We start from the raw sequence: 55,472 nt of genomic DNA on the forward strand, positions 1-55,472 counted from the left end.
ACTTGCCCAGCTAGCTCAGTCGTTAGAACATGTGACTTTTAATCTCAGGGCCGTTGTTTTGAGCCCTCCGCTGGTCGCTGTGGGACTTTTAAAATCTTGCTTCATTCAAAAAGGGGAAAAAAACCTCCAACTAATCGCTGCAAGGCAGGCATTCACCATTGAAAGCAACTGGCAGACAGCAAATTCGAAGCACATTCACGTCGCATCTCTTTCTGCTTCTGTCATTGTCTCGTGTCCAGCTCTCAGGTCAATTAGCTGCTGGCTGCAGACAGAGTCAGTTCGTGGGAAAATAAGATGCAAGGCGATAAGTTTGCAGACAATCTTGCAGGGTAAAGAGACACCAGGATCTCATCTTCCTGATCCTCCCAGATTCTGATTACAGGAATGTCCACAGTGCCTATTATCCACAGTCACACTCTCCTTCTAGTCCATTTGTACGTTGTACGAGCACATTCTAGTACGTTGTTCAGCTTTGAACTTGTTCATATTTTCACACTGGTTTTCAATGTGAAGAAAGCAGAGCTGTGATAAGCTTATATTGTTCAGCAGATGCACTGCAAGAAGGTACATAACAGGGTGATGGTAACAGTGCTCTTTGGACGTGGTGAGCTCCAGTGAAGAATTGGCACCATTCATGTGTCGTTCAATTAGTCTCGTAACAAACCTGGTACTAGAAATGACAAGAAAATTCGCTGAATTTTCTCCGTGTTTTGGTTTGTTAAGAGCCGAATACAAGGTAAGAAAGTACATCTCGCTCGAGTGGGTTAATGAATGGCAGAATGACCCGTGTTGTTGGGAAACATAAAATTATAAAAGTTAGAGCAAAGAAAGAGGCCATTCGTGCTGCTTTCAAAGAGCAGGGTGATTGATCAGGAGTGATAGTTGTGACGGTACAATCAGTAGGGAGCAAAATTTGTCCTTCTCCCACCCATATTTTGCCTCGCACCAACATCTCTGGTCAATGCTTTACAACCAGCCCTACTCTTCAGCCATTCTCTCACTCCGCCTCTGTGTTATCCACTTGTTCCAAGTGTGATTTTTCCAGCTCCGAGGCGATACTCTCACTCTTCTGCTTCTGGCAGAGCTGCAAAATATTTTCAATCAGTAAGTTGTCAATACTTGCTTAAACAATTTCTCAAAATCCACAAACCTTCATTCTTTGACCGGGAATCAAACCCAGGCCGCAATAGTGAAAGCGCTAAATTCTAACCACTAGACCATCTTTTTGTCCCATCTCGAATCTCTTAAACCACAAAACTGCCTGTTTAGGTTCAATACAAACGACTTCTTCAGCCAATGAAAATAACGGTATCTGTGAGCTGGAACATGAAATTGACAGTGAGGTGAAATAGTCCCACAAGCTGCTCATGTGTAACTTTCAATTTCCAAAACCCTCCACCCTTTTCGCTGTTGGTCCAATGGAAGCGCCGATTCCTGTTCAGTTGTCATCAGGGAAACTACCAATAAACTGGACATTTGGCTTTTTTTTCATTCCCGATCTTTTCACCAGAGAAAACTTTCTCCCACTAAATGTCTTGTTAAACTTGAACACAAGTGACTTCTTCACTAATGAGAAGCACCATTGCTGTTAGCTGGAACATGAAGTCGATACTTTCCTACTTTAAGACAGTTCTTAAAGTCTCCCCCTTTGACCGAGATTTTAGTCATCTGACTGAATATGTGGCTCAGTGTCACACTTTGTTATATAATCCTCCTGGGGAGCGCCTTGTGACGTTTCAACAGGTTAAAGGCGCTTTATAAATATAAGTTGTTGTAGGATATACATAGAAAGGGCCAATCTCTTATTATATCTTTCATGCTGATATTTTTCTTTGTTTTATCCATTCTCGGGATGTGGGCATCGCTGGCTAGGCCAGCATTTATTGCCCATCCCTAGTTGTCCTTGAGAAGGTAGTGGTGAACTGCCTTCTTAAACCGCTGCAGTCTGTGTAGTGTAGGTATACCCACAGTGCTGTTAGAAAGGGAGTTCCAGGATTTTGACCCAGCGACAGTGAAGGAATGGCAATATATTTGCAAGTCAGAATGGTGAGTGACTTGGAGGAGAACTTCCAGGCGGTGGCATTCCCATCTACCTGCTGCCCCTGTCCTTATAGATGGTTATGGTCGTGGGTTTGGAAGGTGCTGCCTAAGGAGCCTTGGTGAATTCCTGCAGTGCATCTATAACACTGCTACGGTGCGTCGGTGGTGGAGGGAGTGAATGTTTGTGGATGCGGTGCCAATCAATTGGGCTGCTTTGTCCTGGATGGTGTCAAGCTCCTTGAGTGTTGTGGGTGCTGCACTCAGCAAGGCAGGTGGAGAGTATTTCATCACACACCTGACTTGTGCCTTGTAGATGACTTTGGGAGAGTCAGGAGATGAGTTACGCATCACAAGATTCCTAGCCTCTGACCCGTTCTTGTAGCTACAGTATTTATATGGCTAGTCCAGGTCAGTTTCTGGTCAATGGTAACAACGAAGATATTGACACTGGGGGATTCAGTGGTGGTAATGCCTTGAACATCAAGGGGCGATGAATGGATTCTCTCTTGATGGAGATGGTCATTGCCTGATACTTGTGTGGCACGAATGTTATCTGCCTCTTGTCATCCCAAGCCTGGATACTATCCAGGCCTTGCTACATTTGGACATAGACTGCTTCAGTATCTGAGGAGTCGTGAATGGTGCTAAACATTGTGCAATCATCAGCGAACATCCCCACTTCTGACCTTATGATGAGCGGAAAGTCATTGATGGAGTAGCTGAAGATGGTTGGGCTGAGGACACTGCCCTGAGGAACTCCTGCAGTGATGTCCTGGAGCTGAGATGACTGACCTCGAACAAGCACAACCATCTTCCTTTATGCTCGACATGACTCCAACCAGTGGAGAGTATTCCCCGCTGATTCCCATTGACTCCAGTTTTGCTAGGGCTCCTTGATGCCACACTCGGTCAAATGTTGCATTGATGTCAAGGGCAGTCACTCTCACCTCACCTCTGGGGTTCAGCTCTTTTGTCCATGTTTGAACTAAGGCTGTAATGAGATCAGGAGCTGAGTGGCCCTGGCGGAACCCAAACCGGGCATCAGTGAGCAGGTTATTGCTAAGTAAGTGCTTGATAGCATTGTCAGTGACCCGTTCCATTACTTTACTGATGGCAGAGAGTAGACTGATGGGGCGGTAATTGACTGAGTTAGATTTGTCCTGCTTTTTGTGTAAAGGACATACCTGGGCAATTTTCCACATAGCCGGATGCCAGTGTTATAGCTGTACTGGAACAGCTTGGCTAAGGGTGCGGTAAGTTCTGGAGAACAAGTTTTCAGAAGTTTCCAGAATATTGTCGGGGTCCATAGCCTTTGAAGTACCCAGTGCCTTCAGTCGCTTCTTTATATCATGTGGGGTGAATCGAATTGGCTGAAGACTGGCATCTGTGATGCTGGGGACCTCTGGGGGATGCCGAGATGGACCATCCACTTGGCACTTCTGGCTGAAGTTTGTAGCAAATGCCTTATCTTTTCCACTGATGTACTGGGCTCCCCCATCACTGAGTTTGGGGATATTTGTGGAACCTCCATCTCCAGTGAGTCGTTTAATTGTCCACCACCATTCTCGACTGAATGTCACAAGACTGCAGAGCTTAGATCCGATTCATTGGTTGTGGGATCACTTAGCCCTGTCCATTATTTGCTGCTTATGCTGTTTGGCATGCAAGTAGCCCTGTGTTGTGTCTCCACCAGGCTGACACCTCATATTTAGGTATGCCTGGTCCTGCTCCTGACATGCCCTCCTGCACGCTTCACTGAATCAGGGTTGATACCCTGGCTTGCTGGGGATGGTACAATGGGGGATATGCAGGGCCATGAGGTTACAGATTATGTTCAAGTACAATGCTGCTGTTACTGATGGCCCACAGCGTCTCATGGATGCCCAGCCTAGATCTATTCGAAATCTATCCCATTTAGCATGGTGGTAGTGCCACACCACACGATGGAGGACATTGTTAATGTGAAGACGGGACTTCGTCTCCGCAATGACTGTGCAGCAGTCACCCCTGTCAATCCTGTTATGGACAGATGCATCTGAGGCAGGCAGGTTGATGAGGATGAGGTCAAGTATGTTTTTCCCTCACCACTTGCTGTAGACCCAGTCTAGCAGCTATGTTATTTAGGACTAAGCCAGCTAGGTCAGTAGTGGCACTACCGAGCCATGCTTGGCGATGGACATTGAAGTCCCCCACCCAGAATACATTGTGTGCCCTTGCCACCTCCAAGTGGTGTTCAACATGGAGGAGCGCAGATTCATCAGCCGAGGGAAGATTATACGTGGTAATCAACACAAGGCTTTCCTTGCCCACATTTGACCTGTTTCCAGGAGACTTCATGGGGTCCGGAATCAATATTGAGGACTCCCAGGGCAATTCCCATCCGACTGTGCCGCCACCTCTGCTGGGCCTGTCCTCGGTGGGACAGGATATACCCAGAGATGGTGGTGTCTGAGGCATTATCTGTAAGGTACGATTCCATATGTCAGGCTGTTTGCTTCACTAGTCTGTTAGGCAGATGTTGGTCAGGAGTACTTTGCAGGGTCGACAGGGCTGAGATTGCCATTGTCGCTTCCAGTGCCTTGGTCAAATACTGGGTAGTCCGTTCATTCCTTTTATGTGTCTTTGTTACAATTGAGTGGTCATTTCAAGGGTATGTTTAGAGTCAACCACAGTGCTGTGGGCCTGGAGTCACGTGTGGCCAGACGAGGAAAGATTTCCTTCCCTAAAGGGCATTAGTGAACCGGACGGGTTTTTACAGCAATCCACACTCGTTTCACCAATTACAGTGGAAATATCACAGTCGAGGACAAACACAGAGGCAGAGTGTGGGAATGAAAGAGGAAGAGAAGGACTGTTTGGGATTCGAACCCGGAGTGTTACCCTGGCTCCCTTGACTATTAGTCAAGCGGCAATACCATTCTATTAGCTTTCCTAATGATTTGCTATGTTTGCATGCTAACCATTACATCTCAGAGCCCGGAAATCTTTCACCATTTAGATAATATGCTTTTTTATTCTTCCTGCCAAAATGGACAATTTCACATTTGCCCACATTATATTCAATTTACCAGATCTTTATCCATTCACTTAATCTATATATGTCCCTTTTCAGGTCCTTATGTCAACTCCACAAATTACTCTTCCAACTATCTTTCTGTCGTCAGCATATTTAGCAACCATTCCTTGGGCCATTCATCCAACTCATTTATACACATTGTAAAAAGCCGAGTCCCCAGCACAGATTCCTGTGACATACCACTGATCCTGCCAACAGAAAGTGAGCCATTTTTCTAAATCTCTGCTTCCTGTTAGCTAGCCAATCTTCTATCCATTCCAATCTGTTACCCCCTCCACTATGAACTTTTACTTTCCACAAAAAACACTTGATGTGTCACTTTATCAAATGCCTTCTGGAAACCTAAGTACAGCACATCCACCACTTCTCCATTATCCATAATATATGCTAGTTCAAAGAACTCTAACAAATTGGTCAAAGACGATTTTCCTTTAACAAAACCATGTTGACTCTGCCTGATTACCTTGGATTTTTTAATGTGTCCTGCCATAACGTCACTAAAAATAGCACCAAACATTTTTCTTCTGACAGATGTTAAACTGACTGCCCTGCAGTTTCGTGTTTCCTGTTTCTCTCACTTTTTGAGCCAACGTATTACATTTTTTTGTTTTCCAATCTCATGGAATCTTGCCCAAATATAGGGAATTAGCAAAATTAGAACGAATACATCAAATATCTCACTCGTCACTTCTTTTAAGATGCTACGATAAAGCCCATCAGGACCCGAGGGTTTGTGAACCCGCACCTCCAACAATATACTCGGTATCACTTCCCTGGTGATTGTAATTTTCTTGAGTTTCCCTCGCTTCAATTTCCTGAGTTACAGATAAATCTGGGATGTTCCTTGTCTCCTCTGAACTGCGCAGGCACCTGGCTGGAATGTTAAGCGGTGACGTCATGCAGCAGCACTTAGGGTCTTTGTTTTGAAGAAATGGAATTCGGCTGTTCTCATTAGGAATGCTGGGGACAGACTGATCAACAATGTCATCATCAAATGGCACAGCTCAGTAAGAGAGCCTCCCACTCATCCTTTCTATGCCTAAGCTTTTTACAAAGAGCCTCCTCATTCATCCGATTTTCCTTACTTCTCTGCATAACCCCGATTTCTCCCTCTCAACTCATTCTCCAATTTCACTTTGAAAATACTGATTTAATAAAAATGATATTGAAAGATGAGAAGGAGGTTCTATCGTGCCCAGTCTGTTAAATTCTGCAGGGTTACCAACGTTTCCTTCACCCAATGACACCAAGAATTGCACTTATGATTATTACATAGTTTTTGAACAAAAAAAGTACTTAAACTGTTGATTTGGATTTAATTTTTTAACGAAATTTATTCCGATCAAGCATTTCCTCATTTTCTCAGTCGATATATACAATCGTATTCCTCTGCTGTACAACCTGTTGCAGAGGCTGTTATAGAAGAGAGGGAAAGCTTTGCTACAGCTATACAAAGCCCTGTTTAGGTCACAACTGGAGGACTGTGTATAGTTCTGGGAATGGCACCTTATAAAGGATCAATATTTGCATTGAAAGTTTCAGAGGAGCCGCATTGATTAAGTTGGTGGGTTTTGGAAATAGGAAGTTGTACATCTGCAACTATTACATTGAGGAGACCAAACGCAGACTGGGTGACCACTTTGCAGAACACCTTCAATCCGTCCGCAAGCATGACCCAGGCCTTCCTGTTGGTTACCATTTCAACACCCCATCCTGCTCTCATGCCCACATGTCTGTCCTTGGCCTGCTGTATTGTTCCAATGAAGCCCAACGCAAACTGGAGGAACAGCACCTCATCTTCCGCTAAGGCACTTTGCAGCCTTCTGGACTTAACATTGAGTTGAACAACTTCAGACCATGAACTCTCTCTTCCATTTTCACACTTTTTAAAATCCCTTTATAAAAATGTATTTTATTTACTTATTTTGTATTCATTTATTCATTATTTCATACCCCTTTTTATCCCCTTTTTAATCCTTTTTTCCCAACTACCTCCCTCTCCTCCCACCCCACCCCAACTCCAAAAGTGCCATCTGTTTCTCGTTCCATGTTGTTCTTTCACAGAGTGCTGACCCTTGTTCTGCTATTCACACATTCTGCTTCCGTACTTTTATGCAACTATCAGCACCTTCTTCAGCCCTCACCACTGCCATTAACACTCCCTTTTTCTTGTGTCCATGATACGTTTGTCAGTCTCTCCTTAGCTCCCACCTCTCGCTGACCTTCGACCCAGCTTCACCTGCTCTACCCTCCCCTCCCCCTCCACACCCTGCCCCGCTTGAACAGTATAAACCCCATCACTTTTTACTTCTCTTCAGCTCTGAAGAGGGGTCACATGGAATCGAAACGTTAACACTGTTTCCCTCTCCACAGATGCTGTCAGACCAGCTGAGTTTTCCCAGCATTTTCTGTTTTTATAATATATAAGAGGTGCTTGGCTAACAAGACGGCAGACGGAGAAAAATGTGGCAAAGACTGAAGTAACTCACTTGGTCGTAAAAGTAATTTTTAAAAAGCAACAAAGCAGAACATGTTTCAAAAGGTGAGAAAGTTGTGCATTGATTTACAAAGAGACTTGGCTGTGCTTGTACAAGGAAGACAAGAAGTTGTATCAGTTCCTGCCGCAGAATTGATTAGCGTGTTCTTCCATCTGAAAGTTTGGTGGTTCAAAACCACTCAGGGAAGAAACTTCCAATGTTTTTTTTTTCCCCCCCCCATCAACACTCATTGTCATACGGATCCGGGTTGTCAATGGCGGCAGGAAAGTTTTCCACAAATGTTGCCAGTTCTAATGTGAGTTTCCAACCAGAGAATCTTCCGCGTGTAAAGGAAATGTGATAACTACGAGGCTACGAAAGCAACATGCAGCTCCTTGCAGAATATCAAACTGTGCTGTCTTATTGCACTGCAGGACCTTGTTTTGTGGAAGTATAATTCGGCGGAAAACCTTAGCCATGCGGCAGAGAAATTGATCTAACATTAGAATCATCAGGTGACAGAGCACATCAGCAGCTCATTCAACACCTCACACATGTGCGAACAACCTTACAGCAAATCCGCCCCCATCTTTCCCTCTAATTTCCGAGCGATGCATTTTTCAGAAGATCATTCAAAAGCTGGAGAAGTATAAATGTCACTTTGTTTTGAGATGATGCATCCGGTTACTATTTAACAACAAACGGGAATGATGAAACCTTTCCCTACATTTAATACTGTTAATGCTTCAAGCGGGGAAACTTTCCGAGTGTGAGAGACCGTGATCCCTATTACCCTACACAAACCCTGCAATGTAGCGGGGAAACTTTCCGTGTGTGAGAGACCGTGATCCCTATTACACTACACAAACCCTGCAATGTAGCGGGGAAACTTTCCGTGTGTGAGAGACCGTGATCCCTATTACCCTACACAAACCTTGCAATGTAGCGAGGAAACTTTCCGTGTGTGAGAGACCGTGATCCCTATTACCCTACACAGACCCTGCAATGTAAAGAGCCCAATTTCACACACAGAAGACAGAGAGCCGGGAATTTTCAGGTTGGAAAGACATAACTAGCGGAGTGCCACAAGGATCAATCCTAGGGCTTCAATTATTTACTATCTATATTAATAACTTGGAGGAGGGGCAGAGTGTAATGTATCCAAATTTTCTGAGGATACAAAAATAGGTGGGAGTGCATTTTGTGATGAGGACATAAGGAATCTGCAAGGGGGTATAGATAGGTTGAGTGAGTGGGCAAAAAACTTGGCAGATGGAGTTTAACGTAGGAAAGTGTGAGGTGATGCGCTTTGGATGGAAGAATCAAAAGGCAGACTATTATTTAAATGGAGAGAGACTCCAAAAAAGTGCAGCACAGAGGGATCTGGGTGTTCTTGTGCATTAAACACAATAGGTTAGTATGCAGGTGCAGCAAGTCATTAAGAAGGTAAATGGAATTTTGGCCTGTTTTGCTCGTGGTTGGAGTTTAAAAATCTGGAAGTCCTGTTACAGCTGTGCAGGGTGTTCGTGAGGCCGCATCTGGAGTACTGTGTACAATTTTGGCCCTGGTATTTAAGAAAGGATATACTGGCACTGGAGGCAGTTCAAAATAGATTCAGCAGGCTCATTTTTGGGATGAAAAACAGCGAAACAGGTTAAGCCTTTATTCATTAGAGTTTAGAAGAATGAGGGGTGATATTATTGAAACCTACAAGATTCTGAGGAGGCTTGACAGGTTCATGTAGAGAAGGTGTTTCCACTCGATCTAGGGAACATAGTTACAGAATAAGGGAGCACTCATTTAAAACTGAGATGCAAAGGAATTTCTTCTCTCAGAGGGTAGTAAATGTCTGGAATTCTCTACTCCAGAGAGTTGTAGAGGCTAGATCACTGAAAGTATTTAAAGAGGAGGTAGATAGATTTTTGAAATATCGGGGAGTTGGGGGCTATGAGGAGCTGGCACAAAAGAGGAGTTGAGGCCTGGGGCAGATCATCCGTCATCTTATTGAATGGCGGGGCAGGCTTGAGGGGCCGAGTGGTCGACTCCTGCTCCTTTAACTCATGTTCTTATGTTCGTTTGAAACGTGTCTCTGGTGAAAGGGGTCGGAAATAAAAATAAAAGGCACAGGTAACATAGATAAGCCAGGTTGTAAACAAAATCAGCGCAGCTTCCCTGGTGGTCTAGTGGTCAGGATTCGGCGCTTTCACCGCCGCGGCCCCGGTTCGATTCCCGTTCAGGGAATGATAATTTGCTGACCTCGTGCAAACCATGGAAATGAGTTTGGATAATTCCCTGAGAGAAATGCCGATCACCTTTGCCGGAATCAGTCTGAGCTCGAGTTTTGCATCAGAGTTGGAAATGTCATCTGGTCACAACCGGTAAGGAACAAACACAGAGGTGAAGATAGGGAATGAGAGAAGGGCTGTGATCGGCTGCAAAGAGAGGATGGTGCACGGCAAAATTAGCGGTAATAGGGAAGATTTTACTGTTTACATCGACACAAATATCTCCCAGATCTGGTCCCAAATGTCGTGTTAAGTGAGAAGAAAACTCCTCGCTGAATCTTCCACTTCTTAGCTGCACCTCCTTCCAAACATTGCAAACTCCTCCTACATCTTCCATCCTGATATTTTTCTCTGTGACATTTTAATATGAAGCTGCACAACTAATGTGAATAAAGTTTGTGATGGTAAAAATGTGTTCACCCCCTCGGGGAACCGAGTCACATTGACACACAGAGGAACACACACAGACATATACACCGAGAGTGACAGAGGGCAAGGGTTTGTCTCTAAGGAGAGACAAACACACAGAAAGCAAGCATAACACCAACCTGGCTCTGTTTTTGTTCCTCTACGACTACAAGTTTTGTGAATGTTTTCGCGAATGAAATGAAATAGGAAAATCCCCCTGGATACTTTGGTACTTGGATGGATTTGATTGAATCTAACCGATAATTAACTCTGTAGACACAGAGTTAAAACCAGGTATAATGAGCAGCGGGGAAACTCCAATGGATTTGAACTCCATCTCCGTAACCACTCGGCCACGGCAACTGGCCCTATGGACAGGTTAATGTTGTTGGTATATAAGATGGCTACAGCAGAAAGGCGGGCTTTCGGCCCATCTTCTCCGTGCTGGCTGGCTGGAAGAACAACTCAACTACTTCCACTGCCGTGCATTCTCACAAAAGCAATTAATATTTGTATTGCCTCTCCTCCTTCTCCCAGTTAAAATGAAACCCAATACACGCCCGCATTCACTTTGAGCTGGCACTTTGTCGTCAGAGGAGAGCATTCAAAGTCACCAACAGGCGAACCACCTATAGCTTTGGCAGCGGATCCACAAATAATGGAACCTGAATCCAGCGCCTGAGGCCATTCGGCCAGGCTACCTCTCACAACCTGCTGTTTCCCGTCGCCTTGATGGTGTTTCCACTGAAACAGAACATTAAAAACATCGAAAAAGGAACAGGAATTGGCCATAAGCCCCCTCGAACCTCCTCTCCCACTTAATAAGATCATGTCAGATCCCTAAGCTCAGCAACAATTTCCCATCTGATCTCGATAGCCCTTCATTCACTTAAAGTCCAAACATTTATCAGCCTTCAATATACTCATCGACTGAGGATCCACAGAGCTCCAGGCTACAGAATGCCCAAAGATTCATAAGCCTTTGAGTGAAGAAATGTCTCCTCACTTCAGTCCTAAATGGCTGACACATTATCCGGAGAATGTGGGCCCAGTTCTAGACGCTCCAGCCAGGGGGAAACAGCCTCTCAGCATGTTCACTGTCACTCTGGAATCAATCCAGTGAATCTTGGTTGCACACAGACAGCGAGTGAATGGAGGGAACAAAGAGCACAAAAGTGAACAGAGATAGAGACACAGGCAGAGAGACTGAGAGAGTGAAAGAGAGCGAGGCAGATATACAGGGACAAAAAGCCGCAGACAGAGGGAGAGAGAGTGGTAGACACTGAAAAGAACAGATACACTTCACCATTCCACATGATTGTTAACTTAGATTGACAGACAGAAAGAGAGAAATGAAGACTTACTTTTAAACAGAGCCTTTCACAAACCCAGGACAGCGGGAGGCCCTTTAGAGCCAATTAAATCTTTTTGAAATGTAGTCACTGTTGCAATCTAAAAGCAGAGAGAGTTTGATAAAAATGCTGATTCAGAAAATGAGAATATTCGATCTTAAGAAATCCATCTGCATGTCGAATCTTTCTTTCTATCTCCCTAAGCATTTCATGGTTTGTTTGATGCCAATTCAGCAGATGTAAATCTGCAGCTGAGTGAATAAATTTCACCTCGAATCTCTGATGAAACAGGGACAAAGCATCTCATTTCTATCAGGTCATCTCTCAGCCTTCTCTTTTCTAGAGAAAAGAGCTTTAGGCTGTTCAGCCTTTCCTGGTGATTATAACCTATCCGTTCCTGGAACATTTGTGAATCAACTTTTATTTTCCTGTTCCTTCCGACACCCGGCAGCAGTAGAAACAGTTCCTAACATCCGAGTGATTTCAGTTTGGATTATTTGTATTTAAAAATTTATTCTCTCGATGTGTCCATTGCCTTAGCCACTCAACCACAAGGACTCGGTGTCTGTCTGTTTAAATGTTGCTCAGTGACAATTTCGATCATCCTCCACTTTGTACCAAACCGACCCTCAGAAGCTGAAAAGTCTTCATTCAAAAAAAAGAAAGAAAACTCCTCTTGTATATTTTAAAACTGCTCTTTTTATTCTCTGTACCATCTTAATATGAAGCCGCACAACTAACGTGAATAATGTTTGGATGGTGAAATGGGGAACTGAACCGCATTGACACACACACAGGAATATACACCGAGAGTGACAGAGGGCAAGGGTTTGTCTCTAAGGAGAGGCAAATATCCAGAAAGCAAGCATGTCACCAACCTGGCTCTGTTTTTGTTCCATTTCTAGCTGTAACTTTTGTGAACGCTTGCAGACGAATGGAAATTAGAGAACGCTTGGGGTTTTGGATGTTTTTTATTCAAATTAATCGATCATTAATTGTGCAGGCACACTCTAAAATTCAGGAATGATAAGAAGAGTAGTTGTCAGGATTCCAACCCACCTGTGGAGACCCCATTAGATTCAAAACATGTCGCCTTAACAACTCAGTCGTGAATCCAAGCCCCAGATTTGCATGAATATAGTTTGTATAAAATCATAGACGGCTACATCAGACAGTCATTCAGCATATTGTTCACATGCCGTCTCTCTGGAAGAGAAACTCACCGACTGCAATTCCACACCCCGCCTTTTTCCTGCAGCAACTCATATTTATATTGTCTCTCCTCATTCTCCCGATCAAAGTAAAACACCGCACACTCCGCTGGGTTTAATGTGAGTTGCGATTTGTTTGGTTCAAATGGGACAGCTGCAGATCCTAAAAGGAAGGTAACTTGAACGTTTGGCGACGGTGGGATTCGAACCTACGTTTCTGTAGAAACTGGAGCCTTAATCCAGCGCCTTAGACCACTAAATCACGCTATCACGTGACAAAGTGCTAGTCATAATTTCCTTCACTGGTATTGCAACGAAATGAACAGACGCAAAGGAGAAGGGGGAAGTCATTGGGAAACTTGAACCAGCTCCGCCAGTTAATCAGATCATCCTGCACTTTGTAACAAACAGAAATCATCTCCACTGCTAACTTGTTTTTTCAATGTTTCATTATTTCGATGTTTCAAATGATGTTTCTTTTTTCCTTTGTGACTCTGCGTGTTTACTCAATGAAATGTTGGTAATAGCTAATGAGATTGTATATATTGACTGAGAAAAATGAGGAGATGTTTGGTCAGGGTAAATATTTTTTGATAATTTGATTTGACATCAACGATTTCAAAAAATTTGAAAACTTTTCAAAGGTTTCAGAATCCAACTCTTCATGTCATTGGGTCAGGAAAACTTTGTTAACTTTCATACATTGTGCATGGACACAGCAGAAGGCCCTGCACCGCTTTCAATATTGTTTTTTCTTAACTCAGAGTTTTCAAAAGGGAATTGAACGATGACTTGAAAGGGAGAAAAACATCAGGGTTATGGAAAGAGACAAATAAATTGAGATTAACAAGAAAGCCTATTGAACAAGACTGATATTGATTGATTGTCCGAAAGGCCTCTTGTAGATCTGTGCCATTTGATGATGACATTGTTGATCAGTCTGTCTCCGGCATTCCTAATGAGAACAGCCGAATTCCATTTCTTCAAAACAAAGACCCAAAGTGCTGCTGCATGACGTCACCACTTAACATTTTAGTGAAGCCCATTGAGCCTTTGTGCTGTTTTCTGTTTCTGTGGTGCAGTGATTTTCATGCTTGCCTAGCACATGAAACGTTGTCCGTTTTAAAACTGGGCAGAGCCATAATCATAATTTGTGGGTCACGTTGAAGCCACGTGACCTGGTCAGTGTTTATCCCTCAAACAAGAGCACATGGTCTGCTCATTGTGACGTGCCTGGTTTTGACTGTTTCCTGAGCGGTGATTGGCTGCCGTGTTCCCTGCATGACAACAATGACTCCACTTCAATAAAAGCAAAACTGCGGAAATCTGGAAAGGAAAACAGAAAATACAGGAAAAACTCAGCAGGCCTGACAGCATCTTTTGAGAAAGAAACCTGCTGAGTTTTCCAACATTGTCTGTTTTTATTTCTTAATTGGCTGGAAAGTGGTTTGAGACATCCACTGGTCTGGAATAGCGCTATTAAAATGCAAGTCTGTCCTTCTTTAATTATCTTAAATCCCATTCCTCTGGTTACTGACCCCCGTCAGTGGAAACAGTTTCTCCCCATCTGCTCCATCAAACCGCCCCGTCCCCGTTGCCCCCACCCCCATCACTTTGAGCAGCTCCGTGAAATCTCCGTTTAACCTTCTTTGCTCCATAGAGGACAATCCCGGTCTCCATAAACTCTCCAGAAAACTGAATTTCCTCATCTCTGGACATGATGCAATGCGGAGGATTGAGACGAGATTTTGGAATATATTATCAGTTGGCAGGTGGGAAAATGGAGAAGGAACCAAAATAGAAATCTCAGTCTCCGGCTTTGTGAATCCTCAGATATTCTTTGGGAACAGGAATCAGAGGAGAATAAAGGGTGAACTGTCCGACTGACCAGAGACAGTCAAGGCACCTTTCCCTTCTTTAAGACGTTGGAACATTGACCCCATGTTATCAGTGAAATTAGCTGATCTGAGACATTGAAAGGATTCTCGTTACTGCACCGCAGGAATTCAAACTTAATATCGGCTTTGGGACCATCAGAATACTTGGTCACAGACAAGACAGCGAAAGGCTCGAAGGGAGACGGCACCGGTTGTAGGAGAGCTGGTTCCCGGTGACAGGGATGTGTCTGCAGTGGGTGGGATCAGACTGTTTCCATGTATCCACAATAAATGTCCTGCCCTTTATTTTGGAAGAGTAAAACTGATAGAGAACAATTGTCATTCCTGTAGCAGCAATCTGAAACTTTAACTCGATGACACCATTGCTAGAAGCTGCATCGGTCTCTGTGGCGCAATTGGTTAGTGCGTTCGGCTGTTAAACGTAAAGTTGGTGGTTCGAGACCACCCAGGGACGAAATTTCTCTTTTTTTTTCAGCATTAATTGTCACTCAGTTCCCGGTTGTCATTGGCTACTTGAGCTGAATGTCAAGACCCCGGAAATGTTGCCGGCTCCAATGTTATCCAGGGAGCTCCAAGGTAAGCGGCTTTTTTTTTCGAATATTCATTTCAAATATAATGAGAAAACATTTAGATCTACCATGTACCGATATCCAACACACTGCAAATTAATGAAGTTATTGGATTCAAACAAACCCGTCAATGATTCCCTCTTCCTCATTTCCACAGTGAGTGAGACAGGGAAAAGCAGAAAACCAGCAATATTCCGGCCCACACTCTCCAATCACCCGCTGCCAGCAGAAAGTGGCGACTGCAGCTTCAATCAGCGGGTTACTGCCCATCCCTGGGACACAAGATACTGCAACCCGGACCAAACCTCCCAATACACCGAGCACAGGCTCAGGAAAACTCAGGTAGATTATATCCCGGTTACTAAACCTCGGAGCAGCATTTACAGAATACCCGAGTGAGTGTGTCACAAATAAAAGTCACACCAACTTTCTAAATCTTTTCACTGTCAAATTCCTTCATTTTATTGAAAAGCTGACTGTTATGAATCTGAAAATGAGCACCATTGGATTTGTGTTACTGAGTGACTTGTTTTCCACTGATTGTCCTTCAGATTTGCAATTCAATTTGTGTTGGATATTGAAGCGGATCTGTTTTCAAAACGAGGTCACAAAGCAGGTAAATATTGAATCCAGAAACAGATCCTGAGGAAAATGGATCAATGTTTGGAAGGAGGTGCAGCTGAGAAGCGGAAGCTGTGAATGTTGTTATTGATGATTGAGTGGAAAGCATTGGGGCCTTGGTCAATCATTGTGTCCGGGTGGTGAAAACGATGCTGTTAAAATCCACTGGGGTTTCCCCAGGAAAGTTCCAATCTTACCGACTGTGCTTCTTATTATTACTGATTTCAACCAGGTGTCCACAGAACTCTCGGATCAATGGAAGAAAAAACATCCAAAAATTCTCCTGATTTTTGGACTCTAAGGGAATGAAGGGGGATCGGGATTGGGTGGAAATTTGGTGTTGAGGCTGGAGATCCGCCATGATCTTATAAAGTGACGGAGGAGGCTTGTGGGGCCTTATGACATATTGTTGCTGCTTTGCTTCTGTTCTATTTGAGTAGCAATGCTAGGCAAGGCGATGGGCAGTAATAATGAAGCTTGGTTTCAAATACCACTTCCGCTGCTGCTGAAATTGTCCTATTGGTCGAAAAAGTGGCAGCTCACAGTTAAAGCAGGTGTGTGCGGTGTTTAACTTTAACAGAAATACTGAGAGACAATAAAATATAAATGGGTGTGGAGAAAAGGCGGGGTTGTTGAATTAGCTGTGAAACTTGTGCAGGACCGATATTCGCCTCCAGCTCTTTCTGCCCGTCCAGGTCAATTGGCTGCTTGATGCAAACACAGTCAGCTGGTGCGAACGTAAAACAGAATGTGATCGGTTTACAGATAGCAGCTTACAGAGACACCAGGATCTGCCTGATTCACCCAAGTACTGATTACAGGAATGTGCAGAGTGCCGATTATCCACAATCACACTTCCCTTCCAGTCTTGTCTACGTTGTTCAGCTTTGAAAATGCTCATATTTTCACATTGGATTTCAATGTGAAGAAAGCAGAGCTGTGAAAAGCTTATATAGTTCAGCAGATGTACTGCAAGAAGTTACAAAACAGGCAGATGATAACAATGCTTTTTGGACGCGGTGAGCTCCAGTCAAGGATTGGCACCATTAATGTGTCGCTCAATTAGTCTCGTGACAAATCTCATGCTGGAAATGACAAGAAATCTCGCTGAATTTGCTCCGTGTTTTGGTTTCAAACGAGCCGAATACAAGGTATGAAAGTATATCTCGCTCGAATGGGTTATAAAATGGAAGAATGACCCGTGCTGTTGGGAAATATAAAATTATAGAAAGTTGCAGCACAGAAAGAGGCCATTCGGCCTGGCGTGCTGCTGTCAAAGAGTAGTAGTGATTGGCTGATCTATCAGGAGTCATATTTATGTCAGTGCAAACAGTAGGCAGCAAAATTTGCCCTTCTCCCACCCATATTTTTCCTGGCACCACCAGCTCTGTGGTCAGTGCTTTCCACCCAGCCCTTCTCTTGTCCTCCTTTCATTCCCTCACTCCGCTTCTGTCTTTGTTCTCGACTTGTCCAAATATGACATTTCCAACTCTGCGGCGAAACTTCAACTATCACCCCACTGGTTCTGGTGGAGCTGATAAAATTTTACCATCAATAAGTAATTAATACTCATTTTAACAAGATAAAAAATCGACATTCCCTGATCAGGAATCGAACTCGGGCTGCTGCTGATAAAGTGCCGAATCCTGACCACTAGATCATCGGGAAAGCTATCATCTCCACTTCTCTGCTCCTCTCACCCACTCTAACCTGTATCTCTCTGAACTTGCTGCACTCCGTTCTCTCAGGTCCAACCCTGACATTGTCATCAAACCTGCTGACAAGGGTGGTGCTGTTGTTGTCTGGCGCACTGATCTCTACCTCGCAGAGGCTGAGCATCAACCCGTAGACACTTCCTGCTACCTGCCCCTGGACCATGACCCCACCACTGAACATCAAGCCATTGTTTCCAGGACTGTTACTGACCTCATCTCCTCTGGAGATCTTCCTTCCACAGCTTCCAACCTCATAGTCTCCCAGCCTTGGACGGCTCGCTTCTACCTTCTACCAAAATCCACAAACAGGACTGTCCCGGCAGACCAATCGTGTCAGCCTGTTCCTGCCCCACGGAACTCATTTCTCGTTATCTTGACTCCATTCTCTCTCCCCTTGTCCAGTCCCTCCCCACCCACATCCGCGATTCCTCTGACACCCGACATCTTATCAACAATTTACAGTTCCCTGGCCCCAACCGCCTCCTCTTCACCATGGACGTCCAATCCCTCAACACCTCCATCCCCCACCGGGATGGTCTGAGGGCTCTCCGCTTCTTGCTCGAACAGAAGCCCGAAAAATGTCCATCCACCACTACTCCCCTCCGTCTGGCTGAACTAGTTCTCTCACTGAACAATTTCTCCTTAAACTCGTCTCACTTCCTCCAAATAAAAGGTGTGTCTATGGGTATGCGCATGGGCCCCATTATGCCTTTCTCTTTATGGGGTATGTGGAACATTCCCTGTTTCAGTCCTACTCCGGCCTCCTCCCACAACTCTTTCTCCGGTACATCAATGATTGTTTCGGTGCTGCTTAATGCTCTCATCTGGACCTGGAAAAATTTATTAATTTTGCTTCCAATTTCCACCCCTCCATCATTTTCACATGGTTCATTCCTGACAATTCCCTTCCCTTCCTTGACCTCTCTGTTTCAATTTATGGTGATAGACTGTCCACCAATATTCATTACAAGCCTACCGAATCCCACAGCTACCTTGACTACAGCTCCTCACACCCCGCTTCCTGTAAGGACTCCATCCCATTCTCTCAGTTCCTTCGCCTCCATCGCATCTGTTCTGATGATGCCACTTTCAAAAACAGTTCCTCTGACATGTCTTCCTTCTTCCTTAATCGAGGTTTTCCACCCACAATGGTTGACCGCGTCTAGCCCATCTCCCGCCCATCTGCCCTCACACCTTCCTCTCCCTCCCAGAACCTTGATAGGGTCCGCCTTGTCCTCACTTATCACCTCACCAGCCTCCGCATTCAAAGGATCATCCTCCGCCATTTCCGCCAACTCCAGCATGCTGACACCACCAAACAGATCGTCCCTTCACCCCCCCGGCGGCATTCCGCCGGGATCGTTCCCTCCGGGACACCCTGGTCCTCTCCTCCATCACCCCCTACACCTCAAACCCTCCCACGGCACCTTCCCATGCAACCGCAGAAGGTGCAACACCTGCCCCTTTAATTCCCCCCTCCTCACCGTCCAAGGGCCCAAATACTTCTTTCAAGTGAAGCAACATTTCACTTGCACTTCCCTCAATTTATTCTACTGCATTCGTTGCTCCCAATGCGGTTTCCTCTACATTGGAGGGACCAAACGCAGACTGGGTGACTGCTTTACGGAACACCTTCGGTCTGTCTGCAAGCATGGCCCAGACCTCCCTGTCGCTTGCCATTTCAACACACCACCCTGCTCTCATGTCCACGTGTCCGTCCTTGGCATGCTGCAATGTTCCAGTGAAGCTCAATGCAAACTGGAGGAGCAGCACCTCATCTTCCGACTAGGCACTTTACAGCCTTCCGGACTGAATATTGAGTTCAACAACTTTAGATCATGAACTCTCTCCTCCATCCCTACCCCGTTTCCGATCCCCCCTTTTTTTTACCAACAATTTATATAGATTTTTCTTTTCCCACCTATTTCCATTATTTTTAAATGTATTTCCATCCATTGTTTTATCTCGACCTTTTAGCCTATTTGGATCCCTTCCCCCCCACCCCACGCCCACTAGGGCTATCTGTACCTTGCTCGTCCTGATTCTACACTTAAATTATTAGCACATTTCTTAGCTAATATCACCACCATCAACATCTCTTTGTCCTTTTGTCTATGACATCTTTTGGCAATCTCCACTTATCACTAGCCCTCTATCCAGCTCTACCACCCCCGCCGCCCCCCCCCCCCACCCCCACCCACCACCACCACCACCCCCCTTAGAACAGCTTATATTTCAGCTCTCTTCTTTTTTCCTTAGTTCTGTTGAAGAGTCATACGGACTCGAAACGTTAACTGTATTCCTCTTCGCAGATGCTGTCAGACCTGCTGAGTTTTTCCAGATATTTTTATTTCTGTTCTTTTTAGGGAAGCTGTCAAGTTGCTTTCAGTTTGGTTTATCGACGTTGCTTTTATCCATGTTTCCATTTTAGATGGAACCAATTCTTCAGTCAATGACAACAACGGTTTCTGTGAGCTGGAACAAGAAATTCACAGTGAGATGAAATAGCCCCACAAGCTGCTCAATTTCCTAAACACACCACTGCGGCTTCTATGAAACTGACAAGGGAACACACGGCAGACATTCATCACTGGAAGTAACTGAGACACATCAAATTCTAAACACTTGTCGCATCTCTTTCTGCTCCTGTCCCTGCCTCGCCTCCAGCTCCCTCTACCTATCCAGCTCCCAAGTCAATTATCTGCTTGGTGCAGGTACAGTCAGTTCATGAACCCAAGCTTTCCATGGAAAGCAGGGACTGGGAATGTGGGACCCAAGGATTTTAGGAATAGTGAGTTTGCAGGTGACATGGTAAAGATAAACTAGAATCTCATCTTCCTGATTCTCCCAGATATTGATTTAAGGAATGTGCCGATTATCCAAAGTCGCAGACTCCTCCCAGCCTTGTGCACGTTGTTAAGCTTTGAACCCACTCGCAAGAGTGGATTATAAAATGGCAGAATCAGTGTGAAAGAAGTAACCGTGATGTTGGGAAATATCAAATTGTAGAAAGTTATGGTAAAGAAAGAGGCAATTCGGCCCTGTGTGCTGCTTTCAAAGAACTTTAAAGAAGGGTCATACGGAAATACATTAACTTTGTTTCTCTTTCCAGACATGCTGAATTTTTCCAGCATTTTCTTTTTTTATTTAAATCCACAGTATTTTGTTTTTATCTCTGGATTTCCAGACCATGACAATGCCACTACGCCACCTCCTGAATGCCAACAAATTAATAATAAAATACGAATGTGTTTGGATAGGTTTTTTCCTATTTAAATGATAAATCCTCAGGCGGCAGGATTCGAACTCATGTGTTCATTTTTAACAACAAATGTAAATTATTGAACATTCACTCACACTTAAATGAGCAAGTTTGGATCATGCTCTTACCCGGTTTCAAACCGTTGCTCTGCCACATGTGAAATGACCGTGACCCCCACTGCCCTGCACAAACCCTGCGCTGTAAAGAGCCCAATGGAGCTGTCTGGAATGTTAAACGGTGACGTCATGCAGCAGCACTTTGGGTCTTTGTTTTGAAGAAATGGAATTCGGCTGTTCTCATTAGGAATGCTGGAGACAGACTGATCAACAATGTCATCATCAAATGGCACAGCTCAGTAAGAGGCCCTAAGATGGAAGCAAAATACTGTAGATACTGGAAATCTGAAATAAAAACAGAAAGTGCTGGGAAAAACTCATCAGGTCTGGCAACATCTGTGGAGAGAGAAGCTGAGTTAACGTTCTGAGTCCGTATGTCTCTTCTTCAGATTCAGGCCGACTCGAAGCATTAACTCTGCTTCTCTCTCCACAGGTGTTGTCAGACCTGTTGAGTTTTTCCAGCATTTCCTGTTTTTACTACAACGTGAAGCCATTCACCCCATCGTATCTGTGCCAGCTATTTTTAAAGAGCTAACCAATTCGTCTCAAATTCCTTCTCTCTTTCCTGAAACCTGAGTTTTCCCCCTTTCAATCATTGTCCATTTCTCGCTTGAAGAAGGAATTTCTGCAGAATCCATGCTCAGTTTGCTTTAGTTAACAAAGTTTCCCTGACACAATGACATGAAGAGTTGGACTAGGATTCCTTTTACAGTTTTTGATACAAACATTATTTATTTATTCAATTGATTTCATATCGAATTAGAAAAGAACTTTACCCTGATCAAACAGGTCATCATTATTTCTGAGCTGATATCTACAATCTAATTCCATTTGCTCTACAAACTGGAGAGCTGGATTCAGGTTCCAGTCTCTGGAGGAGTGGGTCCGAATCCCTACGCTCCCAAATTTTCAGTTGCTTCCCACTTTCGGGCACGTTAGGAATTCCCTTTGGGTGAGCAAAAGACAACTCCAGTTTAATACGGGGAGTGGGGTGGGTTGTGGTTCTTTATTTTGGCAGGGTGAACGAGGAGAGACAATGTCAATAGAAATTGCTGTGGGAGAAAGGCGTGTGAGTGGAATTGGTTTAGTTGCTCTTCCTGAGAGCCAGCATAGACACGACGGGCCGTACGACTTACTTCATAGTCATCTCTGATTTGATATGAACATGCTTTCCCTCAGGAAGTGCTGTTAGTCGCGGACGAATGTTGAGGGCGATGGTACTGACATCCATCGGGGTTTCCCCAATGTTGGTTTGCTGACTGCGGTTCTCGTTATTCCCGATTTTAACCAGGTGCCAACAGAATTAGTTATCGGATAAATGGAAACAAACAAAAACTCCCGCGCTTCCATCTGCAAGGATTTGCAAAATCTGCATATGGAAATGGAACACAACTGAGCCGGTTTGGTGACATCCTTTCTTTCTGGCTGTTTGTCTCTCGTTAGGCCTCTGTCGCTCTCGGTTTATGTGTGTGTGTGTGTTCCTGTGTGTGTCAATGTGCTTCAGTTCCTCATTTTTACCGATCCACACTTTATTCACCTTAGTTGTGTGGCTTCATATTAAAATCGTAGAGAGAAAAGAAAAACAGGTTTAAAAGGTTCAGGAGGAATTTTCTTCCTGTATTTCTGAGTGGAGACTGTTCAGTTATTAAGTGTCCGTATGTTACAAAGCGGAGGGCGATTGAAATTTTCACTGAGCAACATTTAAACAGACAGACACCGAGCCCATATGTTTGAGTGGTTACGGCAATTAACACATCGAGAGAATGATTTGTAAATACAAATATTCCAAACTGAAATCCCTCGGGCATTAGGAACTGTATTTATTCTCGAAGCTGTTCCACGTGTGACATTTGCAGCTCTGATGTGAAACTTCAACTCTCACTCCACTGATTCGGGCGGAGCTGTTGTGCGTTTCGGTTTTCAATCAATAAGTAAATCAGGCCTGTTTTAACAGTTTGTACCAGATCACTAAACCTTCATTGCCTGGCCGGGAATCGAGTCCGGGCCACGGCGGTGAAAGGGCCGAATCCTCACCTCGAAGTCACGAGGAAAGCTGTCTATAACTCTTGCAACTTGCTTTATCTCCGCCGCATTTGCCGTTTTTCGGGTACTTTCACCAGAGATAAGTTTCTCCTACAGAACTTTATCATAAATGACAACATCGTGCAATGACAGCCACTGTTTTTAAGGGGTGAGCTGCAGTGAAGGGTTGGCACCAATAAAGTGTCGTTCAACTGGTCTGGTTCCAAATCCTGTGCTGGAATTAATGAAAAACTTTGAAATTGCTCAGTGTCTTGACTTCAAAAGCGAGAATGTAAGAAAGCACATTCCCCCAAGCGTGTAATAAAATGTCGGAATGACTGGGAAATGATGCTGGGAAAAATAACATTATAGACAGTTCCAGCAAAGAAAGAGGCCATTCGGCCTGGCGCGCTGCTTTCAAAGAGATTGATTGGTCAGGAGTGATATTTGTGTCAGTGTGAACAGGCAGCAGTAAAATCTCTCACATAACCACGGCAGACATTCATCACCGAAAGCACATCAAATTCTGCCGTTTTCATGTCGCATCTTTTAATTGTCTGTTCTCCATCTCAGACATTTCCAGGTCTATCATATATCATCAATGCGGAGTTGTCCTGTTCCTCATTCTACTAGGAGACTTACTGTGAATAAGACATGGCAAGTGGCTCCATAGCTCAGTGGTTAGAGCACTGGTCTAGTAAACCAGGGGTTGTGAGTTCAATTCTCACTGGGGCCTGCATGAGCAGTATGAAGTTTGGTGGCAAGGTCACTTTTGAGCAGAGCACTGTAAAAGGGTATCAGAAGGTTATGTGAGTGGCCAACAAAATGGCAGATAGGATATAATGTAGATAGGTGTGTGAATATGTTCACTTGGTCGTAAAAATTAGAACAGCAGAATGCTTTTGAAATTTGTAAGTGCTGATGTTCAAAGAGACTTGTGCAAGCAACGGAGAAAGCGAGCATGCAGGTACAGCAAGCAATTAGGAAGGCCGATGGCAAGGGGTTTGTAATAAAGCAAGGATAAAGAAGTCTGTTTTGGTGAGACGGCATCTAGAATCCCGTGTGCTGTCTTCATCTCCACATTTATAAAATAATATACTGGCAGTGGAGACGGTACAGAGAACGTTCACTAAATTGGTCTCTGGAATGAGCTGGTTGTCCTACGATGAGAGGCTGAATAAATTGGGCTTTTATTCTCTGGAGTTTAGAAGAATGAAAGGCAAACTCATTGAAATCTATAAAATTCTGAGGGGACTTGATAGGGTGGACACAGGGATTGTTTCCGCTGGCCAGGGAGTCTAAAACACTGAGGCACTGTCGCGGGGTAAAGGGCCAATAATTTAGGGCTGAAATGAGGAAAAATTACTTCACCCAAAAGGTTGTGAATCTTTGAATTGTCTACCCAGAGGGTTGTGGATGTTCCATCATTGAATACATTTAAGGCTGGGATGGACAGATGTTTGGTCTCTCGGGGAATTAAGGGATATGGGGAACGGATAATGGAGTTGAAGCCCAAGATCAACCATGATTGAATTGAATGATGGAACAAGCTCGATGGGCCGTGTGGTCTACTCCTGCTCTTATTTCTTGTGATCATGTGTATGATAAAGACAATAATTCATGTTATAATAAAAACAGAAAGTGCTGGAAGTTCTCAGCAGGTCTGACAGCAAATGTGAAAGGAGAAACAGAGTGAAGGTTTCAAGTTTAATGTGACTCTTTTCCAAACCATAAATTGGGTGCGAGTTACGACATTTTGCACAACATCGAGACAGTGAATGGATCCCAGGCGGTGAAAGCACAGAATCTGAACCACTAGGGTGTTTCTATAGCATACATTTTGAACGAAGTTAGCTTCCAACTGAAGGTTTAATGGTTTAAGACAACTTAGACTCCCTCTCTTCCTGCGTCTACTTATATCACTGACATGGTTCTGCTGTGTGCCCTTTGGCTACAAGGAAATCTTGCCCAAACTTTGCCATTTCTGCTGTTATTCAGTAAGTTCCCACACAAATGGATTTATAAATATTCATTTAAAATAAAGCGAGAAAATGGAGGAAGCATGTGAAGGAATGGCAATATATTTCCAAGTCAGGATGGTGAGTGACTTGGAGGGGTACTTCCAGGTGGTGGTGCTCCCATGTGCCTGCTGCCCTTGTCTTTCTAGATGGTGGTGGTCATGGGTTTGGAAGGTGCTGTCGAAGGATTCCTGCAGTGCATCTTGTAGATGGTGCACACTGCTGTCACTGTGCGTCGGTGGTGGAGGGAGTGAATGTTTGTGGATGGGGTGCCAATCAAGTGGGATGCTTTGGTGTCAAGCTTCTTGTGTTTGTTTTTAGGAGCTGCACAAATCCAGGCAAGGGGAGAGGACTCCATCAGAATCCTGACATGTGCCTTTAGATGGTGGACAGGCTTTGGGGAGTTAGGAGGTGAGTTACTCATCGCACAATTCCCAGCCTCTCTGATCTGCACTTGTGGCCACAGTATTTATATGGCTAGCCCAGTTTAGTTTCTGGTCAATGGTAACCTCCAGGATGCTGACAATGCATTTAGGATACATGATGCAAGTATTCCAGCTGAAGAATTTTAGATAAATGAATTTATTCAGTGGCAAAGAATACCGCATGAATGAATTAAAAGGGTCAAAGCCTCGACTCAAACCCGTTTCATTGTCTTGTGATTAAAGTGATAGAACCCTACCCTCTGCTGGCACCTCACCGCCACTACAGGCGGTGCTGTTTGCCAGCCTCAGAGAAGTTCAGTTACTGCATGGCTGCATTTGAAAACATATTGACGAATTGTGAATATGGAGCAATACTGTGTGGGATTGAAGTTTGCAGCAGCGTTCGCTCTTTTAACACCTGACCCTGTACATGAACTCTCTCATCATTCCCCATTGGAGGTATTGGCTGGAGCTGGTTGTTGAAAGTTATTTCAGAGTGCAATGTGCACATTTGGTACTGTTATCAGACTCTAATCTCATTCAGAATGGGAGTAGTTAAACTTTGCTGTATTCTGTAATTCCTCTGCAATACATTGTCAATGTTCAACCCGACACATTGGATCTTGTTAAAGCTTTTTTACCACTTATGTCTCCAAGATAATGTTCTCCATTTCTCACATTCTTGGTCCTAGGGGGGAAATTATACATATCAAACACAAACAATATACGGGAGATAATTTATTTTCACATCTTTACAGCCTGGTCAGAGAATCTAAAACATGGGGAACGGCCTCAGGACAAGGGGCCGAACATTTTGGTCTGATATGCGGAGAAATTACTTCACTCAAAGAGTTGTGAACCTTTGGAATTCTCTACCCCAGAGAGCTCTGGATTCTCCATCCACTTTAGTTCGGGATTGGCAGAGTTACAGTGTCTCGGGGATTTAAGGGATATGGGCAAAGGGCGGGAACATGGAGTTGAAGCACAAGTTCTGAATTACAGAGCAGATCGACGGCCATTCCGCCGACTCCTGCTCCTGTTCTTGTGTTCCTGTAAGAATCAATATTAACGGCTTCCCTGCTTTCGAGAGTCTGCTCCATAGATCGAACACCCAGTGGAATATTAACCTGAACTTTCCAGGTCCATTAGAGGCAGGCTGGAAGGCGGCAAGGCTGGCACTATGCCGGGGAAGGCGTCAGGAAACGTGGAGAGAGGGAATCTGTGTCCGTCCCAGGGCCTCATTTGCTTTTCTCATTGTTGAAAGATAATCAACTCTTCTCAGACAGAAACCAGTTTATTTTTTCTTTTTCTATACCGGTTTTTTTTTCTATATGTGATATTTCCTTCCTTAATTCCCTATCTAAATGTGGCAACTTTTGAATTCCTCTCTGAGGAATGTTATCCATTGCCTTTTTGCCTATTTTACACGCATTTAAATCCGCCCATAGCTTACCCTGATCAGATGTGCACTTATGATCTTCATTAGCCTTTTCCCCCACTGCAGTTTTAAGCATTGATCTTCTGGCTTCATTTATTATCATTTTAAACTAATGCGGAATGAAACAGAACAGTGTGGGATCCTAGCGTTAATATCCTTCCAGTCCGAATACAATCCCTGTAAACTTACAATCTGGAATCTGTCAATCAACTAATTCCGATTCCCTTGCAGTCCTCCATCTGATAGTGGCGATATTTCTTCCAGGGTCCCATCCTTTCCAAAGGAATTGTTTAGAAAGCCTGCAGAAATCCAAATGCATCACATCCACTGTCTATCTTGCCCCATGAATCTCCTTTTGCTCACGTTCAAAGTGATCAGTCAACTAGATAAGCAAGTCCTTTCCTTCATGGACACTTACTGGCTCCTTCTCTCCACATACCCCATAAAAACTTTCCGTTCTTACGGGTTTACGAGGGGGAACTCATGGTCTGTGATTTCCTGGCTCACTTTTGCGAACATTTTACCGAAGAACAATAAACGATGCATTTTATTTTATCTGCTCGCCAGGCGTCTTTGCAGAATTCAATCATTTTTCACAGATTTATGACAGAACCTGCAGATTTCTCGCTTATTTCCATGAAAATCCTCGGATGCATCTTATCTGGGCCGTGGAGTGATTCACCTGAATTTCCACAGCTCTTCATCAACCATGCTGGTGCTAACGTAATAAATGTAGCAATTTATCCCTGAAAGGCCTATGATCTCATTTGCGGATCAAATGTACATATTAACTGTTCCCTCTTTCATAGAAGATTAAACAAAAATACATATTTACTACAATTATATCCCGGCTAGCATCAGTTGTGTTGCCCTCACTCGATCATATTTTCGCACTCCACCTATGTTATTTTCTTGTAACAACAACACAAATATATTAGCGTTTTCTTCCCTTGCCATACCCTGTTTGAAAGGAGATTTGTTAAAGTTGTCCTGAATCATGACAGTCCGGACAGAGTAGGCAGGGAGAAAGAGTTCCCAATGGTGGAAGATTCGAGAACAAGTGGGCACAGATTTAAGATAATCAGGAAAAGAAGCAACGGCGACATTTAAAAATAAACTTTTTTTCGTTCAGTGAGTGGTTAGGATTTGGAGTGGACAGGCTGAGTGTGTGGTGGAGGCAGATTCAATTGATGCTTTCAAAAATAAATGGCATCATTTTCGGAAAAGGGAAAAAATGCTGGGGGAAAATAATGGAGCTAGGTCAATTGCTCCTTTAGATGGTTAGCACGGGCCAGACAAATGGCCTCTTACTTTTCTGTAAGAATTCTTCGATTCTATGATTGATATCAGAAACAGTAAATTAAATCAGCATTTTCACAGCATCTGCAATAGCAAGGTTTGTCCAGCAGATGGAACCGAAACCGTGATTGCTCAAATTGCGTGAGGCCGACATTTCTCAATGGTTGCTGCGTTGGCCCTGTCTCCACTCATATCAAACTAGACCCCGTGCCTGTTTAAATAACACTAGGTCGTGTCATTGATTAAATTAGAGGAGGTCATGTCCCACTTATTTCTGTATTCGGCCTAATCTCTACTGTTAGCATACTCAACCAAGGCCCTCTTTCTGTTCTGTGAGACACTATCACTGATGACTGCACGGAACCATGCCTCAGCTAATATCACAAAACTTCATGTCCCAATTGTTAATGCCTTGTACAATGTCCCCCTTTGTACTAAACTGGAACATGTGCCTGTGTGCATTACACGAGGCTTTCCCTCAGTTATTACTTGAGTTGACCCTGCCATGTTCATATTAAGCCAGAGGAAGTAACAGTTAATGCTGCACAAGTCCATGCGCTGTTTATATAACACGATGTCCTGTCTCTGTTGTTATTGCTGACAGGCTGGTTAATAAAGCATATGGTATCTGAGGCTTTATAAATTGGGGCACAGAGTTCAAAAGCAAAGAGTTTTTCGAACACTGTTAAAGTCTCAGCATGAGCATTTGCGTCCAGTTCTGGGCACCACACTTTAGGAAAAGTGTGAACGTATCAGTGAGAGAGTAGGAAAGATTCACGAGAATGGTTCCAGGGATGAGGACCTCCTGTTAAACTGGTAGATTAGAGGAATTGGGAGTGCTTTCCATAGAGAAGAAAAGGTTGAGGTAGAATTTATAGATGTATTCAAAATCTAGATGTGTCTGGACAGAGTAGAAAGTAGAAAACGGTCCAATTGGTGGAAGGATGGAGAACCAAGGGGCACAGATTTAAGGTAATTGGGAAAATAAGCATCAGCGACACAAGGAAACTCTTTTTCTCGTGTAGAGAGTGGATAGGACCTTGAATGGACTGCGTGAAGATGTGGTGGAGGTCGTGACAAACGAGGCATTCAAAATGGAATTGGATAATTATATGAAAAGGAGGGAAACATCTGGCCTACGGGGAGCAGACAGAGGGTGGCAGGAGATGAACTATTCCTTCACAGTACAAGAACAGTAAGAACGAACGGAAAGGCCTTTAAGTAGTGATAAAACTACGAATATTATAGGGTTTTATGTTGATATGAAATAATATTTATGTTATCTTTACAGCTCAGTTTGAGTTTCTGCTACTGAGGCTATGTAGATTTTAGGCTGGGAGCAGGAACTGGTGTTATTGCCTTAATTACTTTAAGGTACCGAGAAGCCTAGGTTCAATGAATTATATTTGTTTTATTTGAATTGTGCAGTTGAGGGATTATTTGTCAGTTTCAAACGGATAAACAAAAAAGGTGAATTCAGCAGCTTTAACTTAACACGACACCTCATCTTAAAACTAAATGATCTATGACTTGGTTCAATTGATGAACCATATCCGTAGAGCAGAAGATCTGTATTGGAGGGCAGCCTTTGTCCTGACATAACTGTAGGAAGTGTTATTAACATTTACTAATAATGTATCGTATCACTGGTATGGTGCTAAAACAAGTGTTGACGTGGCTATATACGATAAGTTGTATTATTGATAAGAATATATAACATTGTTTGCAATAGCTCTGTATTTACAGGGGTGTGTTACTTGCTCACAATTGAATATACATCCGGGGGCCCAGGGAATAAGAGATGCAGATTTGTCTTCAGTGTTCATGGCTTTAGATACAGAGATGAAGTGACACCAAATGAGCCTCACCCCAAGCCAATGAAAGAGGTTAATTTTGATTCTTCCACAAATAAAGAAGTACTATTTGATAGCCATTGCAGACATGGCTGCAGGAGGACATCAAAGAGCATTTTGGAAGGACATGAACAGAAGAAATGGTGGAAGGATGGCTCTGCTAGTTAATGATCATTTAGCAGAATAGAGAGGGATGACCAAAACTCTTGAAAGCAGGATGGTTTGGTGGAAACGGTTTGGATAGAGATGTAAAATGGGAAAGTAGAGAAATCGCTGGTAGAAGTCGTGTGCAGGCCTTCTAATCGTAACCACATGGTAGCATAGAGGAAGAAATAATGGGAACTTGTCGGAAAGGCACGATCATAATCATGGGAGATTTTAAACTACGTATAGATGGGGAAAGTCAGATGGGCAAAGGTAGCCCAGATGAGGAGCTGATAGAATGCTTCCGGGATTGTTAGCTTTCGAGAGAGCAGGCTATATCAAACCTGGTATTGTGCAACGTGATTGGATTCATTAATGGCCTCATGGTGAAGGCGCCCCTCGGTGGCAGTGACCATCGCATGATTGAATTTTACATTCTGTTTGAGGGAGAGAGGAGAGAGTCCGAGACTGTGTTTTTAAGGCTAAATGAGGGCAATTATGAGGGCATGAAAGCAGAACTGACTAAAGTGAATTGGCAAATTAAGTTAATGGATAGGTCAATAGAGAAGTAATGGTAAACATTTTAGGGCATATATCAAGATACACAGGATAGATACATTCCAGCGAGTAAAAAAAATGTCCAGGGGACAACACACCATCCTTGGTTAACTAGAAAGGTGAATGATAGTACCAAACTTAAAGAAAACAAATATATGATTGTGCATTGATAGGTGGAATGCCAGTAGATTGGGCAGAAGAGAAGGAACAGCTTCAGATGACTAAATGTTAAATAAGGAGCGGAATAAAATAAAATACAAAAGAAAGTTAGCCACAAATATAAAAACAGATGGTAAGAGCTTCTATGAATATTTTTTCTGTAAAGAAACGAGTTACCAAAGTGATCGTTCGCACCAGAGAAAGTGAGTCTGAAGAATTGTTAATGGAAACCACGGAAATGGCAGATGAATCGAACAGGTACTTTGCATCAGTAGTTACTATAGAGGATACAATTAACATTCCAGAGGCAGCTGCAAATCAGGAAATGGAAGGTAGGGAGGAAGTCAGGAAAATTACAATCACCAGTGAAGTGGTACTGAGTAAATAGTTGGAGCTGCGGGCTGACAACTGCCCGGGTCCTGATGGACTTCACCCTGGGGTCTGAAAAGAGGTGGCTAGTGAGATAGTTGATGCATTGCTTTAATGTTTTTCCAAGCTCACTAGATTCAGCGGAGGTCCCTTTAGTTTGGGATAGAAATGGGAAGGAGACAGGAAGTGGGAAACTGCAGGCCAGTTAGGTTGACATCTGTTATGGGGAAAATATTAGAAGCTACTATGAAAAAAAGCTGTAGCAGATAACTTTGATAAGTTCAAGGTAATCAGGGAGAGCCAGCATGATTTTGAGGAAGTAACATGGCCTGTGGATAAATGGGAACCGATAGATATACTGTAGTAAGGTTAGCAGAAGGCATTGGATAAAGTGCCACATCAAAGATTATTATGGAAGACAAAAGCCCATCGTATATTGGGTAACATATTAGTATGGATAGAAGATTGGCTGGCTAACAGGAATAAATTGAATTTTCAGGTTGGCAAGGTGTAACGAGTAGTGTGCCAAAGGACTCAGTGCTAGGACCTCAACTGTTTACAATTTGTATAAATGAGTTGCATGAAGGGATGGAAGGGATGGTTGCCAAATTTGCTGATGACGCAAAGATAGGTAGGAAAGTAAGTTGTGAAGAGGACATAAGGAGGCTACAAAAAGACATGGATTGGTAAAGCGAGTGGGCAAAGATCTGGCTAACGGAGTATAATATTAGAAATTTGAAATTGTCCATTTTGGCAGGAAGAATAAAAGAGAAGCATATTATCTAAATGGTGAGAGATTGCAGAGCTCTGAGATTCAGTAATCTGGATGTCTTAGTGTGTGAATCACAAAAGGCTAGTATGCAGGTACAGCAAGTAATTAGTAAATAGAAAGTTATCATTTATTGAAAGGGGAATTGAATTAAAAAGTAGGGATGCTATGCTTCGGTTACATAAAGCACTAGTGAGACCACATCTGGAGTACTGTGTGCAGTTTTGGTCGTCTTATTTATGGAAGGATGTAAATGCGTTAGAATCAGTTCAGAGAAAGTTTACCAGACTCACACCTGGAGTGGGCAGTTTGTTTTATGAGGAAAGATTAGACAGGCTAGGCTGGAGTTTAGAAGAGTAACAGGCGACTTGGTTGAAACATGTGAGATTCTGGGGGTCCTTGACAGCGAGGGTGTACAGAGGATGTTTTGTCTTATGGGAGAATCTGGAACCAGGGATCACTGTTTAAACATAAGGCGCTGCTCCTTTAAAACGTAGATGAGGCGATTTCTCTCTCTCTCTCTCTCTGGGTCGTGAGTCTTTGGAGCTCCCTTCCTGATAATATTGCTTCATAAATTTTACTTGATCCTTAAATACCACTTATTGGGAACTTTTTAGGTCAGGCACAATTAAATACTCCATTAATATAAATCAAGAATTCGGAACGTAGATATATTAACTAAAATGGTTTTATATCTCAAAATCTCCTAAGCTTTACAGGCCTCCTTCTGTGCTGCAAGCATTCCATGATTCAATGATTTATATAACAAGCATTAACTGAAATTAGCATTTACACGGCATTGACTATAGCAGCGTTTGTCCAGCAGATGGCAGTGAAGCCGAGGTTCCTTTACATTAAACAGTCATTGAGTCAATTGTTACCGGAATGGGCTATATCTCTGTTCAAATTAAACTAGACTCCGTCTCTGATCATATCACAGGGTCATATTTCTGATCATTTTACCGCAGGTCATGTTTATTTGTTTTCTTACTCAGCCCAATCTCTGTTGATATACCGGGTCCGGGCCCTCTTTATATTGTATCAAACCTTCTCTCAGTTATGACTGCACTGAATCATCTCTCGGCTAACATGACATTAGGTCGTGTCTCAATTGTTACTGAACTTGGCCCTGTCTCTTTTAATACTAAAACAGAACATGCTCATGTTTGCATCACACGAGGCTGTGTCTCACTTTTTACTCTGCCACGTTCATACTAAACTAGACAATTTCACAGTTAATGCTGCGCATATCAATTTTTCTGTTTATATCACACAATGTCCTTTCTCTGTTACTATTGTACTATGCCAAGTCTCTCTCATTGCTGCACTTGTCCATGTTTCTATTGCTATTAATCTAGGTACTTGGTTAGGACTGATTGCACTAGGTCTTATTTTAATTTATATTGCACAAGGTCCTTTATCAAGTTAAACTGCACTAGACCCTGTGTCAGTTTCCTTACTTTAGATCCTGTCTCCTTTATTACTCCCTCAGTCCATGTCTCTGTTCAAATTACACACGCTACTGCCTCATCTGTTGCTGCACCCCGCACTTCCTCGCTTTATAACCCACGAGATCACATTTCTGTTTACGTCACACTAGATCATCTCTCTGTTCATATCAAACTAGGTCATGTCTCTGCTGACATTCCGCTGGACGTTTCCTTGCATGTGTTTATATTGAAATAGACCCTGTCTTTTTGTATTCAGTGCAGACCATGCCTGTGATTACATTACACAAGGCCACGTCTATTACTAATACGCTGGACCTTGTCTCAGTAATTATTGAACTTGACCCAGTTTCCTTTTATATTATTGAAGATGTTGTAGCAATAATTTGTGCACTCCACCCTGTCTCAGTATTACTGCACCTGACCCTGTCTCGGTTTATATCCAAATGGATCCTATCATAATATTACACCAGAATCAGTGGAGTGAGAGCTGGAGATCTGCCTCAGAGCTGGAAATGTCACCCGTGCAACAGGTCGAGAATAAATATAGAGGTGAAGATAGGGAATGAGAGAAGGGCTGTGATAGGTGGCAAAGCCCTAACCAGAGAAATGTTTGTCCAAGGCAAAATATAGCGGAAATAAGGGAGGCTTTACTGTTTACACCAACACAAATACCTCCCAGATCTGGTTCCATATCTCGTGTTAAATGAGAAGAAAACTTCTCGCTGAAGCTTCCACTTTTTAGCTGCACCTCCTTCCAAACATTGCAAACTCCCCCTGCATCTTCCATCTTGATATTTTTCTCTGTGACATTTTGATTTGAAACTGCACAACCAATGTGAATAAAGTTTGTGATGGGAAAAAGATGTTCATGCTCTTGGAGAACTGAACCACAATGACACACACACAGGAACAAACACAGACATATACACCGAGAGTGAAAAAGGGCAAGGGATTGTCTCTAAGGAGAGACAAACACCCAGAAATCAAGCCTGACACCAACCTGTTTCCGTTTTTGTTCCATTTCTCGCTGCAACTTTTGTGAATGTTTGCAGACGAATAGACATTCGAGAACGCTGGAGGTTTTAGATGGTTTTTATGCAACTTATTCGGACAATTAATTGTGCAGATACACTGTAAAATTCAGGAATGATAAGAAGCGTAATTGACAGGATTCCAGCCTACGTGTGGAGATCCCAATGCATTCAAAACATGCCGCCTTAAACACTCAGTCACGAATCCAAGCCCCAGATTTGGATTAATGATGTTTGTATAAAATCATAGACGGCTACATCAGACGGTCATTCAGCATGTCGACTCTCTGGAAGGGCACGTCAACTCCTGCAGTTCCGCACCCCGCCTTTTCCCTACAGAAATTCATATTTATATTGCCTCTCCTCGTTCTTCCCATGAAAATAAAACACAGAACACTCCGCTGGTGTCTGTTGATTTGAATGGGGCTGCTGCAGATCCAGAAAAGTACATTACCTGAACGCTTGGCAGTGGTGGGATTCGAACCCACGCCTCCGAAGAGACTGCAGCTTTAATCCATCGCCTTAGACCGCTGGGCCACACTACCACGTTACGTATCGATGCTCCTAATTCCCTTCACTGGGATTATCATCGAAATAGAACAGAAGCAAAGGAGCAGAAATAGGTCATTGGGAAACTCGAACCAAGTCCGCCAGTTAATCAGATCAACCTGCACTTTGTAACATACAGAAATCATCTCCACTATTAACTTCATTATTTCAGTTTTTCACTATTTCAATGTTTCAAATGATGTGTTTTTTTTCCTGTGGTGACTGTGCGTGTTTGCTCAATGAAATGTTGGTAAAAGGTATCGACTGAGGAAAATGAGGAGATGATTGGTCAGAATAGACATTTGTTTTGTGAAAATTCGATCTGAAGTCAACTATTTTTAAAATTTGAATAATTGTAAAAGAATTCAGAGTCCAACCCTTCATCTCAATGAGTCAGGGAATCTTTGTTAATTTTCACACACTGAGCAAGGACACGGCAGCAGCTCCTGCGCCTCTTTCAATATTGTTTCTCTTAACTCAGAGTTTTCAAAAGGGAATTGGACAATGACTTGAAAGGGAAAAAAATTCAGGGTTATGGAAAGAGACAAATAAATTGAGATTAACTCGAAAGCTCTTTGTGGAAAACTGACATCGATACTATGGGCCTCTTGTACAGTTGTGCCTTTTGATGATGACATTATTGGATCAGTCTGTCTCCAGCATCCCCAAAGAGAGCAGCTGAATTCCATGTCTTCAAAATAAAGACTCAATGTGTTGCCGCATGATGACACCGCTTAACATTTTACTGAGACCCATTGAGCTTTTCTCCTGTCCCCTGTTTCTGCAGGGCAGTGGTTATCATGTTTATCTAATATGTGAAGAATTGCCTCGTTCGAAACTGGCCAGAACCATCATCAAAATTTGCAGATTGAAGTTTGTTAAAACAGCAGGATGTGGTCATGTGTCCTGGTCACTGTTTATCTTTCGATCAAGATTATAAGATCTGCGCATTGTCAAGTCCCTGGCTTTGGGTGTTTGTTGAGCAGCGATTGGCTGCCGTACTCCCTGCATGAAAACAATGACTCTCCTTCAGAAAGTACTTCAATAAAACCAAAATACTGGAAATCTGAAATAAAAACATAAAACGCAGGTAGAACTCAGCAGGTCTGAGAGTGTCTGTGGAAAGCAAAACCTGCTGAGTTTCTCCAGTATTTTCTGTTTTTATTTCAAAAAGTGCTTAATTGGCTTGAAAGTGGTTTCAGACATCCGTTGGTCAGGAAAAGCGCTGTATAAATGCAAGTCTGTCTTTCCTTAACTATCTTTAAATCCCAATCCTCTGGTTACTGACCCCCGTCAGTGGAAAGAGTATCTCCCTCTCTGCAACATCCAGCCGCCCGTCCCCACTGCCCCCACCCACATTATTTCGAACAGCTCCATGAAATCTCCACTTAAACTTCTTTGCTCTGAAGAGAACAATCCCGGTCTCTATAATCTCTCCACAAAACTGAATTTCCTCATTCCTGGACACGATGCAAGGCAATTGAGATGAGATTTTGGAAAATATTGTCAGTTGGCAGGTGGGAAAATGGAGAAGGAACCAAAACAGAAAACCCAGTCTCCAGCTTTGTGAATCTTTAGAAACTCTTTGGGAACCGGAATTAGAGGAGAATGAAGGGTGAACTGTCTGACTGACCAGAGACAGTCAAGGCACCTTTCCCTTCTTTAAGACGCTGGAATATTGACTCTGATGTTATCAGTGAAATGAACTGATCTGAGACATTGACAGCGTTCTCGTTACTGCACATCAGGAATTCAAACTTAATTTCGGCTTCGGGGCAATGAGAATATTTGGTAACAGTTAAGACATGCAAAGGATCGAAGGGAGACGGCACCAGTTGTAGGGGAGCTGGTTCCCGGTGACATGGATGTATCTGCAGTGGGTTGGATCAGACTGTTTCCATGTATCCACAATGAATGCCCCACTCTTTATTTTGGAAGAGTAAAAATGATAGAGACAATTGTCATTCCAGTAGCAGCAATCTGAAGATTTAACTCACTGATACCCTGGGTAAAGTCTTCATCAGTCTCGGTGGCGCAATTGGTCAGCGCGTTCGGATGTTAACCGAAAGGTTGGTGGTTCGAGACCACTCAGAGGCGAAGCTTTAACTGTTTTCTCACCATCGGCATTATCACACAGTTCCGGGCTGTCATTGGCTACTTGCGCTGAAACGAAAGACCCCCAAAATGTTGCCAGTTCCACTGTTATTAAGTGAGCTCCCAGGTAAGTGCCTTTTTTCGAATATTAATTTCAAATATAATGAGAAAACAATTAGACATACCATGTACCGATATCTAGCACATTGGAATTTTATGAAATTTATTACATTGGATTGAAACAAACCCATCAATGATTCTCTCTTCCTCAGCTCCACAATGAGTAAGACAGGGAAAAGCAGAAAAGCAGCAATATTCCGGCCCTGCACTCTCCAATCACCCGCTGCCAGCAGAAAGCGGCGACTGCAGCTTCCATCAGCGGGTTACTGCCCATCCCTGGAACGCAAGATACTCCAACCCGGGCCAAACTTCCCAAAACGCCGAGCACAGGCTCAGGAAAACAGAGGTAGATTATATCCCGGTCACTAAACCTCCGAGCAGCATTTACAGAATACCCGAGTTAGTGAGTCACAAATAAAAGTCACACAAACTTTCTAAATGTTTTCATTGTAAAATTCCTTCATTTTATTGATAAGTTAACTGTTGTGAATCTGAAAATGTGCACCATGGGATTTGTGTTACTGAGTGACGTTTTTCCATTGTTTGTCCGTCAGGTTTGTAATCCAAATTGTGTTGGATATTGAAGCGATCCTGATTTCAAAATGAGGTCACAAAGCAGCTAAACATTAAATCCAGAAACAAATCCTGAGGAAAATGGATCACAATGTTTGGAAGGAGGTGCAGCTGAGAAGCGGAAACTGTGAATGATGTAATTGATGAATGAATGAAAAGCATTGGCTTCTTGGTCAATCACCATAGCCGACTGGTTAAATGGATGGTTCTAATTTCCTTTGGAGTCTCCGCAGGTAAATTCAAACCTTACCGAATGTTCTTCTTATTATTGCTGATTTCAACCAGGTGTCCACAGAACTCCCGGATCAATGGAAGAAAAAATATCTAAAAATTCTCCTGATTTTTGGACTCTAAGGGAATGAAGGGCGATCGGGATTGGGTGAGAAATTGGTGTTGAGGTTGGGGATCCGCCATGATCTTGTTAAGTGACGGAGGAGGCTTATGGGGCCTTATGAAGTATTCCTGATTCTTTGCTCCTGTTCTATTTGAGTAGCAATACCAGCCAAGGTGATGGGCACTAATAGCTTGAGTTCGGTAGATTCGCTCTAGGTGGTTGAAGGTGTCACTCTTCATTGAGTGGTGAAAACGATGTTTTTAAAATCCACTGGGGTTTCCCGAGGAAAGTTCAAATCTTACCAACAGTGCTTCTTATTATTGTTGATTTCAACCAGGTGTCCACAGAACTCTCGGATCAATGGAAGAAAAAGCATCCAAAAATTCTCCTGATTTTTGGACTCTAAGGGAATGAAGGGCGATCGGGATCGGGTGAGAAATTGGTGTTGAGGTTGGGGATCCGCCATGATCTTATTAAGTGACGGAGGAGGCTTATGGGGCCTTATGACGTATTGTTACTGCTTTGATTCTGTTCTGTTTCAGTAAAAATGGGCAGTAGCATCCTGAGCTCGGTAATTCAGCTGAGATGTTGTAGGTGCTGGTTTAAGGTTTCACTCTTTATTGAGGCGTGGTTTCTGGTCCCACTTCTGCTAAAATTGTGCTGTTGGTCGAAAAGGTGCCAGCTCGCAGTTAGAGCAGGTGTGTGCGGTGTTTCACTTTAACAGGAAGAACGAGGAGACACAATAAAAATATAAATGGCTGTGGGGAAAATGTGGGGTTGTCGAATTAGCTAAATTCCTCTTCCATATGCTGGCATGGACAGACTGGGCCGAATTTCCTCCTCCCTTGTTGTAACCATCTATAATTTTATACCAACAACACTAAACCCTCCATAGGACCAGTCATCGTGGCCGAGTGGTTCAGGTGATGGAGTCCAGACCCAGTTAAGGCGATGTGGAATAGCATCGTGAGCTTGGTAGCGCAGCTGTAGTGGTTGTCAATGGCTTAAGGTCTCATTTTTATTGAGGCGTGGTTTCAAATCCCAGTGCTGTTAAAATTGCCCTATTGGTCGAAAAGGTGCCAGCTCACAGTTAAAGCAGGTGTGTGCCGTGTTTCACTTTAACAGTAACACTGGGGAGAGACAATAAAAATATAAATGGCTGCGGAGAAAAGGCGGGATTGCTGAATTCCTCTTCCGTGAGATTGCACGGACACGATGGGCCGAATGTCCTTCTTCTCTGCTATGGCCGCCTACAACTTTATACCAACAAAATTACCCTCTGCAGAGGGGCAGTCAATGTAGCCGGGTGGTTAGGCGATGGAGTCCAAATCCATTGGCGTTTCCTGCTTCTCATTATTCCTGGTTTTATTCTGTGACTACAAAGTTAATTATCGGTTATATTGAATAAAATCCATCAAAACAAGTGGACGTTTTCCTACTTCTGTTCATTCACGAAACCTGCAGTGGAAATGGAGCAAAACTTGGTGTCATGCTTGCTTTCTGGCAGTTTGTCTCTCCTTAGAGACAAACCCTTGCCCTCTGTCAGTCTCGGTATTTATCCCTGTGCGTGTTCCTCTGTGTGTGTCAATGTGGTTCAGTTCCCGAGGAGGTGAACACATTTTTACCATCACAAACTGTATTCACATTAGTTGTGCAGCTTCAGATGAAAATGTTACAGAGAAAAATATCAGGATGAAAGATGCAAGAGGAGTTTGCAATGTTTGGAAGGAGGTGCAGCTAAGAAGTGGAAGATATGAATGATGTTATTGATGATTGAGAGGAATGTATTGCAACCTTGGGGCTTGTGTAGTTCGATTACATTCTACACTTTGAAATTCAGAACAAGCTGAGGCTCCAGGTGGAAAGCAACAGTTGTCTCCATGTATGTTGGGATATGAGATACACATGTTATGTGTGTCCGGCTAGTTCAACTGGTAGATCAAAGGCTCTAAATCGCAGGGTCGTGGGCTCGCCGCACGTTGAGTGCAGCTTCTTTCAAACAAATAACCACCAACCTCTGTTCCTTTGAAACTGGCACAAGACGGATTTTCACCACTCATTCAAAGCACTTCCATGTCACATCTCTTTCTCTCTCACCTCCAGCTCTCTCCGCCCTTCCAGGAGCTGTTTGACCACACACAGTCAGTTAGCGCAAACGTAATACACAACTTGATCGGTTTACAGATAACAGGCTAAAGAGAGACCAGGATCTTCCTGATTCTCCCAGGTACTGATTACAGGAATGTGCACAGTGCCGATTATCCACAGTCACACCCTCCTTCCAGTCTTGTCTACGTTGTTCAGCTTTGAAATTTCTCGTATTTTCGCACTGGATTTCATTGTGAAGAAAGCAGAGCTGTGATAAGCTTATATTGTTCAGCAGATATACTGCAAGAAGTTACATAACAGGCTGATGGTAACAGTGCTCTTTGGTCGCGGTGAGCTCCACTGAAGGATTGGCACCAATAATGTGTCGTTCAATTAGTCTTGTGATTGGTTGATCCATCAGGAGTGATATTTTTGTCAATGCAAACAGTAGGCACCAGAATGTTCCCTTCTCCCACCCATATTTTGCCTGGCACCACCATCCCTATGGCCAGTGCTTTGCAAACAGCCCTTCTCTTGTCCTTCTTTCACTCCGCTTCTATCTTTGTTCCCGGCCTGTTCTAAGTGTGATATTTCCAGCTCTGAGGCTAAACTTAAACTGATTCTGGTGGAGCTGCTAAATGTTTTCAATCAATAAGTAATTAATACTCATTTTGACAATTCCACAAGATCAATAAAACTGCATTCCCTGACCGGGAATCGAACCCGGGCCGCGGCGGTGAAAGCGCCGAATCCTGACCACTAGACCACCAGGGAAACTGGCAAATTTTCGTTTCCGTTTCATTTATTGACGCTGCTTTTATCCATGTTTCCATTTTAAATGCAATGAATTCTTCAGTCAATTACAACAACGGTTTCTGTGAGCTGGGACATGAAATTGACAGTGAGGTGAAATATCCCCACAAGCTGCTCATGTGTAACTGTCAATTCCCTAAACCCACCAACCTGATCACTGCGGCTGTTGTGAAACTGACAAGGGAACACACGGCAGACATTCATCACTGAAAGTAACTGACACACTTCTAAACACTTTCATGTCGCATCTGTTTCTGCTTCTGCCCCTGCCTCGCCTCCAGCTCCCTCTGCCCTTCCAGCTACCAGGTCAATTAGCTGTTTGATGCAGACACAGTCAGTTCATGAACCCAAGCTTTCCTTGGAAAGCAGGGACAGAGATTGTGGGACCCAAGGATTTTAGAAAGAAGGGGTTTGCAGATGACATGGTAAAGATAATCTGGGATCTCATCTTCCTGATTCTCCCAGACACTGATGACAGGAATGTGCAGAGTGCCGATTATCCAGAGTCGCAGGCTCCTTCCAGTCTTGTGCACGTAGTTGAGCTTTGAACCCACTCGCAAAAGTGGATTATAAAATGGCAGAATGAGTGTGAAAGAAGTGGTGTTGGGAAATATCAAATTATAGAAAGTTACAGCAAAGGAAGAGGCCATTCGGCCCTGTGTGCTGCTTTCAAAGAACTCCAAAGAAGAGTCACACGGAATTGAAACATTAATTCTTTTTCTCTCTCCAGAAATATTGCCAGACATGCTGAATTTTTCAAGAATTTTCTTTTTTAACTCAGATTTCCCGCATCCACAGTATTTTGCTTTTATCTCTGGGTTTCTAGCCCAGTGACAATGCCAATACGCCATCTCCTGAATGCTCTGATATGATATGGACATGTTTTCCCGAAGGAAGTGCTGTTAGTAGCGGACGAGTGTTGAGGGCGATGGTTCTGACATCCATCGGGGTTTCCCCAATGTTGGTTTGCTGACTGCGGTTCTTATTATTCCCGATGTTGACCAACAGAATTAGTTATCGGATAAATAGAATCAAACAAAAACTTCCGCGCTTTCTTATTTCCATTCATCTGCAAGGATTTGCGAAATCTGCAGACGGAAATGGAGTAAAACTGAGCGAGTTTGGTGACATCCTATCTTTCTGGATGTTTGTCTCTCCTTAGCCCTCTGTCACTGTCGATGTATTTGTCTGCGAGTGTCCCGCTGTGTGTGTCAATGTGGTTCAGTTCCTCGTTTTTAGCAATCCCCACTTTATTCACCTTACTTGTGTGGCTTCATATTAAAATCGTACAGAGAAAATAAAAACCGGTTTAAAAGGTTCAGGAGGAATTTTCTTTCTGTATTTCTGAGTGGAGACTGTTCAGTTACTAAGTGTCCGTATGTTACAAAGCGGAGGGCGATTGAAATTTTCACTGAGCAACATTTAAACAGACACCGAGTCCGTGTGGTCGAGTGGTTAAGGCAATGGACACATCGAGAGAATGAATTTGTAAATACAAACAGTCCAAACTGATACCCCTCGGACATTAAGAACTGTATTTCTTCTCGAAGCTGTTCCACGTGTGACATTTGCAGCTCTGATGTAAAACTTCAACTCTCACTCCACTGATTCGGGCGGAGCTCTTGTGCGTTTCCGTTTTCAATCAATAAGTAAATGAGGCCTGTTTTAACAGTTTGTACCAGATCAATAAACCTTCATTGCCTGGCCGGGAATCGAGTCCGGGCCACGGCGGTGAAAGGGCCGAATCCTTACCTCTAAATCACGAGGAAAGCTGTCTAGAACTCTTGCAACATGCTTTATCTGGGCCACATTTGCCATTGTTCAGACACTTTCACCAGAGGTGTTTTTAAGGGGTAGCTGCAGTGAAGGATTGGCACCAATATCGTGTCGTTCAACTGGTCTGGTTCCAAATCCTGCTCAGGAATTTAAGAAAAGCTTTGAGTTTGCTCAGTGTCTTGACTTCAAAAGCGAGGATGTAAGAAAGTACATTCCCCCAAGCGTGTAATAAAATGTCGGAATGACTGGGAAATTATGCTGGGAAACGTAAAATTATAGACAGTTACAGCAAAGAAAGAGGCCATTCGGCCTGGCGCGCTGCTTTCAAAGAGCAGTTGTGATTGGTTGGTCAGGAGTGATATTTGTGTCAGTGTAAACAGTCGGCAGTAAAATCTCTCACATCACCGTGGCAGACAGTCATCACTGAAAGCAACTGAACACTTCAAATTCTGCCGCTTTCATGTCGCATCTTTAACTTCCTGTTCTCCCTTTCAGGCATTTCCAGGTCTATCAAATATCATTCATGCAGAATGTTGTCCTGTTCCTCGTTCAACTAGGAGACTTACTGTGAGTGGTTATAGTATAGTTGGCTCCATAGCTCAGTGGTTTAGAGCACTGGTCTTGTAAACCAGGGGTCGTGAGTTCAATTCTCACTGGGGCCCGCGATTAACTTTTAGGAAATTTGGTAACAAGGTAACTTTTGAGCAGAGCACTGTAAATCCAAAATCAAAAAATACCTGGAAAAACTCAGCAGGTCCGACAGCATCTGCGGAGAGGAATATAGTTAATGTTTCAAGTCTGTATGGCTCTTCAACAAAACCTGTATCGGAAGGTCATGTCAGTGGGCAACAAGATGGCAGATGCAATATAAAGTAGGCAGGTGCGATTATGTTCACTTGGTTATAAAAATGAGAACAACAGAATGCTTTTAAAATGTGAGAAATCTGTAAGTGCTGATGTTCAAAGAAACTTGGCTGTGCTTGTACAAGCAAAGTAGAAAGTTAGCATGCAGGATCAGCATGTTGGCCTTTATTGCAAGGGGATTGGAGAGCAAGAATAAAGAAGTCTTGCTACAGGGTTTCGGTGAGACGGCATCTGGAATCCCGTGTGCTGTTTTCATCTCCACATTTATAAAAAAATAGACTTGCATTGGGGACGGTGCAGGGAAGGTTCACTAAATTGATCTCTGGAATGTGCTGGTTGTCCTAAAATGAATGGATTTTATTCTCTGGAGTTTAGAAGAATGAAAACTAATCTGATTGAAACCTGTAAAATTCTGAGAGGGCTTGACAGGGTAGACACAGGGATTGTTTCCGCTGGTCAGGGAGTCTAAAACACTGGGGCACAGTCTCAGGGTAAAGGGTCGATAATTTCGGGCTGAGATGAGGAGAAATTACTTCATCCAAAGGGTTGTGAATCTTTGAATTCTCTACCCAGAGGGTTGTGGATGTTCCATCATTGAATACATTTAAGGCCGGGATGGATAGATGTTTGGTCTCTCGGGGGACTAAGGGATATGGGGAACGGGCAGGATAATGGAGTTGAAGCCCAAGATCAGCCATGATCGAATTGAATGATGGGACGAGCTCGATGGGCCGTGTGATCTACTCCTGCTCCTATTTCTTGTGATCATATCTATAATAAAGACAGTAATTCATGCTATAATAAAAACAGAATGTAATATTGGAAGTTCTCAGCGGGTCTGACAACAAATATGAAGGGAGAAACAGAGTGAAGGTTTCGAGTCTAATTTGACACTTTTTCAAACCATAAATTGGCTGCTAGTTATGACATTTTGCACAACATCAAGACAGAATTGAACCCAGGCGGTGAAAGCACCGAGGCTGAACCACTAGAGAGTTAGTTTCCAACTGAAGGTTTAATGGTTTAAGAAATCCTAGGGTCAAGTAGACTCCCTCTCTTCCTGCTTCTACTCATATTACCGACATAATTCTGCTTTGTGTCCTTTGGCTACAAGGAAATGTTGTCCAAACTTTGCCAGCGCTGCTGTTATTCGGTAAATTCTCACACAACTATTGTGTGTCTCCAAATATTGCGTGCAGTTCTGGAATCCGCATCATAGGAAGGGTGTGATTGCACTGGAGAGAGTGCAGAGGAGATTTGCCAAGATGTCGCCTGGGCTGGAGAGTTTTAATTATGAGGAGAGATTAGATAGGCAGGGGTTATTTTCCTTGGAGCAGAGGAGATTGAGCGGGGACATGATTGAGGTGTATAAAATTATGAGGGGCATAGATAGAGTAGACAGGAAGGAACATTTCCCCTAGGTGGAGGGATCAATAACAAGGGGGCCTAGATTTAAGAAAAGGGGAAGGAGGTTTAGAGGGGATGTAAGTAAGAATTATTTCACCCAGAGGTTAGTGGAAATCTGGAACTCACTGCCTGAAAGGGTGGTAGAGGCAGAAACCCTCATAACATTCAAAAAGTATTTGAATGTGCACTTGCAATGCCATGGCATAGAAGGCTATGGGCCTAGTGCTGGAAAATGGGATTAGAACAGTTAGGTACTTGTTTGACGGTGCAGATTCGATGGGCTGAAGGTCCTCTTTCTGTGCTGTAGACCTTTATGACTCTATGACTAAATAGATTTATGAATATTCATTTCAAATAACGCGAGAAACTGAAAGAAACATGTGCATAACATCCAACCTATTACAAAGATTGGGTTCAAAGCAACGAATAGAAATTGACTGTCAAATTGCATATATAGAACTGGAACACACCATCACAACGAATGAATCCATTGTCTATTAAAATGTTGCTCAGTGAAAATTTCAATCATCCTCCGCTGTGTAACATACAGGCACTGAGTCAATAAGCAGTCTCCACTCAAATAAACACAAAGGGTCAATCTCCTCTTACAACTTTTCAACCTGTTGTTATTCTCTGTCCCATTTACCATGAAGATATAATACGAAAGTGAATAAGGTTTGCGATGGTAAAAAATGTGTTCACTCCTCGGTGAACTGAACCACATTGAGACACACAGACACATGCAGCGTGAGTAATAGTGGGCAAGGTTTTATCTCTAAGGAGAGAAAAAAACTCTCAGAACGCAAGTATGGCACAAATTAGTTCAGTTTTGTATCATTTCTGACTGCAAATTCCGTGAATGCTTCTGGGTCAACAGAAATGAAGCAACACGGAAGTGAAGCAGGAAAACCATACGGGAGCGTTTGGAAGGTGCTGATTCCATTTAACCAATAGGTCATTCTGGAGGCAGCAAAACGAAGGAACAGCGAGAAGTCCAGTCAGCAGGACTCTAACCCACGTGGGGAGGCCCCAATGGATTTCAAATCCATCCCTTTAACCACTCAGACACGGCTGCAGGCCTTATACCAGCGTCATTGTTGTTCATGTAAAATCCTGGAATGGTTACAGCAGAGAATGAGAACATTCAGCCCCACCTATTCCCAGTCACCCTGCAATTCCTACAGCCTCCCTTGTTCTACCTACCAAGACGAACCACGTCATATGTCAAATACCCCGAGCCTATTCTAAGGGATTTGATGAAAGGTCTGAAAGACAAACCAACTGAAACTTTGGCAATGGTGGGATTAAAATCCATGACTTAATAGGAACTGGTGCTTAAATCCAATGCCTGAGACCACTCGCACACGCTACTGCTGGCAATATGATAGTAACCATCGCCTTGATTGGTAACGGTACTGAATTAGAATGTAACAAATAGCAACAGGAATACACCATTTTGTCTTTCGAGCCCCTCACTGTACCATAAAATCAGAGCCAAAAACAACATATAGAGACCATTCAGCCGGGTCAGAGGAACAGAGGCCATTCAGCCCTTTGACACTGCTCAAGCATTCAATAAGATCAAGGCTGATCTGGTTGTGGTCTCAACTCCACTTTTCTGTCTGTCTGTCCGTCCCCACCCCCACCCTCACCGCCCCCCATAACCCTTGACTCCCTTCTCTACCAGAAATCTGTCTAAATCAGCCTTGAATAAATTCAATGACCCAGCCTCCACTGCTTTCTGGAGGAAATTCCTCAGACTAACGACCCTCTGAAAAACAAAAAAAAAAAACTTCATCTGCGTCTGAAAAGGGAGACCTCTTACTCTTCTGGAATTAACTCACCTGGCCCCTCTCCCCTACCTTTTCCCTGGACATGTTTCAGTATTTGGTCCAATTCCCTTTTGAATTCCGCTGCTGAATCTGCCATGCCCACATTCTCTGTCTAACCCAGCCGCCGGATCCATCCCTCCCAGGTCGCCATGTGGAAATGCATGGTGACCCTGCAGTGAAGAACAGGTCCCAGACATACTCAGCTACTTGACAACAGAACAACATGAAGTGACTATTGTGGAAAATTGAATGAGACAACATTTTAAATCATCAAGATATTGACACACACACCTTAGCGAAACTGGCTTTCAAACAATCAGGATAGAATTAAACACACCAGTACCTATCAGAGGGAGTAAAATTAAAGTGAAGAGGGAAACAGAATCTAGATTTAGAAAATATCCACAAGGTGGATGAAGGTGAATAGTGAGCTAGAGAATGTTTAAAGTCCGTGCATGAACTTCTGTTTGAACCAGATGTATTTACCACATGTCAATAATTTAAAATTGTGTGAGATGACCTGCAGGTGGGGAGGATGAATCTCAGTCGATAGTTATCACATTTTGTGGATAAAGTTTTCACATTTACTCTTGGTGGCAGCTCAAGGGTTTGTGTTGCTGATTCTGATCATTCTAGTAGCTTTAGTATGTTATCCACAGTTTGTCATAAAGAAATTAGGAAAACAAGCTCGTAGCTTAGAAATAGTGAGGTTAGTCAGAAATCAGTTGTGAGAAATCAATAAGGATATTCCCTTCTCAAGGTGGGGAGATCTGTAAGAAATCACTGTCTAATAACCTTATAAAATCTTCAGAAGTGTATTGAATATTGTACGAATGGCTCCCCCTCTCCCTCTCTCTCTCGCTTAGGAACAAAGATTCCTGGCTTGACAAACACAGGACAACATATCCCAATGTTACCTCATAGGGATGGACTCAGGAGTTGTGGAATGGAATTTGTACTGGTGACTGAAGACAATGGTTTTGATCTTCCCAATTATTAAAAGGATCAAATTTCTGCTCATCCTGTACGGAATGTTGGATAAGCAGTTTGATAATTTAGTAACAGTGAAGGAATGGAGAGGGATGGTTGTGAGGTAGAGCTGGGTGTTGTCAGTGTACATGTGAAAACTAACATGGTGCTTTTGGATGATGTCACCTCGTGGCAGCATGGAGATGAGAAATAGGAGGTATCAAGGATAGATCCTTTTTTTAGGATGGATGATGACGGTGGATTTAACGGTGAGAGGGACAGTACCAGAAGAGAGGGGGGAAAAAAAACATGAACAATATCAGCCAACATGGAGAAGTTGAATGGTCAGCAGTTCAGTGGGAATCGGGTCACTGGAGCAGAAGGCGAGTCTCATGGACAAGATGAACACTGAAAGGTTATGAAGGGAAATAGGAAACTGGAGAAAGATCTGAGTTCAGATCTCGGACATGGGGGATCTTTAGAGACAGTTGACCTGGTGAACTAGTGGGAGGGAGGGAAGCAGCAGAGGCAGCTGATCGGATTGACTCAATCTTAGTGACAAAGAAGCTGCATGAGCTCCTCACACTTGCTGTTGGAGGTGAGAACAGAACAGGCATGGGAGAGAGAGAGAGCACTTCAAAAGGAACTAACTTCTGTAGAGAAATGAAAAAGACTCGACACACTGTGTGTTTGACACAAAGCTAATTTATTTGAATTTTATCCAGAATTATAACCCCTATAACTGGGTTGGAGTTTATTAACATCAGCAGAAACAGACCCCATAGAACATGGTTCAGTCCCAAATGTGATTAACAGCAAAATCCAATCACTGTAGTTACTTGTCAACTTGAGTTAATGTTTCGAGTCCATGTGACTCTTCTGAAGAAGAGTCTATGTGGACTCAAAACGTAAACTTTGTTTCTCTGTTCACAGATGCTGCCAGACCTGCTGAGTCTTTCTACACTTTGTTTTATTTCAGATTTCCAGCATCTGCAGTATTTTATCTTTATACTTGTGAACTGGTTGTTATCTCTGCAGTGTGGATGAACAACCAAATGACTTGCCACACTCGGAGCATGAGAACAGCCTCTCCCCAGTGTAAATTCACTGGTGTACAGTGAGGTCAGAGGATTGCAGGAACCCAGGCCCATTATGAGAGCACCTCAAAGGTCTTTCGTCAGTCTGAACATGTTAATGAGGCATCAGTTGCCTGGAACATTTCTAGCACTTCCCGCAGTCCGGGCATTTAAAAGGTCTCATCAGTGTGAACTCACTAGTGTGTCTGCAGATGGGATAACTGAGTGAATCCCTTTCCACAGTTGGAGCAGTTGAATGGTCTCTCGTCAGTGTGAACATGTTGATGGGAACCAATGAACATTCTCCACTCTCACAATCCGCCGCTTCCGGCTTCCCTCCGGCACCAACCTCAAGCAAAGAGAGCAGGAGACTCTGAGCATGCGCCATCCACCCGGACAACCCGCGGCAGATAGAGCGGTTTCCGAGGCGCATGGGGATTGTGGGTAATCAGGCCGCCATTAGACACGGCGTCTCAGTTAATCTTTGTCTTAATCTGAGAAAGCAAGGGGAAGGTTCTGTTCGCATCGGGATGGAAAATAAGAAAGATCAAGTTCCAACTCCTGCCATTCAGACTAGAGATGATAAGGGACGAAAAGGAGGATTTACACATGGGGGCAAAGGGCATAGCCGAGAGTCGAAATGAATACTTTGCAACTGCCTTTAGCAAGGAAGAAAATGCTACCCAGAACATGGTGAAAGAGGAGGTGATTCAGATTCAGAAAGGTTTAAAATTGAATTAGAGGAGATATTAGATAGGTTATCTATATTTAAAGTTGTGAAACAAAAACAGAACATTCTGGAAAAACTCAGCAGGTCTTACAGCATCTGTGGAATGAAAAAAAAAATAATGTTTCGAGTCCGTATGACTTACTGTTTTGTTCTCCCTCCACAGATGCTGTTAGACCTACTGAGTTTTTCCAGCATTTTCTGCTTTTGTTTCAGAATTCCAGCATCCATAGTATTTTCCTTTTACTTTAAAGTTGTGAAATCACCTGAGCCAAATGAGATGCACCCAAGGATCCTGGGAGAAATAAGAGTGAAAGTCACAGAGGCGCTGGCCATAATATTTAATTCTGCCTCAGACTCAGGTGCCAAAGGGCTCAAAAATTGCAAAAGTTACACCCTTGTTCCAGAATAGGTGTAACGATAAGCCCAGCAACTGCAGGCCAATTAGTTTAACTTCAGTGGTGAGAAACTTCTAGAAACTATAATTTGAACGAAGTTAACAGCCACTGGAAAAATGCAGGTTAATTAAGGAAAAACAACATGGACTTCTTAAGAGAAAATCATGTTTTATTAGCTTCCTGAAGATTTTTGAAGAGGTAACAGAGAGGGTTGATGAGGGCAATGCTGTTGATATAGTGTACATGGACTTTCAAAAGGCATTTGGTACAGGTCTGTACAACAGACTTTTAAGCAAAGTTATAGCTCATGGAATAAATGGGACAGTAGCCACATGGATACAGAATTGGCTCAGTGGAAAGAAACAGAAAGTAGTTAATGGATGTTTTTCAGGCTGGTGGAAGGTTTGTAATGGTGTTCGCCAAGGGTCAGTTTGGGACTCGGGCTTTTCCAGATATATATTAATGACCTAGATCTTGATGTAAAGGGAAAAATTTCAAAGTTTGCAGAAGATACAAAAGGGGTTGAAGGAGAAAGGGACCTGGGTGTATATGTCCATAAGTCATTGAATGTGGCAGGAGAGTGATTGAGAGAGTGATTAATAAAATATACAGTACCCTGGGTTTTATTAATAGGGACATAGTGTAGAAGAGCAAGGAGGTCATGTATAAGTCACTCGCTTGGCCTCAGGTGGTTTATTGCATCCATTTCTGGGCACCACACTTCAGGAAGGATGTGAAGGCATTGGAGAGGGTGCAGAAAAGATTCACAAGCTTGATTCCAGGGAGGAAGGACAGCTCTTAAGAAGATACGTTGGAGAAATTAGGACTGTTTTCATTAGAGAAAAGAAGGCTGAGAGGATATTTGGCAGAGTTATTCAAAATCAGGTGGGGGCTGCACAGAGTAGATAAGGAGAAACTGTTCCCACTCATCAAAGGATTGAGAACAGGAGGGCATAGTTTTAAAGTGATCAGTAAAAGAATCAATAATGATATGAGAAAAATCTTTTCACGCAGTATCTGGTTAGGGTCTGGAATGCTTTGTGTGGGAGTGTGGTGGAGGCAGGTCCAATTGAAGCATTCAGGCAGGAATTAGGCTGTTATCTGAAAGGGAAGAATATGTAGGTTTATGGGGAAAAGGCAGAAGAATAGGACTGGTTGAGTTGCTCATTCAGAGAGCCAGTGCATATACGATGGGCCAAATGGCCTCCTTCAGCCCCAAACCAAATCTATAATGTGGTAGAAATTATTGGTTTATTCTGACAGTCAATTTCTATCAATATGTTTGTAACAGAGCAACATCCCATTGTTCTCCCAGCTTTACATTCTAACAGGAAGCTCCAGGTGTTTGTAGCGCTGGGATCTTGTGGCAGAGTCAATAACATTGCCCACACCACAAGATCACACATCAATCTTGTGGAAAGGGTCTGATACATCGAGAGTGATATGGTCTGCAAAATACAATCTGTGTGAGTCATTAGAATATGATTGTGTAATAGTTCAATGAGATGTGACGAGTCACTTAGTCCATATAAGTGTAACATAGATACACACAGCTTGTGTCATAGTTCAGTGAGATCCGATTAATTAATGAGTGAGCCTGTATGAGGGTGATATTCTGCTAATATAGGCAATGCAAATTAAGAATGACAAGGTCCATCTCCTACCATTTGCATCCTGCAATAATGGGCCTGCTGGCATATTCTTGGTAATGAATCTGTTTCAATAAGTCTGTCACAAACTAACACCCTGTTGTTCTGCTGTGCTTTATATTTTAATGGGCATTAGCAGACATTTTTATTGCTATGAGCTTGGGTAGTGGCTATGTCTTCACTCTTCTCTGTTGATCTGATCAAGAAGGGCTGCTGCAGAAAGAAGGACTTGGTCTGTCAGACGCGGTCACTGTGAAAGTGATAATGAAACATCTGTGTGTCAAAGTTCAGTGACACCTGATCACTTAGCGAGTGTGAGTCTATGAAAATGTAACTCAAATAATCTCAGCTCCTGTAGGTGATTCTCTGGCTACAATGACGTAGATAAGAAAGGAATCAGGAGCATGTAGTCCCACCCACCTGGACGTCAGTGGAGAGGAATTGGAAGAGGATGGTTCAGTCAATGGTGTCAAAGACCACAGACAGGCCAAGAGGGAGAATGAGGGAGAATTTACCTTTGTCACATTCACAGAGGATGTAATTTTTGACTTTGATGAGAGCTGTTTCAATATTGGGGCAGGGGCAATATTCTTATCGGAGGGATTGAATTATGGAGTTTCATAAAAGATTGGCATGGATTTTGGAGGTGACCAGGACTTTGGAGAGAAAAGGGTGCAGAGAAATGGGGAGATAGTTTGCAAGGGCATTGGGGTCAAGGATTGGTTTTATTGAGGAGGGAGTGATGATGGCAGATTTGAAAGAGAGGGTGAGCGCTTCAAAGAACTAACTTGTGTTCGAGATATTAAAAAGACTCAACGCACTGTGTGTTTAACAGAAAACTGATTTATTTGATTTTTATACAGAATATTAACCAGAATGACAGGGCTGGGGTTTATTAACATCAGCAGAAACAGACCCCAATGAACATGTCCTGGATGCGATTAACAGCAAAATCCAATCACTGCAGTTACTTATGAAATCACTGGTGTTTCACCCGGTTAGCTGACCGAGTGTTGGAAGGGATTCACTCAGAGCAGGTGAACAGTCTCTCCCCAGTGTGAACTCGCTGGTGCGTCAGCAGGTGGGATGACTGAGTGAATCCTTTCCCACACTTGGAGCATCTGAATGGCCTCTCCCCAGTGTGAACTCACTAGTGTACAGCGAGTTGAGAGGATCACCTAAACCCAGTTTAGAACCTAAGCGGTCTCTCATCAGTGTAAACCAATTGATGGGACACCAGTTCCCCAGAACTTTTAAAGCACTTCTTGCAGTCTGGACATTTAAAAGGCCTCTCATCAGTGTGAATTTATTGATGTGCCTTTAGGTGGGATGATTGTGTAAATCTCTTCCCACACTCGGAGCAGCTGAACAACTTCTCCCCAGTGTGAACTCGCTGGTGTTTCACCAGGTTGTTTGAATGGGCGAATCTTTTCCCACACTCCGCACAGCTGAATGACCTCCCCTCAGTGTGAGTTTGTTCATGTCTCAGCAGGGTGGATAACTGAGTGAATCCCTTCCCACACTCTGTACAGGCGAACAGTCTCTCCCCAGTGTGAATTTACTGGTGCCTCAGCAGGGTGGATAACTGAGTGAATCCCTTCCCACATACAGATGAATGGCCTCTCCCAGTGTGGACTCGCTGGTGTATGGTGAGTTCAGATAAACGCCTGAACCCAGTCACACAGTGAGAGCAACTGAACAGTCTCTCGTCAGTGTGAAGACGCTGGTGCGCCAACAGGTTGGATGAGTCATTGAATCCCCTCTCACACTCGGAGCAGGTGAACGGCTTTTCCCCAGTGTGGACACACTGGTGTATCACTAGGCTGGATGACTGAGTGAATCCTTTCCCACAAATGGAGCAAGTGAACGGTCTCTCCCCCTTGTGAACTCTCTGGTGCCTCAGCAGGTTGGATGAATTAATGAATCCCTTCCCACACTCTGGGCAGGTGAACAGCCTCTCCCCAGTATGTCTGTCTCGATGAGTTTCCAGCTGACCTGCATAAGTGAATCCTTTCCTACAATCTGCACGTTTCCACAGCTTCTCCCTGTTGTGACTGTATTTATGTTCTGACAGGCCAGATGATCGGCTGAAGCCACGTCCACACACAGAACACGTGTACGGTTTCTCCCCATTGTGAACGGTGCTTTTTCCTTCTATGTTCAAAATCCGATGATATTCAGGTTACCACAAATTTGGCAAGTCCATCAGACCCTGATGTGATGTTTTATTTCACTTCCCCAAATTAAAATCCTCCCCTTCAAATACTCTGTGAAATTGATATAAAACAGAAAAAAGGGAGTGAGAGAGAACCCACAAAAACACAAAGGCAGGTTGTGAAATTGAGCTGAATGAATCTGGGAATTTGTGGGGCCGGCACGAGGGAAAAGTGACCATGAAAACTGCTGGATTGTCATAAAAACCCAACTGGTTCACTAATGTCCTTCAGGGAAGGGAACCTGCCACTTGGTCTGGGCCTACACAAGACTCTGGACTCCATCGGAGCAAATAGAGAGAGAGGTGGGAGAGGCACTGGATAAAACAGAGGGATAAACTCTAAATCTCTATCCCTAGAAGGACCAGGGTAACAGGTATATGTGAACACCATCACCTCCAAGTTCCCCTCCAAGTCACACACCGTCCTGACTTGTCTGACATCCAGTATTGGATTTACAGGAATTTCCTCCATTTAAATATTGAGAAGACTAAAGCCATTGTCTTCAGTCCTCGCTACAAACTCCACTCCATAGTCACTGGCTCCATCCCTCTACCTTGCTGGGAGTTGGAGCGGAACGGATCTGTGGGAGATACTCGGGAGAAGAGAAGCCCCTATAAATACAGGTCGAGGATTCGAATGAGGCCTACCTTGCTGGGAGTCAGAGCGGAGCGGACCTGCAGGAGACAGTGGGGAGCTGAGGAGCCCCTATAAATACAGACCGGGGATTTGAGTGAGGAACGTCTATAAATACAGACCGGGGATTTGAGTGAGGAACGTTTATAAATACAGACCGGGGATTTGAGTTAGGAACGTCTATAAATAGAAGGGGGATTTGAGTGAGGAACGTCTATAAACACAGACCGGGGATTTGAGTGAGGAATGTTTATAAATACAGTCCGGGGATTTGAGTGAGGAACGTCTATAAATACAGACGGGGGATTTGAGTGAGGAGTGTCTATAAATAGAGACTGGGGATTTGAGTGAGGAACGTCTATAAATACAGACGGGGGATTTGAGTGAGGAACGTCTATAAATACAGACCGGGGATTTGAGTGAGGAGTGTCTATAAATACAGACGGGGGATTTGAGTGAGGAGTGTCCACAAATACAGACCGAGGATTTGAGTGAGGAATGTTTATAAATACAGACGGGGATTTGACTGAGGAGCGCCTATAAATACAGAGTGAGGATTTGAGTGAGGAACGTCTATAAACACAGACGGGGTATTTGAGTGAGGAACGTCTATAAATACAGATGGTGGATTTGAGTGAGGAACGTCAATAAATACAGACGGGGTATTTGAGTGAGGAACGTCTATAAATACAGATGGTGGATTTGAGTGAGGAACGTCAATAAATACAGACAGGGTATTTGAGTGAGGAACGTCTATAAATACAGACCGGGGATTTGAGTGAGGAACG

At 43.4% G+C, this 55,472-nt stretch overlaps 4 non-coding genes across 4 annotated transcripts; 2 read left to right on the forward strand and 2 right to left on the reverse strand.

Moving 5' to 3' along the window:
* Positions 1-23,715: 23,715 nt before the first annotated feature.
* trnat-agu (transfer RNA threonine (anticodon AGU)) lies at positions 23,716-23,788 on the forward strand. The gene has a single exon. It is a non-coding gene; the product is annotated as a tRNA-Thr (tRNA).
* An 11,241-nt stretch (positions 23,789-35,029) lies between these two features.
* Positions 35,030-35,111, reverse strand: trnaf-aaa (transfer RNA phenylalanine (anticodon AAA)). The gene has a single exon. It is a non-coding gene; the product is annotated as a tRNA-Phe (tRNA).
* Positions 35,112-41,026: 5,915 nt separating this feature from the next.
* On the reverse strand, positions 41,027-41,098 carry trnae-uuc (transfer RNA glutamic acid (anticodon UUC)). The gene has a single exon. It is a non-coding gene; the product is annotated as a tRNA-Glu (tRNA).
* Positions 41,099-43,501: 2,403 nt separating this feature from the next.
* On the forward strand, positions 43,502-43,575 carry trnat-ugu (transfer RNA threonine (anticodon UGU)). The gene has a single exon. It is a non-coding gene; the product is annotated as a tRNA-Thr (tRNA).
* Positions 43,576-55,472: the final 11,897 nt, after the last annotated feature.

The sequence above is a fragment of the Cetorhinus maximus genome, chromosome 23, assembly GCF_964194155.1.
Source record: "Cetorhinus maximus chromosome 23, sCetMax3.hap1.1, whole genome shotgun sequence".
NCBI lineage: Eukaryota > Metazoa > Chordata > Chondrichthyes > Lamniformes > Cetorhinidae > Cetorhinus > Cetorhinus maximus.